The sequence below is a fragment of the Lactuca sativa genome, chromosome 4 (genome assembly GCF_002870075.4).
Source record: "Lactuca sativa cultivar Salinas chromosome 4, Lsat_Salinas_v11, whole genome shotgun sequence".
Taxonomy (NCBI): Eukaryota; Viridiplantae; Streptophyta; class Magnoliopsida; order Asterales; family Asteraceae; genus Lactuca; species Lactuca sativa.
Window position 1 is genome coordinate 41,241,640 of NC_056626.2, and position 72,089 is coordinate 41,313,728.

A 72,089-nucleotide genomic window follows, 5' to 3' on the forward strand; every position below is an offset into this window, starting at 1 on the left:
CAACTACCGTTCACAGTCGGGCTGGGTCTTTACCCTTAATGGAGAAGTAGTAACTTGGAAGAGTTTCAAGCATAAGACCATAGCTGATTCAACGTGTGAATCAGAGTACATAGCGACGAGTGAAGCGTCAAAGGAGGCAATATGGTTGAAGAACTTCATTGGAGACCTTGGAGTTGTGCCAGCTATAAAGGAGCCCATGGAAATTTTATGTGATAATCAAGGAGCGGTTTCCTTGACCAAGGAACCGAGAGATCATAGCAGATCTCGACGTATCGACAGGAAATATCATTTTATTTGACATCGGGTGGAAGAGGGACTCCTCGTAGTAAAGAGGGTATTGTCGGAGGATAACCCAGCAGATCCCCTTACGAAGGGACTGAGTAGGGTTAAGCACTTGCAGCACGCTAGGAGCATCCGGCTGAAGAACGATATTAGTTTAGATTAGATAGCTTCGAAACGTGTAATAGATAAATGTAATTGACATTTGATGATTAAATAAAGGAGTGTTATTTATAAGTAAAGTTATTGTCTTATGTTAATTGTTTACCTATTGTTTCACTTTGCATGTTTTGACTTCCTAAATAATTAGATTATTCGAACGTTTCCACAGTCGCTCATACTTTGGGAGTAGGTATGAAAGAAGATTGTCATGAATTGGTTTGTAGATTGTCTAAAGTGTATTAGACATAGAAAAAGGTTTGCTGCAACGTGCATGAGTGCTTATGAATATGATTTGAGTATTGGATTAGACATGCGCTTGCTGGTATCACTTCATGGAATTTATCTCGAGTGATCGCAAGACGATAATATCATATAGTCTTAAAACCTTGATAAATGATTTATTGTTTGCGAGTTGGTTGTGCATTGATAATGCGTAAACGCATTAGTAACTTGATGTTATAAAACGCATTGGTGTGTATGATTCAATGAGTGAATGGTAAATGCATATAAGTTGAAGTTTATCTGCTCCTTTTATCCTAAGAGGGTAAAAGCGATATTTGGGCCCCTCGATGATTTGGTTTGACTTATATGTCGGGCCCAGTCAGGACTGAATTGATGTGTTCAATTATGTTCTATGTCAGACAAATCAGAGATTGAGAAACAAATCTGTTGGACAATAAGTATGACTATGTTCCATGTAATTGTCCGCACGATATCTAGAACGGAGGACTATATGATCCATTATCTAAAGGACAGGTTACTGATAAGATCATAGTTCGACAGCGTCTTTGAGATCTACGATTGCTAATCGGATTATACTTACACTATAGTTACTAGACTTATCCAAGTGGGAGACTTTTGGATTAGTGTCTAAGTCCGTAACTATATTTGGTATGTACTTGACCCGGTTATGCATGGTCCATTTGGGTTGCCTTCACCAAAACAACTTAATAGGATGATTTATGAAGAGAGAGGTTATTATGGTTTATTAATATATTATATGAATAATATATTAAAAGAGAAATCATATAGTTTAATTAATATTAGACAAGAATTAATTATGTGGCTAAAAGACATTAATTAAATAAAGGGGACTAGAACCGTCAGTTGTGTGATAGTTGAATATTAGGATGAGAAGCCTTATAGATTAGGCTTGGATGAAACTAAGGATATGTCCATCTTAATTTCGGCCAAGGAGGCCTTATTCCAGAAGGTTCCTTAGACTGCTTAAGGCCTAAGTTATCCATTAGGGTTTTGACTGAAACCCTAGCAGCACAAGTATAAATAGACCCCTAAGGCATCAGTTTTCGGCCACTTGAAACCCTAGAAGAGTTCATACCCAAAATTATGCCTCCTCCCCTCTCTCCAATATCATCCTCTTGCTTGTGGTGTTTGTAAGCCATTAGAGGAGTGACATTTGTGACTCTAAGCTCTAAGAGAAGAAGATTCAAGCCATTCTTGAAGAGGTAATCATCTAGATCTGATCTTATATGATAATTTCGAAATATGTATGCTAGATCTAGGGTTCATAAGTCTTGGATGAATTGCATGTACAATAGAGAAACCTAGATCCAAGCTTTAGGGTTTGTATGAGCACATAGGATGTTCTTTTGTATAAAACCCATCAAGTTCGTGGTCTCATATCTATGCCTTGATTTGATATTATTCCTTGAAGAATTATCCTTATAATTTGGATTTCGTGTAACCCAAACATAAGATCAAAATATCAGATTCTGAAAGTTGATCACAAGATCCTTCAAGTAGATCCAGATGATTCATCGATTTCATAAACCTTTTCTCCTAAAACCCCAACATAGTTGTTATATTTATATAATGTTTGACTTGAGCATCCATACAAAAATGTTACAACGTATTAACACCCCTTCATGCAAAAACAACAATTTAGTCGACTTTTTATATCAAAAGCATTTTCATCACATAAGAAGCATCAATCATTAGATATGGTACTAGGTGTAAGACGTGCGTATTACATGGGTTAATTTAAAAAAATTAAATACAAAAGTCTAAATATTTAAGAACTTTGGATTTATAAGAAAATAAGAAAAATAATGAATTATTAAATTGAATTTTCTTTTAAATTTAAATAAATAAACAAAATAAACTAATGAACTTTAATTCAGGAATTTTAAAATAAAAAAGTAAGTCCATTAATGAAATTGATATTCATTTATTACTACATTTATTATAATTATTATATTTAAGTATTATGTGAAATTTATTAAAACAGAAAAACTCATAAAATGAGATGTAAAAAAAAATTAATTCAAAATAACCACAAAATAACATTTGGCAAATTAAATGAGAGTGTGACATGTGACAAAAAAAACTTTCATTTATTAAAGTAGATATACGTACCAGAACAATATCATCACCTAACATAATCATTAAATAAAATGCAATCACAAAATAAAAAATTTAACTTAATCGTAATAAGATGATCTCAAAACCTATAATTTAATGGATCATTGAACACATAACTTAATCGTAATAAAGCACGACAAAAAAGTATTGCATTATTTAATTAGTTTATATATTATATGAATTCTATCATGGATAGCAGTTTAAAAAAAAAAAAAAAAAACTAGATTATGATTCGCATAAAACGCGGAGAACATATAAAGGTATAAAAAGTAGGCATACGAATTTAAAAAAGAAAGATAAAGTAATAGACACAATTATTTGTAACATTGAAATGTCCGAAAAAAACAATGAAACGTGTGAATATGTATCGTTGAATGACATCTTTATAGACAATATTTTTTTGTTTTATTAGTTGGACGACCTTCCCCATCACATATGAGTACATTGAAGTCTTTTTTTACTTGTGATGCCGGAAAGAGCGATATATACTTGACCATGAGTGAAGACGGGTTTATGCAAGTATAATCCAACATTTAATAATGATTGTCCTTGACTTTTGTTAATAGTTATAACAAAACAAACAACTACGGGGAATTGCCTCCGATGAAAATGGAATGAGATTCTTTTATCAGGGTTAACTTCATATGAGGTATATAAATAGTCACGTTGAAAAATCTACCAGATATGAAATGGAATATAGGACCTACTCCTCGGTCGTTAGTCATGGATTTGCAAATAATTTGAGAACGACTGGCTTGACCCCATGATTTTAAAACCTTTTAATTATTCCTTTCATTTGATGGCGTCGGTTTTATGAAAAAAGAATGACATTTATGAAAGAAGAATGTCATTTCATGCATAATGTCAAAATGATGCAAAATGAGCATTTTTAAAGTAAGTTAAAGTAACGTACTTTCATTAAAGACGTGTTTTAATATCCACTGAAAATGGATTATAATGTACACATTTGGTCAAAATCGGACTGTTTTGGCAAGGTAAAAGGGGGTTTGTTTTAGCTTCCGGAAAAAAAATGTGAAAAATAAACATTTTTAGAGTAATTTATACCAACGTACTTCCATTAAGGGGAATTTTGAAATCAGGTAAAATGGTTTATAATGAGCACATTTTGGTCAAAATAAGACTATTTTGGCAAGGTTAAAATGGTAAAAATAGCGTTGTTTTGGAAATTTCAAAATGGTAAAAATGAGGTTGTTTTGACATCAGGTTAACCGACATTTTTACCATTTTAACCTTGCCAAAATAGAGACTGCCACCCATATCTAAAAATGGTTTAAAATAAACACATTTTCTTCAAAACGGTATTGTTTTGGAAATTTCAAAATGGTAAAAATGAGGTTTTGACATCAGGTTAACCGACATAAAAACAATGGATCGATTTTACTTTCTCTAATAACATCCGACATTCATTTGTTCCTATTATATTATTTGTTCATAGTATTTGTTCATACCAAACATACGTAAATATAATGTACTTTTCAAAGGTTTACATAAAGGTTTATATAAACGACAAATAACACTAAAAGCGAAAAAGTTAGAAAGACCATGGCAATTTGTAGTAAACTATCAACATAATCTAAGAAATGCACTAAAAGAAAAACAACATAAATTTTACCACCACGAATGTAGTTCCAAGCTTTTGTAATCAAATTATTCTTAACCAAAAAAGTCCAAATTTATAAAAATAATAGAGAATTAAAACCAATATCAAACTTGAAATCATATATATTATATAATAATAGTTTGAATTAAACTTGTTAATTAAAAAGAAGAAAACATAAATCCCCATGAATACAAGACCAATATGCATTTCACAATACTTTTTGGCATATGCATATGTGTCAAATGGATTCCCCCTAAATACAGAAACGCATAGTGTTATACTCACTCGTTGATTGGATTGACTAATATAAAATAATAGATCACATTTTACTTTCTTCTATAGAAAAAATTGAGGAATCACCAATTCACCACCAATTACACACACATACACTCTCTCTCTCTCTCTCTCTCTCTCTCTCTCTCTATATATATATATATATATATATATATATATATATATATATATATATATATATATATATATATAATTTTCCTGGAAGTATTTTTTTGGGTTTAGGTCATTTTTGGTCACATAACTTTTGATTTTGTGCTCATTTGGTCACTTAACTCTTTTTAAGTTTTAAAAGGTCATCAAACTTTTGGCTTTGTGCTTATTTAGCCACTTAACTTTTGTTTTGGTCACAATTAGTCACCAAACTTTTAAAATTGTGTTCATTTAGTCACTAAACTTTTAAATTTTTTTAAAAGTTTAATGACTAAATGAACAATATTTTAAAAGTTAGGTGACTAAATGAGCACAAATCTAAAAGTTGAGTGACTAAATGTGACCAAATCAAAAGTTAAGTGACTAAATGAGTAGAAAATCAAAAGTTTGATGACCTTTTAAAATTTAAAAATAGTTAAGTGACCAAATGAGAAAAAAACCAAAAGTTAAGTGACCAAAAATGACCTAAACCTATTTTTTTCCTCTATCTATCTTCTCTCTATATGTGTATGTGCATGGAAATTTTGACCAAATAAGTGTATTTGAAATTTTTTTTTACCATATAGGTATATTTTTAAAAATATTTACCAAATAGGTATAGTTTTAGAAATTTATATTTTCTTAAGTTTTAGCTTTTATTTTATTTTTACTGTTTTTTTGTTTATACATTTTATTACTTTTTACTATTGTCCAAGCAAAACAGTTGGGTGTCCAATTGTTCCATTCACAAGTATTAGCCCCACCTAAACAATGGCATGTCTTGAGAAATTTCATTTTGTCTCATTCGACCAGTGAATATGGTCCACCTAAACAATGAAATTGTAAAGAAAGATAAAGTGAATCATAGATTGAATAAATATCAATAAATCACAGTGCTTTGAAAATCAGAATTAAATAGTTGACCTCACAATGCTTATAAAATCAGAATGCAAAACCAAAAGGTTGAAGCAGAGTTAAGAACAGTAGGGTTGAATACAGCAAATCGAACTCTAAGGTGCAATAGAATCAAACTAAACTCGTTCAAAAAATCAAACTGATGGAAGATTATGGTTCAAAAATCAAACCGGTGATGGAAATCGAAAATCTTACCTTTGATGGAATCGTCGGCTGGAGTGGAGTCGCCGGTAGCGTCAATGCCGGAGATGAAAGTCTAACGGGAGATGGGTGTCGTCTTGTAATCATTCCAGCACGGTGCTTTTTTTTCTTTTTTACTAAATAACCAAATAACCCTATTTTGGTAAATAAGTTTAGAAGTATATCGATTGAGTAAATAAGTTTTTCAATTATATATAAGACAAGTCACCAATAGCAAGTGACAACCAAATGACTATTGAACCTGAAGATAGCACCCCACTCAATTTTATGACCTCCAATAGATTCTTTGGCAAGTCAAACCATCTAATGTTGCCAGTTTATTTAGCTGAACACAACTATACAGGCATAGATATTCATAACATGGATAGATACTATTAGGTTTTAAACTTTCAATTGTAGTTAACAGTATAATATATGAGTGAAGAAATTGCAGAATACAGGTTGTCAGCCTTCAATAACAAAAAGGTAAAAATTATTTTATTAGTACCATAATAAAAAATTATTTTAGGTTATTGTTAATGGAGCATTGTGATTTAGATGAAGATACCTTTTAGAAGCTCTACAGTTGTAACTATTTTCCTACTAATTTCATTCCATGTTGGAACTATGGAATCAAACAAGTTTTGAACTGAAGTTCCCTATAAATGCCAAAAACATAGAAAAAATATATTAGAAGAGATGACTTCAACCTGTCACCTACATTGTTCGTACAAGTCAACCATATAACTGCCAACCAACCACACGCTTGCAAAGCACATATCAATACAATGACAAAAAATTTACAAATTTTATGTTCATATGAAATACCTAAATTAGAAAAACTAAATCGGCACACCAGGCTAGGGTAGAAGGAAATAATGTGAAAACTTGGATCAAAACTCATCCATTAAAGAAAAGAAAACATCTTTATACAAAAGTTTCATAAACTCTATTCTTTTGTGTTTGAAATACAAAATATTTGGATGCCAAACTTTTGAGGATATGTTGTTAAACGGATTTTTGGGAACTTTATATTGATATCATTGTATTGGATTATTGTTGTGCTGTAGAAATTTAAAACCAAAGTTAAAAAGTTACTTCTAACTGATCATTATGTTTATCAAGGAACTAATGATATGGAAATGACAAATTTTCATATAAAACCAACTGGAAAGGAAGTTTAATATAACAAGTTATGAATCCATGACATGAAAAAGTCATGAATGCAATAACTTTTGATGAGTATGCCTTATTAACTTAGGAAGGGTAGTTTCGTCACATAACTTATGTGCTCTGTTAACCAACTCATTAGGTGATTGCTAAAATGAAGCAATACCAAATCAAATACAAATCAAGAAACCGACAGTTTTCCAATATTACCCTCCAAAAGCTTTTATCAATTAGAAAGAAAATCGTATTGGCACATCAATGTCGCTTCTGCACTTCATAATAACAACACTAGTAAACAAAAATATTCCCAAATACAAAATAACAGACCTATTGTAAATCATAAGAAAAAAGGAAAGAAATTAATAAACTTACTGCAACAATGGTGATGAAGAGCAACTGTGATTCAGGTAGTGGATTTGCTTGAAAGAAAACAGAAGGAAGGAAATGCGAGCCTAAAGAGACCAAAACCTGAGAAAGAATAATGAAGTTTGTACATATGAAATTTTCAAAAATAATTGAGAATATAAAAATCAAGAATCATACATGGTTGAAACAATGATGTTCAACCAAAGCACCTGTAATTGAAGAATCAATAATCAAAGGATAGTTGAAAGCAGCAAAAAAAATTCACTTGGGCATTTACACAAACAGATTGTGTGCACACAGTTCACATGTTTACTTTAAAGTATACAAACTTAGATTCAACCACTTCTATTAAGAACAAATGATGACTTTCATTTAGTGATGATGAACGTATCTTATGAAAAGAGATGAAAGATACAGATGCCTAAATCAAAGAGTGGTACCTTAGCTGGAGTTTATAGGAGATCGTAGATGGATACACCAGCGAGACCTCGACCTACACCGGGTAGGAAACAAAAAGAAAATTAGCTTTCTTTGGCCTGTTCTTCGTCGAGATGTAGGCAAACACCATAGAGAAAATCATTGGTTGTAAGCAAAGATAAAAATCAATGGATTCAAACTGCATAACTGATTGATCGAGAAAATGAAGCTATTGGGTTTCCATCGATGTACTGAGAAATCCAATAATTAAGAAGACATATTGATTTGCAAACATATGGCCGGTGCACAAATTAAGGCTTTAAATTTGAGGAGGATTCGAATTTTAAATTTGATTTTAGGAATTAAGGAAATTGGTGGAGCTTTTAGCGGGAACAACATTGATAGACAGCTATTATGATCGATTAAAGGATGATGTCAGCAGCAAAAAGATTCACGATGGAAAATAAAGAATTTGTAGACAAAAATGCAAAAATCGTCTCTATGGTATGTTATTTTTTGTGGATATGGTCCAAACCTTTTAAAAATTGGATTTATGGTCCTTATTAAAAGGTTTGTTTGTGGAACAAGTTCCTGGGGTTAACAGCTGTTTGTTTGTGGTTGTTAAACCCCTCACGTGCATTGCACACGAGGGCATAAATGTCATTTTACTTGAGGGACCATTTTTACAATTCCTGAAATAATATATAAAGACTTCCCCAACGTTCAAGTTCTTCCCCAAACGTTGTTCTGCAACTTTCAAGTTGTTCTTCTTTCTCTCATCTCTCTTTGTTAACAGTCGGGGTGTCAGTTAATCACACGATGGTTCTCTGTTTTTGTGGTAAGTTTGTTGTTGTTAAATGCTCATGGACACCGAAGAACCCAGGCAGACGTTTCTATGCTTGCCCTCAAAAGGTAAAAAAATTCGTTTGCACCCATTTTGATTTGTAATCAAATAACATTTGTTATTTTCCTTTTTTTGAAGGATTCTGCTTGTCGCTTCATCGAATGGGTTGATCCCCCCATGTGTGAAAGGTCTAAAGTCATTATTCCTGGACTATTGATAAATATTAACCGAATGCAAGCTTGGTGCACAGCTCTAAAGATCATGTTGCTGGCTAGTTGGGTGTTTTTTGTGATTTTGTTCATAAGGTCTGTTTAGGTTTAGGTAATAGGTCAATGGGGTGGGTTTTTATTTGTTGAAGATCGATAAAAGTGTGGTTTTTTGGTGGATTAATGGTTTTTGGTACTTTGACCTAGGTTCTTTGTAGTTGTTTGTAAGGTCAAAGTAAATTGTTTATGTAGTAAATGACTTCCTGATATAAATATGAATTTTATGGAATTGCTTATGTTGTTGGTAAGGTTCTTTGTAGTTTTTGTAAGGTGAAAGAAAGGTTAATGTGAATAATTGACTGTAATGGTTATAATAAACAACAATAACCAAAAAACATAATAACCAAGGCTGCAATTACATAATAGACTACAAGCATATAGTGCAATTACATTATCCCAAAATATGCAACCATATATATATATATATATATATATATATATATATATATATATATATATATATATATATATATATATATATATGTTCTAATACTTATCATACTAATGAAAACCAAAATAACCATAAGTCATAAGTTGTTTAACATCAAAACACTTCCAAAAGTAGCAAATAACATCTGCCAAAACAAAAACAACCTTGATTTTCAACTTCCACCTAACTTCCACCTCCTTGACCTTTGCATGTCCTTGAGTTGTGACCTTTGTTTTTGCATTTTGCACATGTTACACTGACATATTTCCTTGTTAATTTTTGAACTCCATCAGGACCCACTTTACAGCCTTCTTCCTGACTTACACCATGAGTACCAGTCTGACTTTGACTCCCTCTTTGACTCTGACTCGATTTGTCATCCTCACTTTTCTTCCTCTTCTTTGTAGGCCTACCTGGTTGCTTATGATGTATTGGAGGGATAAGTGTGGTGGGACACAAACTTTTAGGCCACATTATTCTTCCTTTTATGGGCTCTACCTTATAGGAATATGCATTCTTCCATGTATCCAACCAGTATACCTTATTGACCCACCTGTAAATGTCACTAACATCCTCTGAGTTCTTGGTCATTTCATAAAGGGTTGCAATGGCATGTTTACATGGGATGCCTATTAGCTCCCACTTTCTGCAAGTACATGTGTTGTTCCTAACATCTACAACATGTTGGTCTTGCGATGCCCCAGTGACTTGATATTTCTCACCCCCATTCCACCTAGCAATGTAATGTAATGCATGAGACTTGTTTACATCCAATATGGTTGTTGCAGTGGGTGTTAAAGGCCCTTTTGCCTTGTCCATCACCTTCATAACATTACAGATTCTCTTCATCAGGTATTGTCTAATATACTCCAAACAACCTATGATAGGCTTATCTCTTCCCTCTATTATCTTGCTGTTAAATACCTCACAAAGGTTGTTTAACAGTATATCAGAGATTGCTCTGCCTGTTAAAAAAATTAACATATTGTTTTAAGTACAAGTACACATTTAACATATAGTAATTTATGGTAATTTATGTACCTGTAAAATGGCTTCTTGCCCAGTGTTTTGGAGGAATCTTTCTAAGCCATTCACATGCCTCCTTGTCATAGTTGCTAAATTCTTTCATGCAATGTTCAAATTCAGGTACAGTGGTTGTAGTTGCACATCTCTATAAATGATCCTTGTACTCTTTCAATTTCCATTTCACTCTCATGTTCTGATGTATGTGCCTGAGACAATACCTGTGCTCAGCACATGGGAATAGTTGGGCTATTGCTGGTATTAAACCCTAAAACAATAACAATAATTAAGTATTTAGTTTATATAATAATAAGTAATTAATAATACAAGTTAGAAAGAGATACCTTTTGTCGATCTGTGATAAAAGTAAAGTTAGAGTTTGAACCAAGATCCAAGTCTTCTCCTAAACACTGCAAGAACCATACCCAACTACTTTTGTTCTCTGTCTCAACAATGACATAAGCAAGGGGGTAAATACCATTGTTAGAGTCCAACCCAATTGCTGTTAGAACCTGCCCAGGAAATGGTCCTTTCATATGCGCACCATCGAAACCCAAAAGATCCCTGAGGCCAGCCTTAAAACCTTTTTTTAGGGGACCTAAGCAAATGTAGATTCTTTTAAACCTCCTCTTTGGGTTTGATGGGTTTTGTTCACTGTAAACATCAATCTTGACAGTTGTGTCAACATTGGTTGCTTGCAATTCAAGGACATAGTCCCTCAAGATCTCATATTGTTTCGTATAGTCACCCTCCACGATCTTAGTTGCAATAGCCTTGGCCCTGAATACTTTGTCAATAGAAACACCAACCTCGAAGTCCTTTTGAAGTTGTTCCTGCAATGCTCGAAGAGGAATCCCTGGATTCGTGTCGATTTGGTCCATGATTCGCTTGGATATAAAAGTAGCAGTGCAAGCTCTAATCTTCCTACTTTGAAGGCAAGTATGGTTGTCATTTAATGTCCTTACAAACCAGGGAGATTCTGTGTTTGACCTAGAAGCATGAAGGAACCAACTACAGTTTACTTTTTCTGAATTTACCTCTTTGCCCTTGCTTTTATTTTTGGTATTAAGGCCCACCACCCCACTTGCATTGATGACAGGGACTACACCTCTACACAATGCCCGAAGTCTAAGCTTGTCATTCTTTTTATAATATAAATTCCTCCTAGTTTCTAGTGCGTGCATGTCAATTTTTTCTTTCAATTCTTTCTTTGATTTAAACTTTTGCCCAACATAAAAACTGGCCTTATAGACATTGCCAAGACTGCATCTTTTCTCCTTAGCCAGATTTTTAAGAACACATCTTCTTTTCCTTTCATCTTCTGACCCTTCATCTAAAGAATCCCATCTATCATTGTCAATGACTTCTATGTCCTCATGTTCATCATTTGTCCCAACCCCGTTATGAAACCCATCCATTTGAACACAACCATAATCCTTATCAAGATTGAGGTTAAAGCCAGTCATATCCACCTCCACTTCTGATACATTGTTTTCATCATCAACAAGTTCATCATATTGTTCTTCTGATTGTTGCCCAAGATCATCACTGTCAGTAGACTTTTCATGTTCAGACTGATGGTCTTCAACATTCTCATCTTCTGGTGGTTGAAAATGTTCTCCATCAAAAGGATCAAAGTGATCATGAGAAAAGTTCTCATAATGAAAGTCATCATAATCAAAGTTATCATGGTCACCACCTTGATCTTGTACCACATCATCCATGTTAGCATGCTCAACCTCTTGATCTTGAACCACATCATCCATGTTAGCATGCTCACCAGCTTGATCTTGTACCACATCATCTAATTTAGGATTCTCACCAGCTTGATCTTGTACCACATCATCTAATTTAGGATTCTCACCACCTTGATCTTGTACAACATCATCCAATTTAGCATGATCACCACCTTGATCTTCTACTACATCATCCAATTCAACTAAACAAAGCTTTTTGGCACAAGAACTTTGACCAACTATTGAGTTCACCCTTCCATTTCTTCTATACTGTGGTGAAACTTCTGTAGGGACTTTGTCAAAGAGTATCAAGGACATATACCCTGCCAACTGTGTTTGATCATTAGCTTCATCTATCATTGGGGTTTTATCCTTTGCTGGTACTTGAGGTACATTTGCTTCTTTTGGAAGATCCCATCACAGAGCTCCTTAATAATAACTTTTTGCTTTCCTTTTGGAGACATAAAATAGGTCAGCAAATTAGTTTGTCCATGTTCTGTATACACTTCAATGACCTTGTTATCTCCAATATACTAAGCCAAATTCAAGACATCATCATCATTCCCTAAAGCTTTGAGGCCAAAATCCAAGTCTTCATGAGGAATCCTAAAATGGTAATATATTACTGGGGGTACAGAGTAACCTAGCTCTAGCATCATTGCGTCTAGTTCATGAACTGAGAACTCATCAATGTCTACTAAATCAATATATCGCACTTCACCTTTAACATATTTCGTGTTTGGAAGCTTCGTAAAATTTCCACCATGGTGTAGCTTTATGCTGAACATTGTTGGTACACGCTCTACAAGATACAAAAAACATTAAGTAAGAAATTATCAGATGTTTGTATTTTTGGCTCCGTTCTTCAGATCATCAAGAAACCTAACAAAATTTCATAAACAGAGGATAAGTGAAACTAACCATATTCATTTGTGATGTCATACTTCTCGCCTTTTGGCCTAATCGCCCACATTACGAACACCATTTACAGTTGAAAAGCAAAAACAAGTAAACACCTTGGACCAAATCTTGATTAGGGTTTTTGCGTTAAAAACGAATGACGAAGAAGATGGAAGTGGAAGAGATAACTAAATATTTTGTGATTTTGTGTGTAATATGGCGCTAAGACGGTAACAAGCGGGTTTATTTCAGGAATTGTAAAAATGGTCCCTCAAGTAAAATGACATTTATGCCCTCGTGTGCAATGCACGTGAGGGGTTTAACAACCACAAACAAACGGTTGTTAACCCCAGGGACTTGTTCCACAAAAAAACCTCTCAATAAGGACCAGAAATCCAATTTTTAAAAGGTTTGGACCATATCCACAAAAAATGACAAACCACAGGGACCATTTTTGCATTTTTGTCAAGATTGAAATATAATGAATGGTCATGATTTCTTTAATTTAGAATTAAAGGTTCGTTTTTAATAATATTTAGAGATACGAATCAAAATCGATTCTAATTGGTTCCATATTCGGAATCAGAACCATGGCCACTCACAACAGTTTCAATTTCAGAAATGGTAGTTTAGAAATGGGTTTGGTTTGAAAAGCGCGTACTCGGTCCTAATGTTCACCCCTAACCGAGTGAGCTGATAATATGAAAATAAAATAAAGTTAAAATAAAAACCAAATTCACATTAGACCAACAACTATAATTTGGAGAAATGACAAATTACACAAAAGACACTAAGTTTTCATAAAAAAATCGATTTTGATACCGTGTTATTTTTTCTTACAATTAAGACGTTAAGTTTTCACAAAAGTTCAATTTTAACACTACGCTTTACAATTTGTTTCAGTGTTTACCATTTTTTCTGAAATGTCATGGCCAACTAAAATCAGGAGATGGAGATTGAAATGCAAACTAATAGCAACAATATTATGGTACTGCGTGTGTAGCTGCAAATTTAGTTTCATTGTTTTGCTCCAAAAGCTTGCCCACAAAAGGTCTTCAATCTTCTATCAATTCCTAATTATTATGTTATAATAAAGACAAATTACACAAAAAACATTAAATTTTCAAAAAAAAATTGATTTTTACATTGTGTTTTATTTTTCAATTAAGTCACTACATTTTATTATTTTTACAATTTTTGTTAAAATTGTAAAAATAATAAAATGTAGTGACTTAATTGAAAAAAAAACACAATATAAAAATAGTTTTTTTTTTTTTTTTTGAAAACTTAATGTGTTTTGTGCAATTTGTCTTTATTGTAACATAATGATTAGGATTTAATAGAAGGTTGGAAACCTTTTGTGGGCAAGCTTTTGAAGCAAAACAACGAAACTAAATTTGTGTCTACACACGTAGTACCATAATTTTGTTGCTATTAGTTTGCATTTCAATCTTTATCTGTTGATTTTAATTGGCCATGACGTTTCAGTCTCACATGTAGCCCGCAAATACTCTATATTCGGGATGGGCAAAGGAACCGACCCGGCTGGAACCGGCCCGAACCTGAACTAGTCTGGGAACCGAACTTGGTGGAAAATATGAACCGAACCATACCGCCGGTTCTATCGGTTCTTGTCGTGTCTTCAAATGTTGGAACCGGTCCTCAAAAAATAGCAACATACGGTTCCGGTTTTTGCCAGTTCTATCAGTTCCGGTTCTAATGGTTTCGGTTCCCAGTTCCAAAAATCCACAAGAATATCGTCCCGGTCCCGGCCCGACCGGTTCCATCGGGGTCCGGTTCCGACCGGTTCCCCGGTCAATATGCTCATCCCTACTCTATCTAACTTATTATATTTACGTTTTCTATGACATCCCCAAAATCTCGGCCAGAAAAGACCGATTTTCATTTATGCTTTTAAATATTTTCAGAGTAAATCCATTTGATTTGAAAGAGTTGCGGAATTTGTTCCCAAAACAAATCATGATAAAATAATATTTATCAAAGCATCTCATCAAGAGATGCATTTCATTATATAATCAAAACTCGGGATGTCATGTTCCGATACAGACCATAAAGCATAAACGATAAACATTACAAGTCATTCAACAAATATATACATATACAGACTTGTAAACAAAACAACAAGATGATCCATCCATCTTACGCCCTTGTGCTACTTCCTGTAATACAAATAAAACTGAGTGGGTCAGGCTTGGGAGCCTGGTGAGCATATAGGGTTTTCAACCCACAATAAATAAGTTATATTTAATTTCACCAACCAAACACTATCCCGATTACCCATTCCCGTTATCCTCACTTTACGTCCCTAAAACAACTATCTCAAGGGACCTAATCTAGGATTTTTCATCGGGACGGACATCACTGCGAAGGGGTTTCCTCAACAATAGATATCCTAAAGGCAACCATGAGGGGGATAGAGTACACCGGTGAACACATCGTTCACAACACCTACAGGTTATGAACCTGCTAGCGTTCCACTGGACTGTCTAGAAAGAGTCCGTGGTCGTTATCCATACTCCGCTGAATAACTAGATCAACAACAACAACAACAACGAGGCCTCTCATCTGTTTATTACACACCAACTATCTACCCATGTTCTACCCAACATATTAGTAGATAAAAATATACATTTGTATACATAGTTTAAAGAAAACCTGTATAGCATGCTTGAATCAACACATATATCACATAACAGATGAGGCACACACACACATAACACATATCTCATAAAGAAATAAGCAGATCTATAAGATAGAAGAGAGTGAATACTCATTCACACATAACACAACCAAATATATACACATAACACGTATTTTTATATAAAATACTTCGTATTATTGTATTAGAAGAAATAACTACACACTCACTTGATCAGAAGACGATCCGACAGCACTACGGCTTATAGAAGTAGTATTCTTCAGCAGATCTGGAAGATCTCCTCGAAAATCGAACTTCTCGCGGGCAGAGCTTCGACTCGGGAACCGCGCTTCTCGGGATCTTCGGGATCTCGGGACTTGCCTCGGGGCTAGAGTATGATACCGGGGCTTCGGGGTAGCTTCGGCACGAAAAACGATGCAAAAGACTAGAGAGAAGAGAAGAAATTGAACAACAAATGAGGCTGCCTTCGGATCCTTTATATAGAGGCTGGAGCCTCGGAGTACGCGGGGCGTACAGGCGTACGCAGCGCGTACGCGTCCGAAATCGTCACTGCATGCGTCATCCGAAGTGTCGACACTATGCGGAGTACGCGATAGCGTACTCACGTACGCGGGGCGTACCTTGGATCAGACGGGTGACTCGGCTTCGGATAATGCCTCCGATTTTGATTTAAAAATAAATACAAAATGATTAATAAACTTCGGAAATTCATAACTTCTTCATACGAACTCCGTTTTCGACGTTCTTTATATCCACGGAAAGGTGAGACCATGCTCTACGACTTTCGTTTAGACTCCGTCGGCTAATTTTGACTTTATTTTTATTAATTATTTTTAATAGGCCGCGACAGAAACTTTCGTTATAAATTCATAACTTCTTCGTTTGACGTCCGTTCTCGCCTAACTTTTTATCGCTTCGATACCAACAATGAGATCTTCGATTCTCATTTAGATTGCTTCGGCTAACAACCGCTCGATCTCAATTCGAGTATTTCAGGCTGTATACCGCTAAGCCGGAACTTCGATAAATCATAACTTCCTCATACGAAGTCAGATTTGGGCGTTCTATATATATTCGGAAACCTCGTTTCGACTACTACAACATTAACCAAAGATATTAAGTTTATTTCACACTTAAATTTTGACGCTTATTTTTGTTCTTAATTAATCAGACCACGTAATTAAGCAATTAAGCACAAAACACATAATACTCAAATAATACATTCTTATTATTTCAAAACGGGTTACAAAGGTTAACCTAGACTATTATATTGCTAAATATGGCAAGCCCGGAAACACAGGCGTTACATTTTCTAGTGCAAATGTCAAACCTTTATTCAAATTGCTTTAATTATGGAGCTTGCTTATACCATTGATGGGGAGCTATTCATTCATTTTATCTTTGCATGCCCCTCTTTGTTGGGGGTTGATCTTCATGTTAAAGATGAGTTATGTTGGTGCCGGTATAATGTTTAATTTGTCAAATTGGCTATATTTTGATGTTGATGGTGTGTTATTTCAAATTTTCATTGATACCAAAAAATATATGAGTGACTTTGTGTATTGATATAATTATAGGTATGAATGAGTTTTTCAAAGATTTTGTTGAGTATTTGAAATATTGAATCTGATTTGACATTTCTATTAATTATTGAAGACTTTTTAGTCTTGATAGGGTATTGTATTTTTGGTAAATGCTTTATTTTCTATATATATAGTCATTAGCTTAGCTTGTTAGGTAAGCTTTTCCCTCAAAAAGGTTTCTTTGTATGTCCAGTTCGAAATCAATGATATATAAAAACTTTGAAAGATTACTTGCAACTTTATGGTGATTGATTCATGATTGTTCTTCAGATTCCGCACTTTTCATATCGTTTTTCGTCTTAACAAGTGGTATCGGAGCAGGATTTTATAGATCTCGGCGATTATTGCAAGAATTTATTAGATATGATGAAATTTATTCATTAATCTCACTCAGTTCTTTAAGTTTTGTAAATTTTTTGAAGAGAAAAATGAAATAACTCTTGTTTTTCCAAAACTCAGTTCAGATCTGTTATTTTCTACACATTCTATCATCTGATTTGTTCTTGATTCAAGTTTTGGAAGTGAAATAAAAGAAGAAATTTGAGTTTTATCGTCATATTTGTGCTTTAATTCGTTTTCACTCTCTAGAAATCATCTCAGATCTGTTTCTCTCTCTAGAAATCATCTCAGATCCGTTTTCTCTCTCTAGAAATCTTATCAGATTTATTTTCTCTCTTTGAATTTTGTTTCTTGTTGAAGATATGATGGATTCATCAATTTCAAAGTTGTTAACTTCGATTAAAGAACAAGGAATGAAAGTTACAGATTTGAAATTTAATCTTTCAAATACAGATCGTTGGTATCTTGTGTATGGTATGATAACACCTTCGCAAAGTTCCATTGCATTGTATAATCTCTATATAGATGAGAAGATTTCTAAAAATCCATATTTGCGTAATAGAGAATCAAGATACATGAAGTTTTTTGATGAAGAAGAGTCTTTATTGGAACAATTTTGTATTATTAAAGCACATTTCGATGTAGAAAATGAACAACATATTTCAGAGATGAAAAGAGCTGAAAAGAAAAAGGAAGATGTCCTTGGTGTTTTTCACAAAGTTCAAAAAGTTTTTCAAGTTTCTGAAGAAAAGGTGACTCCAGATTTTCTTGTTGAGGAGGAGTCAAGAGTTTCAAGTTTTTTTTTTAGAAATTTTACATTTCGAATCTAGTAGTTCTAAATTTCAGAAATCGTGAAAGTGAAGATCTTTTATTCTATTGGAACTCAAACAGAAGATTCTTTGTGTTCTAATGATAATTTTAAAGGAATGATGCATTATAGAAGGCCTATTATTCACGATGTTCAGATTTACCAAACTCCAAATGATTGTGTACAAAATACTTCTAATGTTCAGATCACAAAATGTGATGAACAAGTTCAAATCCTAAAATCAATGTTGAAGTCTCAAAATCTGGAATGGAAGAAGAAGAAGAAGAAGAAGAGTAAGGTGAAAAAGGTTTGGATGCCAAATGTACAAGTTTCTCATGCTTGTGAAAAAATTCAAAAAGTACAAATCAAGCATGTTAATTTAAAAATGTGTTTAGATGGAGACGTTAGAAGATAGAGAAAAGAGAAAAAGGTATTTGGTTGGTTCAATGAGATATTTGGTAATTTTTGTTTTCCAACTAAGAAGTTGATATCATTTTTAGAAGATGAACATTTTTCTTCAAAGAAATGGGTTTGCAAAAAGTCTTCTTCAATTTTGAATTTCAAATGGACCCCAAAAGTTTCATAAAAGATAAAAAAAAAGTTCAATAAATAAAAAAAGGAAGAAGGGACAACATCTGATATGGAAAGGTCAAAAAGTGAAAAAAGGGACAAAAGCTGACATTCTCTTCAAAAAAGGGGGATGCAAGCTGTCAAATGGACTTTTAAAAGGAGTCAAATTCGGAATTGTGGTCAGAGGTGGAAATGTGGAAATCGGAATAAGTAGTATCGATGAAAGTCTCATGACCGAAATTGAAATCAGAACTTTTAATCAGAACATTTGGATTCGCTATTTCATATAGCTCGCAAGTGTCAATCTCACAATTAGGATTTCAAAACAAAAACGAAATCAGATTTGATTTCGGAGTCAATTTCGTAATTAGAATTGATTAGTCTCGCTTTTCTGGACTCGGGATTGAAGGACTTCTTGCTGAATTGGTTTAATAATAGTGTTGTAATCGGAAATAGCATCTTAATCGAAACTATCTCACTCGGTTCTAATTGCAAGCGAAACAGGATATCGGAAACTGAAGTTACGAATCTGGAAATCGAAAGTTCTTCTTTCGGAATTGATAAAACTACAACCAGAATTAAAGTTTCTACTGTTCATCTCCCGAGAATCGAATTCATCGGAATCAGAAGTGATCTTGCAATCAGAAAAGTAATGTCATTGCGATCGGAATTAACTGCAAATCGGAATTCGAATTCGGAATTGATTCTTCAAAATCGGAATGTTGGATTGAGAAATCACCATCCGAACTTCCAAATGATGTTGCTCGGAATTACAAAGGCAATTGGAACATCTCTGGAAATCGGAAGTTCTTCATTCGGAATTTTGTGATCGGAATTTAATTTCAGAAATCGCAATCGGATTTTTTTTAAATTTATTATTATTATTATTATTTTATTTATCGTAACTGATTTTGACTTTCTCAAGTCAAAGTAGCGTGTCTCGTTCCGATCAAACGAAGAAGATGGGTAAATTTTCAAGTTCAGTCCTCAGAATTCTATAATCTTGGCTGTTTTAACCCATTTTCAGAATTCCTTACAATTTCTTGGGTTTTAACCATTTTTACTCTTTCTACCCAAAATATTTTTATTTGTTATCTTTTTCTTGGTCCAATTCTTTCCAAACCCTTCTAATATTTGTTTCTTATTCTTTTCTTTTTGTCTAAACCTCAAAATCCTGAAAATCCAAAAAGAATGTATTTAATTGTTTGTTCAAATCTAATAGGTTTTGAAGATCCATGTTAGCGAATTTGCTCTTTGTTATAGAGTAGGTTGCTAGAGGTTCTTCTTAACTTTTTGGATTCTCTCCATGATATTTGTTGAAGATTCAAGGGGGAGTGTAGATTGTTTAATGGGGAGTTTGTATTTTTAGATCTTTTGGTCTTGAAGATGATATTTTTCAGATCTGATTTCTCTCTTTGAAGACCCCATGTTCTGACGAGTCTCATAATTTAGGGGGAGAAATGTCAAGAAGATTGGAAATCGTGATCTTCATCAGTCTCAACATCTAGGGGAGAGATTGTTCAGTATTTGAGATATTGAATCTGATTTAACATTTTCGTTAATTATTCAAGACTCTTTAGTCTTGATAGGGTTTTGTATTTTTGGTAAATGTTTTATTTTCCCTATATATATAGTCATTAGCTTAGCTTTTTAGGTAATCTTTTCCCTCGAAAAGGTTTCTTTGTATGTCTAATTTTGAAATCAATGATATACAAAAACTTTGACAGATTACTTGCAACTTTATGGTAATTGATTCATGATTGTTCTTTAGATTCCGCAATCGTCATCTCGTTTTTTCATCTTAATAGATTTATAAGTTATTAGAAATTTGGAATAATCACATTTTTCTGGTAGTAAAAAGTTTTTTTTTATGGGTTTTACATATAAATTCTATTTAATAGTAATAGAAAAAAATTGGAAATTTGATCCATGTGGTTTGTTAAAAATTAGGACTTTGGTTCAAAAAATTTTAGATTTGCACCAATAGTCCATAATAAAAATTTTATTGTAGTTTTAGTCCAATTTTTTTTAAAATATTTCAAATGCAGGATTTTTCTTTTTAATTTTGTTATTTTCATTTTCTTTTACTTATAACAAGTAAAGGAAAAACTAAAATAAAATACTACCTTACCTTACCCCACACTCTCTCTCTCTCTCTCAGTAATTGAAATAAAAAACAAAAAGAAAATATTATCAATATTAAGAAATCGAGATCAATTACTTGGTTCAAATACATAAAAATCTGGTAGTAAACTTATCAACGAGGGCATCAAAAACAATTTTCTTTTGCTTTTAGGATTATCGGATCTCAACTTCCAACACTTTCCTGTGAAAGTTCCAGTCGACAACTCGTTATGATATGAATGACTTTCAGATAGACAATTCAGTTGGAGACATGGAATTAGAACAAATTTTAGGATTATCATACCAATGGAGAAGGATAGAGAGAAAACCAGATAGACGACCCAATTAAAGACGAATGACTTTCAACCTAGATTGGTCCCTTTCCTGTTCCACTGGATTGTGTGTATTTTCGGTTAGCCAAAGGTTAGCACAAACGGGTTGTGGAGACATGGAATTGAAACAGGGGTGATGAGATTAAGTTGCCTTTGTTACTAGAGATCAGGTCAGTGACATTGGGGAGTGACATTGGGGAAAGGGGAAGGGCGATTCTAATATTTAAATGACCACCAAACTCTACATGCTTCTTCTTTTCTTCTCACCGGTCTCCTGTACACCAAAACTAACTCTGTGTTTTTTTTTTTTTTTCTGGTGAATGGTTTGTATATCCGACACCACCACCATACACCCTTCTTCCTCCAACTTCCTCTTTTCACCGGAAACTTGCATCACCTTGTCCCGCTTTCTTGCCATCGATTTCTGAAACCATCGGTGGAAACATGAAATCAAGTTCTAAAACCATTGTCAGAAAAATGTAGGTCGATTTTTGATCGAGTGGAGGTTGAAGAGGGTGAGTCGTTGGGATGTAGTAGAGAGAGGGAGAGAGAGAGAGAGAGGTGGTATTTTATTTTACTATTTTCTTTAATTGTTATAAATTAAGTGTGAGACTCGTGTAATACATAATTTTTTTTTTAAAGAAAATTAATATAGATTGTTAAGCATTGCATGTTTTTTAGTAATAATTTTACATAAAGACAAGAATATATAATGAATATATTAACTGTTTCGATATACAAAGAAAAAAAATAAAAACATGCGTATTTATAAAATGATGATAACAGTAATGTTGTGAACATTAAACATTAATTAAATAAAACTTAATGGTGTAGTCCTCTTATGACATACGCATGATTCGGACCTTAATGATGTAGTCATCTTATGACAGAGCCAAGTCACTAATCATGGTAATCTTGGTGTTTTCCATTAATCTAAGCAAGAATGTATTAACGAATGTTAGTCAATAAAGATAAATTCTAACATAACAAATAAATCATAGTACATCGCACGAGAAAATAAATTCAAATGCATATAATATTTAACGTAACCGAGAGACCAAAGCATATTCAATTTAATTAAAAGATCTAGATTAGCTACCCTTGTCTTAGACCATGAAAATGTATCTATCAACACTTGACATTGAACAGTAGACAAATTCATAAACTAATTACAAGTAGCTCCAAAAAAATCTTGGAAATTATTCATTGTAAAATTCACAAAAAATATGAGTTTCCTTGGTTTTATTTTTAAAGAAGAATGAAAAAAGTTGTTGTTTTCATCTCATATTAGGAAATTATTCTTCGCCATTTCAGTTTTATTCATAAAAAACAAAAACAGTGGAAGCATAATTTTTCTTTCCTCTTCTCTAGCATCAGTGTTCTTAACATACATATTAACATGACGATCTTTTAGCATTAAATTATGAACACAAGCAATAAATGGAACACACAAAAGAAGTCCACAAAGAAACATAATTTTATGACTAATCAACCGAGGGTAATTTGGGGGAGTAATTATTTAGGTAGTGGACTTTATTGTAGGAATAATTTAGAATGTGGGACAAAAATAGTCTCAAGGGCAGTTTGGATAATATTTTTATTTAATTGTTTTTTCCTGTTAGTTACCTTTGTGAAATCAGGTCCTTTTGATTATACTAAAAGTAACATTTTCCCTGTTATTTCAGATCTGTTTTTGTCCCTCTTTTGTTTGAATATCTTGTACACAGGTTAATTTTTATAGCATTTAGTTGGTGGACCACTAAAAACCATACCAAATTAATTCTTATAGCATAAACCTTAATTAACAGTCAATGAGAAAGACAATTGGCTTCAAACACACAAACATACAAAACAGTAGGAGAGCCATATTACTTGAAGAAAATAAATAACCACATGAAAAATATAGTGTCGATTACTTTTATACAATAGTTTATGTCATTTTCGGTGATGTTATTAGTCCATACACTACAAGTGCTTAAGGAAATTACCACATTACCCTGAATAATAAAACACACATACACAAATACAGTCGATTGGTAAAGTTGAACTTCTCTGAGACATTTAATCGGACAACACATATGTATTACAACATGAGCAAGGTTCGGAACATTAGAATAAGAGGAAAATTCGACCAAAGCATGGAAAGGATAAAAGAAATACATAAAATGTTCACATAAAAAAAGAATCAAATAATTTAGAAAAGAACTAATAAAAAGGATTGTTGATCTAATGTAGTAGATTGGCTAACCAATCTGTGATGATGAACTTGATGCTGTAAACTCAATTTCTCAAGAAAATGTGACAGATGAATGAAACTGTAGTTATAAATAATTTACCAAAATGAATACTGAAAGGATATCAAAATCGAGCTGTGAATGAAGCGATGTTTCGAACGTTTCTGCAAATAATCGTGAAATTGAAATGGATTGTCGAAAATTAGGAAGATTTATTTTAATTTAATACATTCCTTGACTGATTACCTCATACTTTAAAAGAGAGTCAACTTTCTTTAAATTGCTTTATAATGCAATAAATTTTATTATATTTTAGATTTACCAAAAAGCCAAAAAAAAAAAAAACCATTAATTGCCAAGTGGAATTAAAGGAAATAGAAAAATGTCATGTGTCATATTAAATTAGGTGATGATATTTAGAAAAAATGAAAAATGTCATGTGTCATATTAAATTAGGATGGATAAAAAAAAATTAAAATGACAAACTAAAATACTCTCAAAAGGTTTTGAACAAAATCTGTAATAAAATTTGTATTGTGGACCACCGGTATAATTCTAAAACTTTTTGAACAAAAATCTTAATTTTTGACAAACCACAAATTTGTAATTTTGTCTTTATGATAATCTACTGGACTCCTACGCCCAATGTTTTAAAAACCGGTTTGAACCGGTTGGATTGGAAACCGAGGAAGGGAGCGGCTCAACTATCACCGGTTTTACATTGATTTCTAAACCGGATTGAACCGGCCGGTTTTTAAGAAAACCCGGGTTAACCGATCAAAATAAACCGGTTGAACCGGTTAAACCGAATAAAAAACATGAAAACGAACCATTTACATAATAAATATTGGTGATTTTTTTTCATATCTATTTAGTTTTCTCAAAATAAAAACATATGATAAATGTTATAAAGTTTTTTGATGTGTTTTTATTCGTCCAAAACCATATTTAGTTTCGGTATTATAATTTATTTTCTTTTTGACATATATGGATTGATGTAAAACACTAAAACTTATGTTTATATGTTATTTTAATGTATTTGGATTTATCTACAACTTATTTTTATATGTATTTTTAATGTTTGAACCTGTAAACATCAAATTCATGATTTATATATGTATGTATGTGTAGAAAAATAGGTTAAACATGAAAAATATAGAAACTGGTTCAGTTGAACCACTGAACCAGGAACCAATCACCATACCTGTTCAACTAAAAAACCGGTTTTTAAAACATTGCCTACCCCAATGTTCTTTCTTTTAGAATCTGTCAAAGCATGGTTAAACTCACATCCCACAAACACATCAAAATTTCAAATTAGTAAGGTAATTTTGTTGAGCGATACAACCATTATGTAGAATTATAGAATATTCACAATCAAAATGTTGGTAAAAGCAACTGAAGCTGACCCAGTGAAGCGATGAACACTAAAAGTAAACAAAGTAGGAAAAACTTATAAACATATCAAAAAGATTTATATTACGAGAGAAATTTATACATTAAAAAGACTCTACTACTAGTAGGTTCATAATTTTTGTACATTGTAGACATACTTAAAACTCTAAGTGGTTCATTTTTGGGCCCTTGAAGAGATATGCGATCTCAGGGGGTTCTTCATGACGACTGTGAACTCCAACCTCTCAGAGAGATCAACATGATAACCATCGGGAGGACTCCAATGGAAATACCAAATCAAATTGGCAACAAAATATTCCAAATGAAGCAGAGCCAAATCAAACCCTGGACATATCCTTCTTCCTGCACCAAATGGCATCATCTTTATCCCTTTGCTTCCAGTTATATCGAAATCACCATTGATGAACCTCTCTGGCTTGAACTCCATGGGATCTTCCCACACCTTTGGATCCAAACCCATCTCAGCCACCATGAAATTTACGTGTGCACCTTCTGGAATCATAAACCCTTGCACCTCTACCTCTTTTGTGGCCCTATGAGCACCCACGAAATGCCCTGGTGGGTGTCTCCTCAGCGCTTCCAAAACCACCGCTTTCAAGTATGGCATCTTCTTTAAGTCCTCTTCGCTTATAAGGGATTCCGGTTCTACTTCTACCCCTGGTGGCGGCGGTGGAGGTGGTGGTCCGGCGACTGAAATGATTTCATCGTAAAGCTTGCTTTGAATTTCAGGATACTTCACAAGATTCGCCATGATCCATTGTAGAGCAGTAGCGGTGGTGTCTGTGCCGGCGTTAAGAAACTCGCTACACATACTCACCATCTCTTTCTGGGTCAGCTTTCCGCCATTTTCCTTGTTAGCTTCTTCCTCGGGAAGCTGTAGATTCATCAGCGTGTCAACATACGCAACAACTTTCTCGTCTCCTACTGATTGTGGTTCAGAATTAGCTGCTTGGATTCGAGATTTAATAAGCGGAATCAACACTTGTTCTTGATCATTACGCAATTTCCAGAGCTCTTTCCATCTGTTTCTAAACAGTATCTTCCCCAACTTTGGATAATAACTGAGTACGTTTAAACGGCCGGAGCCCGCTAACAACAGCAACCGACGCTGTACGCCGGCGATTTCGTTGACTTGGTGTTCGTCAAGCTTCTCTCCAAAGCACATCAACACCAACAGGCAGAACATGGCGTAAAGAAAATGATCAACCACCTTGATTCCGGCAGCGTCATTTTGATCTTGAAGGCGACCGATCAGATTATGAAGGACCCACTTGCGAGACCAAGAGTAGGACGTCACCCGGGAGGGGTGTAGGATCTCGGAGACAAGATTGCGACGGAGGACCCTCCAAGTAGGGCCGTAGGAGGCGGAGGAGATGTTGCGCACGGGAATGGTGCTAGGGCGGTCGGAGAAGATGGTGCCTTTCTGGATGAGGATCTGGTGGGCGACAGAATGGCTGCTGACGATGATCGAAGGAGGAGGACCGATGAAAAGAGTGATGAGTGGCCCATGCTTGGACTTGAGATTTCTGAGGATCGGTTCGAGCTCCGATAAGGGAGTGGTTAGAATTATGAAGATGGAGGAGAGGAGCGAGGGACCTGGTGGTAGCTTTTTGCCGTCTTTCCGGTAGAGCAGTAGGGCTCTGATGAGAGCGGCGACGCAGAGGGAGATGATTAAGACGAACCAGGTCTCCATCTTCGACAAATATGTAAGGCCGGCGAGATGTATGTTCATATATTTCATCGATTTTCGATTTTAGTACACGAAGTAAAACCCATAAGTCAGTGCCTTTTTCTTTTCTTTTCTTTCTTAAATTTATTTAATCTGCACTATGACGACGCTTACTCTTAGTTACCAAGCAATCGGGATCGATTAAAAGAAACCAACAATACGGGATCGACTAAAAGTCCAGATTTTTGTTCAATTAAATTTAAAAATCATTTTTTAAGGTTTATATAAAAAAGATTGTTACAAGTAAAAAAATAAAAAACAAATGGATTTTATATATGTTAATCCGAAACCGGATTATTTGAATTTGTATCTAGTTATACCGTATCCTAAAACCGGATTATTTGAATTTGCATCTTAGGCAAAAATTGGGTAGAATCGATTCGGATTTTGTAACACTTGCAAGAAAGGGCTATATGATTAAGGTATAAAAAAATAATTTTTCGTCACGACGATAAAGAGGATTATGGACCTTATTTAAGCATCATTAACTCCCCAAGACTCCTTCGCTCATCAGCCTCCAACCCCATTTCGTATCTTGCAAACCCTAATCCACCTTTGTGAGCATTTTAAGCCTTAGAGTGTTTTGTTGGTGTTCTTTGAAGGAGGAAGAAGGAAATGGATTCACGTTAAAAGCTCAAGACCTCTTTTGATTCAGAAGCATCTTGCCCTCAAGCTTCATTTAGAGATATAAATCTCTGACCTTGTTTGTTATTCCATTAGATCTTGCTAGTTGTGGAGTTTTGTGTTTTTTAGCCCTACAATATTGGTCCATTTAAGTATGAGCTACTCTAGACCAAGTGAGTTGTCCTTTTGGACGTTTTAGAGTGTGTAGAGTGATAAAAAATGTGATCTTGGCCCTTCCAGTCCTTCCATGCAAAGGTTATGATGTCTTATTGGGTTAAGAAGTTAGGGTTCTAAAGTTTGGGCACTTAATACTCATACAAGATCATAAATTTGGAAACTTTATGGCTTAGAACACTATTTGGGACTAGATTTGGGTTTTGGATGAAAGGACTTATTAGATTAAGCTCTTATTAGAAGGAAAGGCTGGCAGCGGAGTACACTGGATGTAGTTCTAAGTACATTGCACGTAGCCCCTTAAGCCCCCATATCTGGATTGTGTGTACGCCAAGCGTACAAGCTGAGTACACTGGGCGTACTCAACATGAGTCAACTCACCAACGTACTCAGCCTGAGTCAACTCGGTTAACTTTTTGAGCTTTGACCAGATTTTGACCAAGTTTGACTTACGGGTATTTTGGGTATTTTGAACCATAATTCAGACAAAGTCATTGTTGGTGGTTTAGCTGACATGTAGAGTTGGTATACGGAGTTGTGTTGTGTTCAATTATCTTTCTAGACTGAGAGGTGAGTTTTCTTCACTGTACTTGTGGTTCGAAGGCACCAAGGTCGGTTCATTGGATTTTGTATCCTGATATATGGGATTGATGTTATGTTGAGTATATGCTAGACTGGTAGATCTGTATGGTTATCTATGTCCATTAAGTATGCATTAGATTGGTAGATCTATATGATTACCTGTGTTATTGGTTATTGATTGTTATTATGTATATGTTGACATGTTATGGTTTGTTGGGTTGAGGTAGTCTTGCTTTGTGTTGAAGGCCAAGATACCTGGGGCGGTCCGGATAGAATGAAGACCTGCGAAGCGGTCTAGTCAAGTCGAAGGCCCAGAGAGCGGTCCAGATAGACTAAAGGCCATACGAGGCGGTCCAGTCAGGTTGAAGGTGCATGTATACATGTTGTTATTTGAATTGGTTGTGTGTGGTATTTCGGGGAAACTCACTCAACATTGGCTTACAGTTTAAGTTTATGTTTCAAGTACTTCATATGATCGTGGGAAAGTAAAGGCGTGACCGTGCACATCCTTCTGGTTTTATGTTATTGGATTCTAAAGATACTCTAATTTATACTTATTGCTTTTGAGAACAATGTTTTGTAACCAATTATAGTTTTTGGTTGGGTTTTAAAAATGAAAATTTTCCTCTTGATTTTTGGGATGTTACAAGTTGGTATCAGAGCTCTCGTTTGAGAGAATTCGGTGAGCATTCGTCTGAATCCAAAATAAAACTAAGGATCTGTAAAAGTTTTCAAAATTGTTTTCAAAAGTAACCAAGGAAGGATAAGATGTGTACGATCAGCCGGAGCAAGAAAAATATACCCCAAGATACCCATACTATTATATGTTATGATGCTTATGATAATATTGCATGCTAGTGATAAGCTAGAGATCTTCAGGAATTGCATGATAGAATTGCCTGATGTATGATGCCTGATAGCCTAGGAGGACTTTTGATATGCTAGATGAATTTGACATCATTATTGTAGTTTCTTAGTATGTGCATCATAGTTGTACATATCTAAGATTCTATAGCCTGAGACTATTTGGTGTAGCCTTATTTCCTGTTCCTTGTTTGGTTGTGGGCTTAGGGTAGAATCAAGTATCCGACTGTCTATATGATCAACTGTTATGTATGACTAGTATACACGAGCGGTTACAGGGTTGGTGGAAGTTTCATGAGTGAGTATGTGAACAGCCGGTCAGATGAGGAATGCTTAGCCACTCTCGAGAGAGTGAGTATAGGATGTATGCATATCCTAGTTGTGGGTTTGCTTTTTGGGTAGTTTGTGATGATCCATTAAGACAAATATGTGTAGGTGTGGAACATAGTATAGGCCTGTACTAATGGAAGCACAGGACCTGTACGCATAGCAAGGAAGTCCGAAACCTCGAGGGTTTAGTCTACTATGATGGTTGTGATGGTATAAATTGTGACATTTTTGATATATTTTCGTTCATTTTCAGTATCGTGATCACGAGATGATCTGGTTTTGGAGCTGGTGGCTAGGATAGGCCGAGATTGATAGATAATGACATTCGTGAGTTGATTTCTAGTGAGGTAGCTGCTGTTATTTGGAGTTCCATCCCTGAGGTTTTTGGGTCTATCAAGACCACTATGATCGAGTTGTTTGATGAGAGGTATGCCGTTGTAACTGAGGCTGCTGCTGCTGCAGCTACTGCGGCTGTTGTTGCTGCAGGGATTCAGGGAGGGAGATCATTCTAGTATCAGGACTTTAGCAACATGAAGCCTCCAGAGTTTGATGGGGCCAAGGACCTGATTGTGGTGATGAAGTGGTTGTCTAATGTGAAGGGATGTTTCTTCAAATGTCCGTGCCCGGATGACCATAAGGTCAAGTGCACTCTAAACCTCCTTTGATTGGGCATGAAGGATTGGTGGAACCTGTTGATCGGTTCCTACACTCTTGAGCAGAGAACTGTTGTGACATGGGAACAGTTCTCGGACATGTTTCGCACGAGGTATGTTCCCCTGGTGGAGTGGCAGAGGTTGGCTTAGGAGTACTTGGACTTGAGACAGATGATTGAGAGGGTGACGGAGATTACCAAGATGTTCACGAAGATGACTCTTTTTTCCCTGAGTTTGTTGCTATGAAGAAGGCCTGGATGACTTGGTACTTGAGCACGCTCAAGATGGATATCCAATAGTTTATGTCTGCCGAGCAATTCAGTACCATTGCTGAGCTTCAGGATGTCGTGGGGAGGCAAGAGATTGAGATAGATACCCAGAAGAGGGAGCAATTTTAGGCTCTGGTTCAGTCCTAGCCTGTAGCGAAGCGGTTTAAGTCTAGTGATTTATGATCAAGAGGCCAGAAGAGCCGCACTTGTGGCAAGTGCTACAAGGTTCATAAGGGTGTTTGTCAATCTTCTTCTTTTGGATGCCATAAGTATGGCAAGGAGGGACACTATGCAAGGGATTGTCGCCGGCAAGCCTAAATACCGACTACCAGGATTTGTTACCATTGTGATCAGGTGGGCCATGTGAAGGCCCAATGTCCCTTTCTTGCTGCCAAGCCGGTGTAGACTTCATTTCAGACTACTTTAATGATCATAGATGGACGCCAGGGTAGGGCTGAGCCCCTGAGGGCTCAAGAACGTGCTTTCCAGCTCACATCGGAGGAAACCAGGGTGGCTTCGAACGTCGTTACTAGTATGTTTTCATTTATTATTTTTTCAATTATTTTTATGGTATATGTATGTTTATGATTCTTCTAGGTACCTTCTTAGTGAACTCTCTGCCTACTCTTGTGCTTTTTGACTCAAGTGCAAGTCGGTCTTTTGTGTCTCAGCCTTTTAATAGGAGTTATGATATGGCTCTTGGAGAGTTGGAGTGTTCATTGTGAGTTTCTATCGCCAACGAACACGAGGTTTCGACATCGAGCGTTTATCGGGGTTGTGTTTTGTAGATTTTTACGGTTTCTTACCGGATTGACCTGATCCCTATCCCCATAGGGGAAGTCTGCATGATTGTATGGATGAACTGGTTAAGCAGGTTTGGTGCGATGATTCATTGTGATGGTCAGTGGGTGGTAGTTCGAACCCCAAGTGGGGGAGAACTGCATATCTATGGAGAGGGTACCATAGTTGGATTAGCCTTTTTTGTTGCCAGGGCCCGACAGTATTTACAACATGGGTAGATGGGTTACCTTGTGTATGTTGTTAACACTAGGTTTGGGAAGGAGGTTTCGGTTTCAAAAGTGCTGCTAGTCAGGGAGTTCCTAGATGTGTTTCCAGAGGAATTTCCCGGTGTGCCTCTTGAGAGGCAGGTTGAGTTTAAGACCGATTTGGTCCCCGGTACGGCCCCGATTGCTAAGGCGTTGTACCGATTGGCACCAGCAGAGATGCAAGATTTTTCCTCTCAGCTTCAAGAGATGTTGGGCAAGCAGCTTATCAGACCCAACAGTTTGCCATCGGGAGCACCGATCTTGTTTGTGAAGAAGAAGGATGGGTCTCATTGCTTTTGTATTGACAATCAGGAGTTGAGCAAGTTGACGGTGAAGAACCATTACATACTTTCACAAATTGATGATCTCTTCGATCAAATGTAGGGAGCATCTTGGTTCTCCAAGATTGATTTGAGGTTAGGTCATTAAGATTTCGTGGTGTTTCTGTTTGGGCTCACAAGTGCACATGCGGCATTCATGAATTTAATGAATCGGGTATGTAGGCTGATGCTCGATTGATCAATCATTGTTTTTTATTGATGACATCCTAGTCTATTCCAAGACCATGGAGTAGTGTGAGGAGCACCTTTGAGAGCTTCTAGGAGTTTTGAGGTGGGAATAGTTGTATGCTAATTTCTCAAAGTATGAGTTTTGGTTACGGGAGGTCCAGTTTTTAGGACACCTCGTTAACCAGAACAGGATTTTGGTCGAACCGGCCAAGATTGAGGCTATGATGTAGTGGGAGGTTCCGAAGTCTCCCTCGGAGATAAGGATTTTTATGGGTTTAGCCGGGTATTATTGAAAATTTATTCAAAATTTCTCCAAGGTTGATGTGCCCTTCACTCGTTTGAAGAGGAAGGGAGTGGATTTTCACTCGAGACCTGAGTAATAGGTTGCATTTGAGACTCTAAGGAAGAAGTTATATGAGGCTACGGTGTTGACCATTCCTGAGGGTGTTTATGATTTTGTTTGTATATTGTGTTGCATCCATCACTAGTATGGGGGTAGTTCTTATGCAACAAAGGAGGGTTATTGCTTATGCTTCTCAACAGCTGAAGTTGCATGAGGTGTGATATCCTACGCATGATCTTGAATTGGGGGTGGTGGTGTTTGCCCTCAAGATTTGGCGGCATTATCTTTATGGGGTCCAATGTACCATTTACACGGATCAAAAATAAAATACTCTTGAGAGGCCACACTTTTTATTATTGTGTAACGTCCCAAAAATAAGACCATAAAAACTTTTGTTTTTAGATTAATAAACATCAACCCAAATCATTATCATAAAACCAAAGGTATCAATACGTATCAATACTTTCTCAAAATTAGAGTAAATCACAAAGATGCGGAAATGAGTGGTGTGTGCTCTGCAATCATCCCAAGCCCTTCCCTTTGGAACCAGAAGTACCTGAAACATAAATTGAAAACCGTGAGCACAAAGCTTAGTGAGTTCCCCAAGATATCATATACTATACATAATAAACACATAATGGGCCGCGACTGTCATCAGGCCCTGCTCGGTATACAGATCGGGCCCCGCCCGACATACATATAAACATATAACATATAAAAACATACACATGCGATAATCATATAGATACATAGCATACAAAATTGTCATCGAGCCTCTCCCGGTAAGCATAAGAGTACATAACACATGCAAGAGTCACACATACATCTAACATCCTAACATAACAAAACATTGGCCGACATTGGTGCCTTCGACCCGCTAAACACAGTGAGGAAACTTACCTCGAACTGCTGAATCATACTGATAAATCTCTGGCTACTGGTCTGACAAATCTCCGAGCTATCAATATCAAATAACATCCAATTAATAATTGGATTCCAATATATAACCATAAGTCCCAAATTAGGGTAAAAAGACCATTTTACCCCTTACCTAGTTTGTTCCAAGACTAAGGCCCAAACCTAAAATCTAAAAGGTCCAATTACCAAAATAATCATCCAAGGCCCAATCATGGCCCAATTTTCCAAATTGGGCCCAAATCCCTTTCATGGGCTTTTTCCAAGAGAACCCAAAGCAGGCATCAACCCAAAACTTGATGGCCCAACAAGGCCCTAAGCATCTAAGTCTAATATGGCCCAAACCTGTAGCCCAAAACATCCTAAGCCCAACTGGCTCAGTAGTGGGGCGTACTAGTATGTGCAACATACTCGCCTTTGGGCTTGTACGCTAAGCATACATGCTTGTACGCCCAACATACTCCCTCATTCAACCGACTTTCATTTCCAGCTCTTAACTAATTAAGACATCACTCTAAAACTTAGATCTGACTTCCTTGGGCTGATTTATCACGTAAAGTTGCTAACTTGACGTGCATGCATGGCTTAATGAAGCTCTTAAAGCTCAAAAGGACTTAATAGATGACTTAATGCATGCATGAGACCATAAACCCCATAAAGTTTGCACATTTAAGCTTAAGACACTCATAATATGCCCAATTCTAAAAGGATAAGCCCCTAAAACGAATTAACTCATCAAACTAACCCAAAATGGACCAAAAGCATAAAAACCATGACATGAAGAGATCTAAGCATACAAGGATCAAGCTTGGGGCTTTATACCTCAAAGGTCACCAAAAGATGGAGCTAAATATGGATCTCTAAGCTTCCTTCCAATGAATGAGTCTTCCACTTCTTCTTCATTCACTTCAAGGAGCATTCACCACCAAAAATCATGATCAAGACTCCAGAACACTCAAAGAGGATCTTATGGTTCGAGATTAGGGTTTTAGGGCAATAGAGGCTGATAAAGAGGCCAGCCCTAGGAACTTAAGGAGCTTATATAGGGTGCAACACCCCAATTAGGGTTTCATTAAAATGCACATACGCCTCGTGTACATAAGCGTACGCCCCGCGTACGTACCCAAAGGCGCGATCCATCATCGTATTAGTACGCTAAGCGTACACGCATGGTACGCCTCACGTACTAGCTTCTCAGCTTGTATGCTAAGCGTAATACTCAAAAGTAGAAGGGTTGAAGAGAATATACCAAATATCAAGTATTACAATTCTCCCCCACTTGAATCAGACTTCATCCTCGAAGTCCGCCTCCCCAAATAACTCCAGACAGTGCTCCCTCATCTCATTTTCCTGCTCCCAAGTCCACTCCGAACCCTTACGGTACTGCCATTGCATCTTCACCAACTCGACAACCTTGTTCCTCAAGGTTTTCCTCTTCCAATCAAGGATCGCCACCGGTCTCTCAATATAATTCAGGGGGTCGTCCACCTGAATATCCTCCAATGGTACCATTGCGAAATCATCTACTAAGCACTTCCATAACAGAGAGACATGGAACGTGCTATGAATCTGACTGAGCTTATCTGGAAGATCCAAGCGATAAGCAACCCGTCCCACCCGAGCAAAAACCCTGAAAGGACCAATATACCTAGGGCCCAACTTGCCCCACTTCCTGAACCGGATGACACCTTTCCAAGGTGACACCTTTAGGAGAACCATATCTCCCACTTGGAACACTAAATCTGACTGACGACTTTGAGCTGTATGGAGCCTACTCCAAACTTCTTGAATCAGCTCAGTGGTCTTGAGTACCACTTCGGTACTCCCCATAACCTGCTGACCAACCTCGCCCCAACAAATCGGGGTCTTACACTTCCTCCCGTAGAGCATCTCGAAAGGAGGTCAATTAATGTTGGCATGATAACTGTTGTTATATGAAAATTCCACTAACGGAGGATATGTATCCCAAATCCCACCAAAATCCAAAACACGCGCCTACATCATATCCTCTAGGGTCTGAATGGTCCGCTCACTCTGATGATCGGTCTGTAGATGTGATTTTGTGCTGAAATGGAGACGAGTGCCCAAATCATCATGGAACCTCTTCCACAACCTAGAAGTAAACTGAACATCTCTGTCAGAAATCACTGATAACGGCACCCTATGACGTGCCACAACCTCCCTAATATAAATCTCAACCAACTTCTCTGCAAAAATACTCTCCTAAATCGGGATGAAATGCAAGCTCTTGGTCAAAGGATCCACGATGATCCAAATCGAATCCACTCCCCGTGCAGTCCGAGGTAGCTTCATGATGAAATCTATGGTAATATCCTCTCATTTCCATACGGTAATCTCCGACGGCTGCATCTTGTCGTGAGGTCTCTGATGCTCGGCCTTGAATTTCCTACAAGTCAAGCACCGCTCTACATACCAAGCCACATCCCACTATAGGGCCACCAATAATCAAGAATAAGATCCTTATGATGGGTTTTGATCATTTTAACAATGCAACCCTAGAAACCTTGGATCTATGTTTTCTCTAATACACATGCATATTTGATTTTTCCAAGGTTTACTTCCTAACTAGCATGGCATGGGGAACATGTAATATAAAACTAGTAGAAGTACATACCTTTATTGTTGCTTGGATTCCTTGAAGACTTTGTGAGCCTAGCACCCCAAATGTTGTGCCTCAAATGCTTCACACAACACTACAAGACTTGGAATAACTTGAGAGAATACACTTGCACTCAAATTTCGATTATGCCCTCTTAGAACTCTTTAGTAGTCCGATTTTGCTAGCTATAGGGCTCCTTTTATAGTATTGTCACAATTAGGATTTACACATGAATGCCCTTAATTGTCATGACTCTTCATTTCTAATGATCCATGGGTTTGTAACTCCCATGAACTATCCATGGAGCTCCAAATAGTTATAACCCAACTCCATAAACCATGGATCATAATTCCACCATAAAAGATTAGATGATTGTCATAATCAGCCCCATATATTTAATTAGTTTCATTTTGATCACCAAATTAATTCTAAATTAATACTTGATCAACACTAATTAAATAATACTATTATTAATATATTAGCGCTTATAATATATTAATAATCACAAGTGTCCTTTCTCTCATTTAGTTTATCCAAGTATTGCAATACCATGCAACCCAAATGGACCATGTCGGGTCGGGTCAAGTACATACCAAATAAAGTTTTGGACTTAGACACTATATCCAACAGTCTCCCACTTGGATAAGTCTAATAACTATATTTTCAGATATGACTTCAGGATCCGACTAGCAATTGTAGCTCTTTCAAAGTCTCTCGGAACTGAGATGATAATGATACACCATTTAAGATAAGTGATCATATAATCCTCTGCTCTCAAGATATCAGCCGGACAAACACATGGAACATGGTCTTACTTATTGTCCAACATTTGTTTCTCGATCTCTGATTTGCTTCAACATAGAACTAAATTGAACACATCAATTAGGTTCTGACCAGACCCGGTACATAAGTCAAAACCAAATCATCGAGGGGCCCAGATATCGCTTCTATTTCTAGAAGGAACAGATAAACTTCGACTCATATGCTTGTACTGACTACTTGTTGAATTATGCACAAAAGCACGTTTTATAACATCGAGTTACCAATGCGTTTTCATACAATCAATGGATAACCAACTCATAGTCAACAACTCATATCTCTAGGTTTGAAGATTTATATGATATTACCATCTCACGATCACTCAAGATAAATTCCATGAAGTGATGCAAGTGAGCATGGGTTGAATCCAATACTCAGGACTTATGAGCACTCATGAATGTTGTAGCAACCATTGATATGTCTAATGCACCTTAGACAAATCTTACAAGCCAAATTCATGACAGTCTTGATTCATATCTACTTCCGACATATGACCAACTGTGGAGAGTTTGAATAAAATAATATTCTGGAAGTCAAAACATGCAAAATTGAAACCATAGTAAACGATTAACATAGGATAGTAACAATTTACTCATAAATAAATAACAACTTTTATTTAATAATCAAAATGTCAATTACATTTTACAAGTTTCATAGAACTATCTAATTATCAAAACTAATATCATCCTTCATACCAATGCGCCTCGCATGCTGTAGATGCTTAACCCTACTCAGTCCCTTTGTGAGGGGATCTGCTGGGTTCTCATCCGATGATACCCTCTTTGCCATGGGGAGTCCTTTTTCTATTCGATGTCTAATGAAATGGTATTTTCTGTCAATGTGCCTAGATCTCCCGCGATCTCTTGGTTCCTTAGCCAAAGCAATCGCACTTTCGTTGTCACAGAAAATTTCCATTGGCTCCTTTATAGCTGGTACAACTCCAAGGTATCCTATGAAGTTCTTTAGCCATATCCCCTCATTTGCTACTTCACTTGCTGCTATGTACTCTGATTCACAAGTAGAATCAGCTACCTTCTCCTGCTTGGAACTTTTCCAAGTAATTGCTCCTCCATTTAGCATAAAGACCCAGCCTGACTGAGAGCGGAAATTATCCCTATCAGTTTGAAAGCTAGCATCATTATATCCTTCCGCTCTCAAGTCATCACTTCCACCGAGGGTAACGACCCAGTCCTTAGTCCTCCATAGATACTTGAGAATGTTCTTTACCGCAGTCCAGTGAGCCTTGCCAGGGTTCCCTTGATATCTACTGACCATGCTCAAAGAAATAGCCACATCAGGGCGAGTACAAGTCATAGCATACATGATAGAGCCCACAGCGGAAGCATATGGTATATGACTCATCTTTGCTATCTCAGCCTCTGTACTCGGAATCTGATTCTTACTCAGCTTGGCATTACTCTGGATAGGTAATTCCCCTTTCTTGGATTCTTGCATGCAGAACCTCTTCAACACCTTATCCAAGTAGGTACTTTGACTAAGTCTAATTAGTCTCTTACTCCTGTCTCTCATTATCCTTATCCCTAAGATATAGGCAACTTCTCCAAGATCCTTCATAGCGAAACACTTCCCAAGCCAGGACTTAACCTCCTACAAGGTTGGGATGTCATTTCCTATGAGTAGTATGTCATCCGCATACAACACCAGAAAGCTGACTATGCTCCCACTAGCCCTAACATATACACAAGACTCATCTTCGCTCCTCGAAAAGCCAAACTCTTTGATTTTCTCATCGAAGCAAAGCTCCATCTATGAGATGCTTGTTTTAATCCATAAATGGGTTTCTTAAGCTTACACACCCTGTTATGGTACTTTGCATCGACAAAACCCTCTGGTCGAGCCATGTAAACATCCTCATCAAACTTTCCATGAAGGAAAGCGGTTTTGACATCCATTTGCCATATTTCATAATCCTGAAATGAAACTATGGCCAACAAAACTCTAATAGACTTAATCTTTGCTACTGGTGAAAAGGTCTCATCATAGTCAACTCCTGGAGTTTGAGTAAAGCCCTTTGCCACCAGTCTTGCTTTGTAGGTGTGTACCTTCCCATCCATGTCGGTCTTGTTTTTGAAGATCCATTTGCACCCAACTATCTTACGACCTGGTATATTGTTAACCAAGTTCCACACTTGATTGTCATACATGGACTGAATCTTGTTGTCCATAGCCTCCTTCCATTTAGCAGACTCGGGGCCTACCATGGCTTCCCTGTAATTATTAGGTTCATCCAAATCTATTAGTGTACTATCACTAATAAATGTATCACCTTTAGTGGTGATGTGATAACCATACTAAAATTCAGGTGTGTTCCTAACTCTAGTGGAACGCCTCGGAGGTACGGACTCATCTATCGGCTCGACAGGAGTTTCCTCCCCAGGTTGGTTGATAGTGTTTGAGGTTCCTTCACCACTTAACTCTTGAAGCTCTTCAAGGTCAATTTGCCTCCCACTGTCCCCTTGTCTTATAAATTCTCTCTCACAAAAGACTCCTCTTCTTTCTACAAAGACCACATTATCATTGGGTCTGTAGAAGAGGTAACCAAAGGATCTTTGTGGATAGCCGATGAAAATACACCTCTCACTTCAAGGTTCAAGCTTGTCATGAGACTCACGCCTCACAAAAGCTTCGCAACCCCAAATCTTGATGTGGTCTAGATTGGGAATTTTCCTAGTCCACATCTCGTGAGGTGTTTTGGCAACCTTTTTAGTAGGGACTAGATTAAGGATATGGGCGGTAGTCTCTAAGGCATACCCCTAGAACGAGATTGGTAACGAAGCTCGACCTATCATGGAACGAACCATATCCAACAAGGTTCGATTACGCCTCACAGCCATACCATTCAAATGTGGTGTCCTGGGAGGTATCAATTGTGAGATGATCCTACATTCCTTGAGATAGTCGAGGAACTCTATACTAAGATACTCACCGCCACGATCGGATCGAAGCATCTTAATGTTCCTGCCCAATTGATTCTCGACTTACTATTTAAACTCTTTAAACTTTTCAAAGGTTTCTGACTTATGCTTGATCAAGTAGATATATCCATATCTGCAGTAATCATCAGTGAAAGTCACATAGTACCAATTAGCATCCCTTGTGGCTGATTTGAAGGGTCCACAAACATCTATGTGTATGAGGTCCAACAAACCCTCACCCCTCTCACAAGTACCAGTAAAGGGTGAATTTGTCATTTTTCCAAGTAAACAAGACTCGCAACTATCATCCAACTTTAGGTTAAATGATTCCAAAACTCCAGCCTTTTGGAGTTGGCCTATGCGCTTCTTGTTGACATGTCCAAGACGACAATGCCACAAGGATGCTTTATCTAAGCTCATTGAGGAATCAATATGATATACATTATTTCCTAAGTTGTCTACAATCGACACAGTTTCATATACACCATCACAAGGTAATGCTTTAAAATAAAACACATCATTATAAAAATCATCAATAGCACCAATTTTATTATCAAACGAAAAGGTGAAACCTTGTTTGTACAAACTATGAAGGGAAATAATATTTCTCGCCATTTTAGGCAAGTAACAACATTTATTCAAATCTAACATTAACCCATTATTAAGAAATAAATAATAACTCCTATCTTGGTGACATGTGATGCTTTCCTGTTGCCCATGACTAAGTTTATCTTCCCGTGCTCCACTTGCTCACTTCTTCTTAGGCCCTGCAAATCAGTACAAATATGAATACCACAACCTGTAGCAAGCACCCAAGAATTAGCATTAGATGAGTTATTAGACAATATTATATAAATACCTGCATGGGTGGGTTTAACTTTCCCATCCTTCACATCTTGCAGGTACTTGGGGCAGCTTCGCTTCCAGTGCCCCTTTTCATGGCAGTAGAAGCATTGTGCTTCCTTTGGGTTTGAAGAAGGAGGAATGAGACTTTTCTTGGTCCCACTTGAAGAGGAGCCATCAATGGATTTCCCTTGGTATCTTTTTAAGGGGTCTTCCTCTTTTTCCCATTCCCCTGCCCAATTGCCAGAACAGGGGCTGCTGTAGGAGTAGGAGTAGAAGTAACAACCGACTTACCTTTAAGGCCACTTTCAGCGGTCCTTAAAAGTCCTTGAAGTTTGCTAAGTGTGACTTCCTCCTTGTTCATATGATAAGTCATACGAAAATGATCATAACTTGGAGGTAAGGAATGGAGAATGATATCAATCGCCAAGTCCTCAGGGAAGTCCACATCCAGCTTCAGCAACCGGTCCACGAACCTTTGCATTTTCTACAAGTGACCGGTGATGGGTTCACCATCCTTCATCCTGGATGTTATCATGGAGGAGATGATTTCATACCTCTCTTGATGCGCACTCTGATGGTACCTATCCATCAGATCCAGGTGCTTCTCATAGGGGTAGAAATCTTCATAGGATTTCTGGAGTTCGGGAGCCATGGTAGCCAACACGATGCAGGACACTTTGGTAGCATCCCTCTCATGTGCAGTGTACTCTGAAACCTCCTCAGGAGTAGCAGTGGACTCATTGATGACCCTAAGCTCCTTATCAAGGACATATTCCTTGTTCTCATAGCGGGTAATCATCCTGATGTTTCTAATCCATTCATTGAAGTTAGACCCATCAAAAGTGACTTTCCCACACAAGTTCATGAAGGAAAAGGAGACTGTAGGGTTTAAGCCAGTAGTAGTGTTGGAATACGTCTGAAAGAAAGAAGGACAAGTTTAATTAGATAAAGAGTCCTTAGTAAGTCACCCAAATGAAATATTAAGGCTAGGACCCCACCAACTATTTCATAACTTAGAAGAGGGATGCCGTAATCCAAGCTATGAAATATTTGAAGGTAGGTAAATGACGATTTACCAATTTTCACCATTATAAACGGAATAAATTATTAAGTTTTATTTGGATTTGAAACTCCTAGATCTTTTAAGATACATTGAACTTTCAATGGCATGTTTGAATCTCGATTGTGCCCTCTCAAGTTTGTGATTGGGATGCCGAGGATCACAAACAAGGTGTGAATAAAAATGCAAATTGACTTGGTTCCCTTAATTTTAACACCTAATCGATGTGCTGGTTAACCACACACGCTCCACTGATCTATGATAAAACTTAAGTCACCCTTTGCCACTCTTACTAGTCCTTGTTAGTGTGCCAGTTAACCACACACGCTCCACTAACGACTTGGCAAGGTGCAAAGTGTAATTTCATGGCTTAGCACCTATTTCACATTTTCCTAAAGCAACTAAGATTGGGAATTAATAAAGGTTTAGTTACTTTATAATTTCATTATAATTTTAATGAGGATTAAGGTCCTATCCTACCCGTTCGGCTAACGATCCTCCACCAGTCAAGGAAGCGGTGGGTGAGAGTGGACACCCATTAAGCTGCCATTTTATAGGCAACAACCTTATACCCCCTTATAGACCGGCTTCGTGAATGAGGCCTACTTGCGGTAAGACCGACTTATTCTTATACATAAATATAACAATTAAACTTTTAATATTATAGAAGTATAAAGGTTGAATTTTAAACTTTTAAAATTCCAAGGATCTATTTGGAATTAAAGTATTAATGTTTGAGACTTTACAAATTCCAAAACTCAAGGGCAAGTTTTGAAACTATTTCAAGACTCTTCAATTTGTAACTTATTAGTTCTAATGGTTCATAAAGTTGAAGACTTTTCATTTTATGAAACCTCCTAACTTTTAATGACAACTTTTAAAGAAGTGACTTTTGGTTATCCATAACTTGAGGACAAGTTATGGATTCCATCATTAGCCATTAAGATCAAAAATTACATTCCAAGCAAATAACACATAATTCCTATGATCTTCTAAAACTCATAAGAACAAATATTCATATCAAAATTACAAGAATCATATTAACATATATAAATCATGGAATTTTGATATTAGCCATTATAAATGGATTAGCATAAACATTTCACCATCTAAAATAAGTTTTAAAACACCAAAACAGTTTAGGGTAGTGTTTCTAGTCCATTTCCTGTAGTAAAAGTCGAAAAAAATGCATTCTGGGGCTCCTACTCGTCGAGTGCAAGAACCTACTCGACGAGTAGGATAAGTTTGGTCATGGACTCGCCGAGTCCCCCCATGGACTCCGCGATTTCATGTGTCAGAGTGCAATTTTGGAGCTTTTTCAACATGTTTGCATCAAGTATCAAGAAAACAAGCCTAGTATCTGATACCACTGATGGGTTTTGAGCATTGTAACACTCCTATGGTGTACATGTAACCCTAGAAACCTTGGATCTATGTTTTCTCTAATACACATGCAAATTTGATTTTTCCAAGGTTTACTTCCTAACTAGCATGGCATGGGGAACATGTAATATAAAACTAGTAGAAGTACATACCCTTAATGTTGCTTGGATTCCTTGAAGACTTTGTGAGCCTAACACCCCAAATGTTGTGCCTCAAATGCTTCACACAACACTACAAGACTTGGAATAACTTGAGAGAATACACTTGCACTCAAAAATCGGTTATGCCCTCTTAGAACTCTTTAGTAGTCCGATTTTGCTAGCTATAGGGCTCCTTTTATAGTGTTGCCACAATTAGGGTTTACACATGAATGCCCTTAATTGTCATGACTCTTCATTTCTAATGATCTATGGGTTTGTAATTCCCATGAACTATCCATGGAGGTCCAAATGGTTATAACCCAACTCCATAAACCATGGATCATAATTCCACCATAAAAGATTAGATGATTGTCATAATCAGCCCCATATATTTAATTAGTCTCATTTTGATCACCAAATTAATTCTAAATTAATACTTGATCAAAACTAATTAAATAATACTATTATTAATATATTAGAACTTATGATATATCAATAATCACAAGTGTCCTTTCTCTCATTTAGTTTATCGAAGTATTGCAATGCCATGCAACCCAAATGGACCATGCCGGGATGGGTCAAGTACATACCAAATAAAGTTATGGACTTAGACACTATATCCAACACCTTATACATCTTCGTTACCCCGTGATGAACGGATAACCTAGATTTGTGAACCTCCACCATCAAAAACTGATGCACACCTCCCCAATACGTAACACAGTCACCCTCAAACATATGCCTCTGATCGGAGTCGCGAACATCTTGTGGCTCAGAGCATTGATCACCACATTGGCCTTCCCCAGGTAATACAGGATCTCACAATCATAATCCTTCAACACATCCAACCATCGACGCTGCCTCATATTCAGATTTTGCCGAACCATCAAATACCTCAAACTCTTGTGATCTGTGTAAATGGTACAAGTTACAACAGACCCCATAGAGGTAATGCCACCAAATCTTGAGGATGAAAACCACTGCCCCCAACTCCAAATAATGTGTTGGATAATTCGCCTCATGAGGCTTCAGCTGTCTCGAAGCGTAAGAGATCACATGGCCCCTCTGCATCAAAACTGCCCCAAACCTATGATCGACGCCTGAAAATAAACCACAAAATCCTTGACACCCTCCGGCAAGGTCAGAATTGGTGCCTCGCACAACCGCTGTCTCAAGGTCTCAAAAGATGCTTGCTGCTCAGCCCCCCAACGAAATGTTAGCATCTTAATTGTCAATCGTGTCAGGGGAACAACTATCTTGGAGAAATATTGAATAAATCTCTGATAATAACCCGCCAAACCAATAAATCTATGAATCTTAGATGGAGACCTCGGAACCTCCCGATGGATCGTGGATGCACCGACGTATGCTGGACGTACGTGGGAAAACACAGGGTGTACTCTGTCTAGCTAGAAAGCCTAATCGTTATGGTTTCACCCCTATATAAGCTCATTATGTCCCCTGAGCCTTACCTCTTATCAACCTCCATACCTCCTAAACCCTAATCTCGACCCTTAGCCACCATTTTAGTGTGTTCTTGATCTTTAAAAGTAATTTTGTATGCATTGAAGAAGGCGGTGATTGGTGACCAAGATTTGGTTGGACTTGAAGTTGTAGATCCAAAATCTTTATCAAGTTTTCTAGCTCCAGAAGTATGGGGATATTCCGGATTAACAAACCAATAATTTATTAGAGAGACTCAGCAGCTTGAGGTGAGATTCCTCACTGTGTTTAGTGGGACGAAGGCACCAATGCCGAACCATGGTTTATTATGATTAGGATGCTAGTTGTTTGTGTGACTCTGTATGTATGTTTTATGATATGTTTACTAGACGGGGCTTGTTACCGGCGGAGCCTAATGATTATATTTCATGCTATTTATCTTTGTGATTTTACATGTGTTTATATGTTTGTATGTATACCGGGCGGGGCCTGATGATTGACATATCTGTTCCTAGAGGGGCCCAATATATGTTTGATATGTATGGTAAGTAGTATTTTCGGTAACTCACTAAGCCTTGTGCTTACGGTTTTCAGTTTATGTTTCAGGTACTTCTTGTTCGAAGGGGAAGAGCCTAAGATGATTGCAGTGCACACACCATATTGTTCTGCATTTTATATTACTTTGATGCACTCGGATGTTTACTGATACAATCTAATTTACTATGGTTTTTATGATGTAGTTTTGGATAATGGTTTTACTATTTTAAAAATCAAAATTTTTAGTCTTCATTCTTCGGACGTTACAAGTTGGTATTAGAACCTTAGTTTGAGGGATTCGGGCATACTCTCGGGTGTATCTGAACTCAAACTGAGGGTTTAGTGAAAGTTTTCAAAACGAAATGTTTTATAAAAGGATTATCTAATAATAAAAGAAAATGGGTGTGGTGCATGCAATTAATCGAGCTCAAGTAAGTTTTCCCAAAATACCCATACATGTTTTATAATATGCTTTGATGTGTGAATCTATGAACAACATACTAGTTAGGGCTAAGGATCTACTTAGGATTTGCATGATAGAATGCTAGGAGGGATGTCTTTATATGCCTACTGTATGATCTTGTAAAATTGCATGATAGTAATGGCCAGTTAGCGATAACATGGCTTGTTTACGTTATGATTGATTTTGATTACTCAATGATCGAATGCTACTTGCTTTGTGCTTTTTAGGAGATCTCATTAGCTTTAGCTAACTTATAATCGGATATGTTAAGTTACATATTATTGAGACTAAATAATTTTAGAAGGTTAGGCTTTAACTCTATTGTGGAGGTCTTGTTTGATTCCAACCGTTGTAGTGTGAGACCTTTCATTCGAAGAACTATCTGGTGTCGGTGATATGTAATTGTATTCGTGAGCTAGTTAGAGGGAGTTAGTGGGAGTTCCTTTTGTAGCTGATGGCGAAGAGTGGTATGGGGATTACATTAGGAATGGTATGGAGACTCCACAGTACTTCGAGGAGAAGGACCCGATCGTGAGCAGACGATGGTTAGCGGATATCGCTAACGTCTTCCACAATAGTAGTTGTCCCTATGGGGAAAAGTTCAGATTTGCTTCTTGTATTCTGAAAGACAGAGCTCGAGATTGGTGGGAGGAGTTTGGGAACTCTATGGTTGATGCGACGGTTGATTTGATGACATGGGATGATTTGTGACTAGATTTCGAACTTTGCACCTATGATTGAGGTGCATCAGTTGGCGAGGGAGTTCCAGGACCTTCGCCAGACTACTGAGATGGTGGCCGAGATCACCGTGATGTCTCGTGAGAGGGCGTTATTGGTTCCGTAGTATGTGGCGGATGAGGAGATGAAGAAGGCGAGATACCATGAAATGTTGAGGAGTGATATTCGGTAGTTCGTGAGTCGATCCAGTTGCAAGACACTAGAGGATATGATTGTGAGATCTGGAGAGAGGGAGATTGATCTAGAGATGGAGAGGAAGAGGAAGCCAGATCAGGCTCACAGTTCAGGGGGTTCGGGAAAGAGGCCTAGGGTATTTGATTCAAGATCAAGAGGCCAGCAGGGCTAGAGCCGTTATGGCAAGTGCGTTAAGACACACGATGGGGTGTGTAGAGTGGGTGGTTCTGGTTGCTTTAAGTGTGGCCAAACGTGTCATATTAGTAGGGATTGCACTGCTACTACTACAACCACCACCTCGGTATCTGATTTGATTTGATTCCATTACAATCATAGGGGCCATAAGAAGACCATTTGTCTGAGTTTGGCAGCAGCAAGAGTAGTGGTAGCACCCGCTCCAGCGACTTTACGAATTACTAATGGCCGCCAGGGAAAGGTGGATGCACCTGTGGTGAGGAGCAGGGCTTTTTAGCTGACAGCTGAGGAGGCTCACGCAACACCTGTTGTGGTGACACGTATGTATCTTCTCCTTATCTCTTTGTTTATATTGATTTGTCTGCTTATATTTGTATGTGTTTTATTTTAGGATCGTTCCTCGTAAACGGTATATCTGCATTAATATTGTTTGATTCGGAGGCTACCTAATCTTTTGTATCACTTGTTCTTAGCAAGAGGTTTGCTGGAGCTCTGAGGAATTTGGATTGTCACTTAAAGGTTGAGATTGTGGATGATCAATTTGTCTGGGTATCAAGGGTTCATCAGGGTTGTGTTCTTGAGATGTTCAGCGAGTAGTATTTGATTGATTTGGTCCCCATTCCTTTGCGTGGGAACAAGGTCATTGTAGGAATGGATTGATTGAGCCCCAATAGGGTGGTGATTGATTTTAAGCCTCAGTTGGTACGTATTCGAACCCCAAATGGGGGAGAGTTAGTGGTTCAGGGAGAAAGAGCTAAGCGTGGGCCAATTCTATGTTCAGTAGCTAGGTCCAAACATTATCTTCATCAGGGTTGTTCTGAATATGCTGCCTACGTTATGGATACCCATGATAAGGGGTAAGGTGACTGTGGATGATGTTTCGGTTGCACGGGAGTACCCGAATGTGTTCCCAAAGGAGTTTCCTGGGGTGCCTCCAGAGAGGCAGGTGGAGTTTAGGATTAACTTGGTTCCAGGTGCGGCTCCAATAGACAAAGCACCATATTGGTTAGCTCCTCCAGAGATGTAGGAGTTGTCTACACAGCTACCGGAGCTGTTAGACAAGGGGTTCATTTGACCGAACAGTTCGCCCATGAGGAGCACCAATCCTATTTGTGAAGAAGAATGATAAGTCGCATCGGATGTGTATTGAATACTTGGAGCTGAATAAGCCAATGGTGAAGAACCATTATCTACTCCTGAGGATCGATGATTTGTTTGACCAGCTTCAGGGTGCATCTTGGTTTTACAAGATTGATATTCGTTCAGGTTATCATAATACGAGGATCAGAGAGGAGGATGTGCAGAAGATGACCTTTCGGACTAGTTATGGTTATTACGAGTTCGTGGTGATGCCCTTCGGGCTCACCAATGCTCCAGCCGCGTTCATGGACCTCATGAACCGCGTATGTAGGTCGATGTTATGTCGGTAGGTGATTGTGTTTATTAATGACATCCTGGCCTATTCTAAGACCCATGAATTGCATGAGGAGCATTTGAGGGATGTGTTGGAGACCTTGAGGAGGGAGAGACTTTAGGGGAAGTTTTCCAATTATGAGTTATGGTTGCGTGAGGTGCAATTTCTAGGGCACCTTGTCAACCAGAACGGTATTCTGGTCGACCCGACCAAGGTCGAGGCCATGATGGGATGGGAGGTTCAGAAGTCTCCATCTGAGATTTAGAGTTTTCTTGGGTTGGAAGGTTACTATCGAAGGTTCATTTAGGATTTATCCAAGATAGTAGTTCCTCTTACTCGGTTGATGAAAAATACTGTCACTTTTCCTTGGGGCCTGAGGAGCAGGTAGCTTTTGAGACCCCAAGATAGAGACTGTATGAGGTACCAATTTTGACCCTGCCAAAGGGTGTCGAGGATTTCATGGTTTATTGTGATGCGCCGATCATAGGTTTGGGTGTAGTTCTGATATAGAGGGGTTGCGTGATTGCTTACGCTTCGAGGTAGGTAAAGCCTCATGGATCACAAGAGCCTAAGGTATTTGATGGATCAGCCAAATCTAAACATGATGCAATGTCGGTGGTTGGATGTGATGAAGGATTATGATTATGAGATCCTTTACCATCCGAGGAAGGCCAGTGTGGTGGCCTATGTTCTCAGCCGCAAGGCGGTTGCGACTCTGATCAAAGATATTTGTATGAGGATGACAGTGATTACTCTACTCTTGGAGCAGATTCGAGAGGCTCGGGGTGAGGCTATGAAGGAAAAGCATCGAACGAGTGAGTGGATAGTTAGTCAGGTGGCTTCCTTCGATTGTGATAGTCGGGGGCTACTGACTCTCCATCGGAGGGTGTGGATTCCTTATGGAGTGTTGCGCGCTAGGTTCTGATGGAGGAGGTACACAAATCGAGATTCTCCATTCATCCCAGGGTGATGAAGATGTATAGAGATCTTCGTCGTGATTATTGGTGGCCCTATATGAAGCGGGATGTGGCTTAGTATGTGGAGAGGTGCTTGACTTGTCGAAAAGTAAAGGGTGAGCATCTGCGGCCTCATGGCAAGATGCAGCCGTTAGATATTCGTGTTTGGGAATGAGAGGAGATCACCATAAATTTCATTACGAAGTTGCCCCGGACTGCACACATAGTGGATTTGATTTGGTTAATCAAGGATCGATTGAAGAAAAGCGCTCATTTTATAACGATTCAGGAGATTATCTCTGCGTATACATCAGGGAGGTGGCTGCACGCATTGGGGTGTCGGTTTTTGTGGTTTCAGACAAGGACGTTCGGTTTACTTCCAGATTTTGGAAGAGGTTCCATGAGGAGTTGGGTACTCATCTTCATTTCAGCTTGACTTTCGACCCACATACTGACGGACAGAGTGAGCGGACTATTAAGACCTTGGAAGATATGCTTTGAGCATGTGTATTGGATTTCGGTGGGAGTTTAGATACGTATCTCCCTTTGGCAGAGTTTTTGTATAACAATAGTTATCACGCCAGCATTGATCGACCTCCTTTTGAGATGCTCTATGGGAGGAAATGCATAACCCCGATATGTTTGGGTGAGGTCGGTCAACGAGTTATGGGAAGTACCGAAGTAGTACTCAAGACTACCGAGTTGATTCAACAGGTTCGGGGTAGACTTTAGACCGCTTAGAGTCGACAGAAGAGCTATGCTGAAAAGCGCCGCTCAGACCTAGAGTTCCAGGTTGAGGATATGGTTCTTCTGAAGGTGTCATCCGATTTAGGAAGAGGGGCAATTTGGGCCCTAGGTACATCGGTCTTTTCAGGGTTTTGGCCCGGGTGGGTCGGTTTGCTTATTGTTTGGATCTTACCAAGGAGCTTAATTAGATCGATATCACGTTGTAGAAATGTTTAGTAGATGATTCCGCAGTGGTTCCATTGGAGGAAATTCAGCTGGATGATCGCCTGAATTCTATCAAGAAACTGGTGGTGATTCTTGACAGGAAGACGAAAACCTGGAAGAAAAAGGTGGTTAAGTTGGTAAAAGTTTAGTGGTAGCATCGTAAAGGTTCAAAATGGACGTGGGAGCCGGATGGCGAGATGAGGGAGCATTACACCGAGTTATTTGTGGTGGCAGACTTTGAGGACGAAGTCTGATTCATGTGGGGGAGAATTGTAGCATTCGAAATTATTGGTATGTTTCCTTTTAACCCTTTATTCAAAAACTTTCTTTTTGGTCCCTAGCTCAGTACGCAGGACGTACTCTTTGGGTACTCTGAGCGTATTGGCTCATCGATGGATCGCGGATGCACCCACATATGTTGGGCGTACATGGGGGAATGCAGGGCGTACTCTAGCTAGTTAGAAACCCTAATCTTTAGGGTTTTACCCCTATATAAGCTTATTATGTCGCTTTAGCCTTACCTCTTATCAACCTCCATACCTCCTAAACCCTCATCTCGACCCTTAGACACCATTTTAGTGTGTTCTTGAGCTTTGGAAGTAATTTTGTGTTGTTTTGTGTGCATTAAAGAATGTGGTGCTTGGTGACCAAGCTTTGGTTGGACTTGAAGTTGTAGATCCAAAATCTTCATCAAGTTTGCTAACTCCCGAAGTGCGGGGAGTTTCTGGATCAGTAAACGAAGACTTTATCTGAGAGACCTAACATCTTGATGTGAGTTTGCTCACTGTGTTTAGTGGGCCGAAGGTACCAGTGTCGTCCCATGGTTTATTATGATTAGGATGCTAGTTGTCTGTGTGACTCTGCATGTATGTTTTATGATATGTATATCGGGCGGTGCCTGACGTCGGATGGGGTCTGATAATTATATTGTAGGTTATTTATCTTTGTGATTTTGCATTTATCTATATGTTTTTATGTATACCGAAGGGGCCCGATGTCAGGTGGGGCCTTATGATTGACAGATCTGTTCCGAGCGGAGCTCGATGTCGGGCGGGGTCCGATGTCGGGCGTGGCCCGATGCCCGACGGGGCCCATTATATGTTTGATTTGTATGGTATGTGGTATTTTGGGGAACTCACTAAGCTTTGTACTTACGATTTTTAGTTTATGTTTTAGGTACTTTTGGTTCGAAGATGATGAGCTCGGGATGATTGCAGTGCGCACACCACATTGTTCTGCATTTTATGTTACTCTAATATACTGGGATGTTTATTGATATACTCTGATTTTCTATGGTTTTTATGATGTTGTTTTGGATAATGTATTTACTAATTTAAAAATCAAAATTTTAGTCTTAATTTTTAGGACGTTATACATCAATGTTCAATTCTTTCTCAAGTTTTCAACTTTAAAACAATGGTATTATTGGTATATTTTCCATTTGAATTTCAAAAAAATAAGTCATAGTTTTTTAGAAAGAAATGTGGTTTTAAGATGTGAAAAAAATAATTTTGGCATGAAGGTTTTTTTTAGTCCATGATCATCTTCTTACACTGATCAGCTTGTAAGTAGTGCTTCCTATTTTTTTTAAAAGTAATGTTATGTAGTTTTGTATGTATATGCTAGGAAATAATATGAAAAATTATGTGGGAAAATTTATGGAATTTAACTAAGTATGTTATCACTTAAAGTAGATTGCATATATTATGAGTAGGTTGTGATTATATATAAAGTAAAGTTGTGGAATTTATGTAAGTAAATATTTAAAAATGTTATAAAATTTGGTATGAAATGTTACATAATTTATGTATGTATGTTGCTATTTAAAGTAGATTTTGTCTATATAGTAAGTATGTTGCTATTATTGTATGTATGTTGTTATTTTGTATAAAGTATTGCTATGGAATTTGTGTAAGTATGTTTAAAAATGTTAAGGAATTTTGTGTAGGGATATGCTATGGAATTTGGTTATATATGTGATAATTAAGGTGTATTATCTAGATTATAAGTATGTTTCGATTAGGGAGTTGTTATTAGTATTGATATCTATGGTTAAATAAGTTGCTTATATATTTCACGCCATTTATGCTACCAAAATGTAGGCGTATTCTATGTGCTTAATGTAGGAGAGGATCCTTGCTTATTTACTAACTATGATGCATAGACATGAGTTGGAGCTAGTCTATTTGGCTAACAAGGTGTTTCTAACAAAAAAGGAGGTCCTAAGTTCAATCTCATACATATACTAGCTTGTCTATATATTAAAAAAAACTATGATGCATAGACACATGAGGGGATGTCACCGTCTTCGATCCTTTCTTGGTGGATATGGATATAACGTCCTCAAGCAAACAATTGGTGAGCGTTGTGATTACATCCGAGTCCCGAGAAGTAGTCAGGTGGGATAAAAGCTTAAAGGTGTTATGAGTTCATATGCACATTTCTTCACACTATGCATAAGGGTAGATAGATGCAAGAGTACAAGAAACGACATAATATATATATATATATATATATATATATATATATATATATATATATATATATATATATATATATATATATATATATATATATATATATATATATATATATCTCAACAATTTCATAAACAATGGCAACATGAGCAAAAGGATTTGTTACAATCGTTGTCAAACCAAGGTTTCTAACTACAAACAGACACCAACAACACCGAGGCAATTCCACTTTGTTCTGTATCAACAAGTACACGAGGCGAATAAGGACGAGAGCATTACTTTTGGTATTAATTAAAGTGTGAATGATATAATTTTTTATTAGACTTCAAATGTTAAATGTATTGCACTTTCAATGATTTTGTGTTAAACTTTGAATGTTTTTTCAGGAAATTTAAATGTATAGGCATTAAATCTAGATGTTTGAACGTATTGATATTAAATCTGGAAAAACAGCAAAATGCTAAAATAATTTCAAAACATGTTGTCGCCTATAGCGATGATTTGTTGACATGTTTGCTTCCTAATTAAAATATTATATACTATAGTGTCCTACAGAATTATATCAAAAAATAAGTTAAAAATAAAACTTATGTGTTAAATTGGTTGGTTTTGGTCGGCTGATAATACAGACCCAAGATATGAACCAAAAGCGATTGTGGAGAACGTAAAATTTTGACTGCTTGAAAATATACCAGATGTGTAGAAGCACCTCCATACCTTCAGTTGATATATGGAATAAAGTTAATAGAGAATAATGCCATTAATAGAGAATAATTCATACATACATGGAAATTCAATCCACCATTTCCATTGTTTGCCTCTAATTTCCGACCAGGAAGCTGTAGATTCACCAGCGTGTCAACGTACGTCACAATTTCATTCTCTCCTACTAAGCGTCGTGCTTCAGTTCGAGAATTAGAAGTAATCAGGGGAAGCAACAGTTGTACTACATCTTTCTGCGTTTGCAACAACTCTTTCCATTGATATATCAAAAATATCTTCCCCAACCTTGGAAAAATACTGAGTATGTTAACTCTCAAACTCCCGGGTTGGGTTATTAACAGCCTACGACGCAATTTTCTAATAATGTCAATGATATGATGCTCATCAAGCTTCTTTCCAAAGCACATCAGTGCAAACAGGCTGAACATCGCTTGTTCAAAATGATCAATCACCTTGATTCCTGCTGTCTCTTTCTGCTGCTGCTGCAAACGACCAATCAGGGTTTGAAGGGCCCACTTGCGAGCCCTGGAATAGGACTTCACGCGGGAGGGTTGTAGGATTTCAGTGGCAAGATTGTGACGAAGGATCCTCCAGGTAGAGCCGTACGAGGCTGAGGTGATGTTGAGTGTTGCCATGGTGCTAGGGCGGTCGGAGACGCTTGAGTCTTTCTGAATGAGAAGTTGGTGGGCGAGATCTTGGCTGCCGACCAAAATGAGTTGACGAGAACCAATGGAAAGAGTGACAGTGGTCCATATTTTGATTTTAGATTTCTGATTATGGGAACGAGCTCCTGGGTGGAATTGGTTAACAGTAGGAAGTTGGAGGAGAGGAACGAGGGTCCTGGTGGTAGCTTCTTGCCCTCTTTCCGGCTGGAGATAATTAGGGCAGCAAAGCAGACGGAAACGATGATGACCAACAAGGTATACATGGTCCACGAAACAAAGTAGATATTTAATTTTTTTTTTATGGAACGGCAAACATAATCTTTTTCATGATATTTATTGATGAGTACCTACGTACTCAAAAGATTCCAATAAAATTGACAAATTAAAGCATAGGATTTAAAGTTTAGTGTGGCGTGTTATCGACTTATTTCCAACAACATAGCCCGAAATAATGTGACCCATAAAACCTATGGCAACTTCATTAAATAAACGGGTTCCATCCCGCATAAAATTAAATTCATCTTCGGTCATATTTGAATCAAAGATGATAATTAGGCTGATAGTTGGTTGGCTCAGAATAATTAGACCCATATGTAATTACTTTTTATCTTTCAATTCATTTTTTATGTATATGTTAATTTTTCTCTCTCTATTTTCACTTGTCAAAACTAGAAAATGTTCATATTCCACTTCCTTTTCTTTATATATATATATATATATATATATATATATATATATATATATATATATATATATATATATATATATATATATATATATATATATATATATATATATATAAAACATGTTTTATACAAATATTGCGTATATTTTATAACGAATTAAAAACCATGAATTTTAATATATTTTTTATAAATTTTAATATATATATATATAATTTAATAAAATTTTGAAAAATAGAAAAAATAAAAATTAATTTAAATGGCTCCAACCAAATAAGAAATGAGAGAGAGAGAGAGAGTACGGAGAAGAGTTCCCACGGGGAGGTAAATTACACCATAAACCAACCACACCCAACCTTTAAATACTCCGTCTAGCTTTAAAGAAGTTAATACAACCACAAAAAAAAACACATTTATCAAAAATCAATATATAATTAATTATTTATAACTTGTTTTTTTTCGTGAACCAATACAAATAATCAACTAAGCGACTAAAATATCCATAGCGTAAAATGAAATGTCATATTAGGAACCAACAAAAACTAGTCTTTTCTATTGTCAAAAGCTATTATATTATATAATATTATAATATTAATATTTCTGTTAAAAAAACTCTAAATGCAAATGATTTGAAAACATTTGAAGTCATTTAATTATTATAAACATTTGAAGTCATTTAACTTATGATGTTATCTAAAGAAGATTATTCTTTATCGAAAGAACGAGTTCTTCGATTTGAAAGTATGAAAATAATGGTTATTTTTAAAATTTATGGTTTATATTTTTGGACGTGTGAGCCAAAACTGACTGATTCATAGCCCACTATGGGGAATTTATACGTAATATGTATTAAATCATGTGAGTCATTTGTGAATTTAAAAAAAAAATTATAATATCTTAATCTTTGGCTAACAATGAATAAGTTGTTAAAAATGCCATGATTTTCATTTGTTTGAAATAGATATTTATTTTAAATTAAATTAATTTGGTTTTTTAATACAATAAATTAACTTATTATTTAAATTTTAATGTACAACTGTCGACCCAATATATTTAATTTATTAATTTAAACACTTTGTTAATTAAAACTACTTTTATCATTTTATACAACTTTTGGATTATTAATGTACTATAATTGGTTTGTTAATTTAAATATTGTATTAAACATACTTAAATAAAAAATTTAGATTATAAAGTTCTAATAAATATCTTTTATATTACATAGTTCAAAATAATTACAATGTCTTATATCAACTTAATTAGTATAAGAATATTTATTTCATAGTTTGTGACTAATAGGATATATATGGCTCAAGATTACTCGTATATCTTCACTAGAATGATGTTCCTGGGAAAATGACCGAACCATATGCATGACCGAACCATATGTATGACTGTACTATATACATGACCGGACCACATGTATGTCGAACTTAGTTTACTTGCAAGAATCCTCTTACACTAAAAGATAATGATTAGATACGAGATGTTGTCCTTAAGTACCAAAGAATATTGGACCTAACAGTAATATAGGTTGTGTTGTGAATGACATTTGAAAAATCCTTTCACTATCAAAAAACAACCATTAAACGACCGGACCACATGTATGTCGAACTTAGTTTACTTGCAAGAATGCTCTTACACTAAAAGATAATGATTAGATACGAGATGTTGTCCTTAAGTACCAAAGAATATTGGACCTAACAGTAATATAGGTTGTGTTGTGAATGACATTTGAAAAATCCTTTCACTATCAAAGAACAACCATTAAACGACTAAGAAGGAAGAACTGGTGTACCCTCGGTATACTAGATCATTAATGCGATAAGACATCCGACCTGCTTGGTATAAGAGGAAAACGCCCTCGCATACCGGCTATAAATACGATACTCAACCTTTCATAAGGTCCCCGATTACAAACATTCTGAAACGTAGGAGTTACAATACATTTCTCAAATCCTTTGTTGACGTTAGCATTAGAGCGTTGGTCCGGGAGCTTTTCACGGTCATCAGCTTACAGATTTTTTATGCTTACTAGTCTCATTATCTTTGTGGATCCCTTCGTAACTTTAATCTACAAGAGATAGAACATAAGGTACAATAAGTGGCGCCATCCCTAGGACTCCACGACAAATGGCCAATGAAGATAGTCCAGTTTTCGACACGAGTCCGATCACGAGAATGCAAAACTTAGAAGGAACCCTACATATCAAGACCATAGTAAGAAACAAAAGGGTGATGCCAGAGGACCAGGGAGAAAAGGGAGTAACGAGTCAAAAAGAGCTAATAGCTGAAGAATTGGAGATAGAGGTGTTCAAAGTTTTCAAAAGCTTCAGAGCTATGAGAAAGCGAAAGGAGGAAAAGGATAGGCTAAAAACCTTGAAGGAAAAGGAGTAGGATCTAGTTTCTATTCACACTAGCCAAACCGAGGATTCAGAGAAAATTGGAATAAAAACCAAGAAGTCTAAAATCATGGAAGCATGACAGTATAGTCAAGCTTTCAAAAACATAAAGTTTCGCTCGCCTTTCACAAACGATATCAACAAAACGCCTATCCCGAAAGGATTAAAAGGCCCAAAAGTACTGTCATATGATAGGAAGGGGGATCATGTTGATCATGTTTCTAACTTCCAATGGGCCATAAAAATCATACAGATGGATCGAAAACTACGGAGTCTATAATTCGTAGGAACTTTAGACATATCCACCTGATATTGTATAGCAAGCTTACCGCCTCGAAGTATAGGTAATTTCGAAGAACTGTGTCAAAAGTTTTATAACAGTTTTATCCAGCAAAGAAGGTTCCAACAAGAAGACGATGTGATATTTTCTTGTCGACAAAGAGAAGGCGAATCCAATAAAGCTTACTTTAAGTGATTCAATGAAATTAGTAGAAAAATGTTGATAAGATATGACCCCATGATCATATCAGAATTCACCTATGGCCACCTAGAAGGAGAGCTGGTCAGGGAATTGGTGGGAAAAGAATGGATAAACACGGAGGAAATGATATGCAAAGTTAATTGATTCCTGAGACAAGACGTGGAAAACACATAGAAAGCAAGAATGAAGGGCAAAACTAGGCCCAAATGAGGAAGACGAAAGGAGCGAGCTAGGCCATATGAAACATCTCCAATTAACAGCAACCCTCAGCTTAACTAGAGCAGAAGGTTTCCTCACAAGGGAAGAGCAAGACTACATGGCCATATTGGCCATAAACATACGAAGCATATACTCCTATAAGTGGGAACAAAGCGAATAATGGTAGAAGAAAGAAAAGAGATAGTTAACAAAGAAGTAATGAAACTAGTGGAAACAGGGGTTATGAAAGCTACCTAGTTTCCAAAGTGGATCGCTAATACAGTACTGGTGAAGAAAGGAGATGACACCATGTGAATGTGTGTCGACTTCACCCACATTAACAAAGCTTTCCTAAAGGACAATTACCGCTTCCAGAAATCGAATATAAGTAGAATCACTAGGGAGATACAAGTGGAAGTTCTTCCTAGATGCATATAAAGGCTACCACCAGGTAAAGATGGCGGCATAGGACGAAGACAAGAAAACCTTTCATACCAAGAAGGGGACATTTTGTTATAAGAAGATGCTTTTTGGCTAGTGGAATGTTGGAGGAACATACCAAAGGCTGGTAGACAAAGTGTTTGATCGAAAAATAGGAAGGAACATAGAGGTATATGTGGACGATATGGTGATTAAAAGAAAGAAAGACTAAAAATTCTTGGCAGCATGGAAGAAAAATAAATCATTTACGGAAAACTAGTATAAATCTCAACCCAAAAAAGTGTGTGTTCGGGGCACAAAAAAGGAGATTATTTGGCCACATTAAAACCACATCATGAATAGAAGAAAATTCGTAGATAGTAGAAGTGTTACTCGAAGTAAAGATGCCTAATAAAATGAAATATGTGCAAAGCTTGAACGGGAAGCTTGATGCGTTAGGAAGAATCTTGGTGAAATCAGTAGAAAAATCATTGTCGTTCTTCCAAACACAAAAAAGCTCACGGGAAATAATGATATCACTTATACGAATGAAGCGGAAGAAGATTTTCAGAAATTAAATGTAAGCCCCTAATCTGCCCGTGTATCAATCAGATCCGTTTGATGGTGCGGAATCCCAATCAAACGGATGATGTCAGATCAAATAGAAGAGAAGAAGAAGAAGAATAATATGAATCTTGAATGTATTGATAATATGAATTAAATTCCTTACACAAGATTCACACACACAAACACTCCTTTCTCTCTAGACCGTAAACTCTCTTCGTGTTCATCAATCTCTACTCCTCACCCTAACACCTCTATTTATACTACGGGAACATGGGCCGGAAACAAATGGGTCGTAAATGAGTTTACGGCCGTAAGGTGTTTACGGCCGTAAACTAGACCATAAATTCACAAATATTACAGAAAAATACAACTGCCTAGAAAAGTAAAGTATAAACCATATTTTGACCCAACAATCTCCCCTTGGTTTATAGCTTTCTTTTCTTAATGACCAAACAAGCTCCCCCTAAAAAGTAGCTGGCTCTTCTTGTTGATCTTCAATGAGAGCTTGGGTTCAGCTTTAACCTTCGATTTCTTCACAGCATCAGGATGAACATATGAATCTTCAATAATTGACTTCATCTTGATCAGTTGGGCATTTCTTCAGAATTTGGCATTGATCGCACATTGGGTGAGGAGGCTTGACGTACTGATTCTTGAAAGATAACGCTTTCATCTTGAGAATCTTCAGAGAGAACATCTGAGAGAACAAATCTTCTAGATCACTTCAGGAGGTACAACAATAGCAGCAGATTGATTGAGGAGGCTTCAATGCAATCTGTCACATAGTCTTCAATTGCAGCTTCACCTTGCTTCTGGGGTTGAATGATTGAATGTTGAAAGAATAATCTTCATTTCTTGCTCCTTTGAATGCGAATTCTTCGATGCTCACGGACGAGGCTTTGGCTCAGAAATCTTCAACACAAACTCCATGAGTCTTATCTATACCTGAAATCACTTTTCAAGACAAAACAAAACTAAAAGAAAACTTAGCACACAAATTAAAACGGAAACAAAAATATTTTTGGATTTTTGATTTTTCTGAACAAGAAATAAAACAAAAATTACACTATTTTGGATTTTTATTTTTTTTTTTCTGATTTTTCTTTGATTTTTTTTTAAGTTTTTCCGATTTTTTTAATTTTTTTATTATTTTTTTATTATTTTTAATTTTTAATTCTCCCATAATATTTAAATTAGAAGAAACTATGAAAAATTTAACAAAAATATAGTTGATATCTAACTTTAAGAGTGATTTGGGATCAAAGTTTTTAGACAACCTTTATCCACTTGTCGGTACCTTCCATATTCACATCTTTGTCTGGTCGATCGTCGGTATTGTTGTCCACTTAAACACAAAAAATTGTGACTTATTTAGGACATACTATTTGTTACAAGATAAGGTGAACTTAAGTTCCTAAAAAATATATCTGATCCTAATTTCTTAGATATTATATCTTAAGGACCAATCATCTGACGACGACCAGGGATATTGTTGTCCACCTAAATCGAGCAACGAGATCTATAGACAATCTGCATGAGTTCAATTTTAAGTGTATTGCAACGTGTTTCCCGCTTCTTGATATGCCTCAGCCATCAAGAACTTCCAGAGTACTCCTTACATCGGGTGATCAGACAACCATTCAGAGAGAGAGGAGAGATTTAGAATTCTATTGCTAACTACTTCAGAGGGGTTGAGAAGAAGAAGGTTGCATATGCTGTGTACCAGGTCGGATTAGAAGTCACACAAAGGAGACAACATATGGCTAACAGATAAGAAGTATTTCACATATATATAGCCTGTAGAGAAATAGAGTTGCATATGTTGTGTACCAGGTCGGATTGGAAGTCACGCAAAGGAGACAACATATGACTAACAGAAGGAAAGAAAGAAAATGATATTCTACAGACCTAATTTATCGGAATTTACCAGTCGCCCCATCCAACCGGAATTAAGGATAGAATCCGCACATCGAGGAAAAGTTAAACCACGGTTCCAAGTACGGGTTCATTTAATGTGACGAGTAGATTCCCATATATATCTCCCTGCTCAACCTATCCGAGCGTCGTATTGTCAGGCTGAATGGATCTAACTAGGTCAAAATTTGTCAAGTCTATAAATTTCCTAAGTTCAACTGTGCCTAGGCGTGCCCATTTTAAAATTCTTCGTGCCTACCGACGCATCAAACCAGAGCATAGACCCTTCAACTTTGGGTACGTTACGCAGACTCAAATTGCCTGTTATCACTTGCTAATTTCATTTCCCAAAACATCTCCCTCAAGCACATTTCATTTACACCATATTTTTATTTTATTTTATTATACTTTTTTTATTTTTCTTTTTATTATTTTTATTATTTTGGATTTTCTGATTTTGTAATGTTTTTGGATTTTTGAAACTTTTCTAATTTTTGTTCTGTTTTTATTTCTCCCCCTAAATTTGTGCATAGGAGAGAAACGAAAATAAATGCGCAAATTTAAACTATCCTAAAACAAAAATTACTCTTTAAAGTGAATCAACTTAATAAAAAAACTCAGGAGTGTAGAGAAGAAAACGCAAACTGTAAGTCACCGATTGAATTTGCATCCAGAAGGTCTGAGAACAGTACGCGTAATCTCAGAACAGATCCAAAAATTCTTCATGTCATTAAGCACTAACCCCGTGAGTGATCACTTCTTTTCTTCCCTTCCCGCAGAGGACACATTCTCCCAAGCAATGTTTTGAGTGCTGTACAGATGAGAGATGCCTCCTATCATGTGCCTGGAACAGCTACTACCAACAAACCGAAGTCTGATGATATGCCTCCATAGCTGCTCTGACACAGAGCGGGATCAGTTGGTCTTTGGAACCCAATCCATTTTAAAACTGGGTTGACCTTTGTCATCCTTGCACGTTACTCTCTCCCATGACATGTCCTGTTTATGACAAACAGAAGACATAGAAATATTAGAATCGTTAGTTGATTTGGGAGATTGAGCCTTTGGAACCCATTTGTAGTTGGGTTTAACCCATTTCTTTTTCGATTCGATGGGTGGCTCAGTACTTGCTTTTGATCTTGATGTTGGCCTTTGAGATGACTTTGATTTTGACTTCACAGGAGCATCTCTTGGATTTGGCTTCTTGGCTGACATTTCCTTCTTGCCCTTGGGATTTGGATGCCTGGCCTTGTGCGCATTCCAGTCATCATGGTCTGAACATGACCTTGAGGGTTTTCTTTTGGAGTATCTCCCTCCTGGTGCGTTCTGCATTCCTTGAGCATAGTAGGGAACATATGCGCAATTAGGACAATTTCTAGCAATGTGTCCAGGTGTTCCATAGTGAAAACAAGTCTTTTTCTTCACTGTGAAGTTATTTATTCCTGCCCCTGGTGGCGTATTCTTTCCTTGTCTCTTATTGATCCCAGATGCACACTTGCCATAAGAACTATGTTTCTTTGGAATTGGTGGCCTGTATTTCTCAACGACAGGTTGATTAGAAACAACAGATTTAAAGTTCAAGGGGTTGTTTGTTTGTTCAGAAGAACTCTCATTTTTCTCATCCTCTGCTAATTTACTAGCACATCTAACAGAAACATCAATATTTTCAACATTAATAACTCCTCCTGACACAAATCCAGCTCGTTTGCCATATCGAAGATGTGGCTCCCTATCAATTTCTTCTTGTTTCATAGGGATGGATGTGTAGTTATGATTGTAAGGAGGAGGTACACTATCATACCCTAGACCCTTGTTTTGATTCCTTTTAAACTGCATGCTTTGGTCTATCATATTTGCAACCACCTCACTTGAGAAATCATATTTTCTAACATCAAGTTTGGCAGTTTCAAACTTTCCTTTCAAAGATTCAACTTCAGCCACTAGCTCAACATTTTGTTTGACTACATAATCATAGTTTTCACATTTGTTACTATAGTCTTCCTGAAGTTTCCTAAAGTCTTTGGTTTTAGCTTCTAATTCAGCCTTCAGGGGTTTCTGTCCTTTCCTGAGTTGATATCCTTCATATCTCAGGTCCTCAACTTCTCTTTTAAATATATCAATTTGTTCCCGAAGAAATTTAATCGTGGCTTCACAAGCTAGAGTACATGTAACTTCAGTGACCGGAATGTTTTCAGAACTCATTATTTCTCTACACTTCAAAGCATCAAGTTCTTGAATTATATTAGCAAGACTAAGATGATTGAGATCTTTTGTCTTCTTGATGATGGCCACGTTCATATCCCATGATTTCGGAAGTGAATTTAGCAGCTTTTTGTTTATCTCGGACTTAGTCAAGAAGATTCCGGCTATATTCATCTCAGTAGTGAGTGTAGTAAATCGCTGCAACTGAGTTTCGAGCGTTTCTCCAGGGACATAATCGAAAATGTTGAAATTTTGTCTTAACATATCCTGACGACTCTCTTTCATGTTTTCAACTCCCTCGTAGACCTTAAAATCGATTAAAAAAAACACAACTAGAAGCTAAAATAAAACTTAAAAGTCAAAATTAAAAAAAATCAAACTCAAAAGTCAAACATGAAAAAGTCAACCTTGAAAAAGTCAAACTTGAAAAAATCAAACTTGAAAGTCAAACCGAAAAGTTAAATTTGAAATTTAAAAAAAAATTAAACGAAAAAGTCAAAGTTTAAAGTCAAAGGTCAAACTTGGAAGTCAAAGTCAAAATTTAAAGTCAAAAGTTAAAAATAAAAGTAAAAAATTAAAATATAATTTTATTTATTAATTTTAATTTAATTTATTATTTATTATTATTTTTAATTATTTTAATTTTGGATGAAAAAGAAATTTAAAATTAAAAGAAATTCAAATTTGGGCTGAAAATGACAAAGATGCGAAAGATTGGTGCGACTGGGAATGGTTAAGTTTAAAGTATCGGAATGAAATCTACAAGTGATTTGTTGGAAGAGTTGGCAAGGCGCTGACTTATAATATGGAGGTCGCGGGTTCGATTCTCCGCAACCCCAATCCCGTTTCTATTTTTAATGCGAGGCGCTCATCAAGAGACCTTGAGCCGAGCCGTTCTTCAAGCCACGCTCCACCAAGCCGCAAGCTCGGAAACCCTAGCCGCAAACACGAACTTCGCCGCCGGCTGTGAACAGTTTCCGGCCGTAAACTCCGGCCGTGAACTGTTTCCGGCAGTAAGCTCCAGCCGAAAACCCTTCAACGATTACGTGAAAAACAACGATTTTTTGACTTTGAAGCTCCAAAACTCGATCAAAAACCCTTTTTTATGAAAAACACGAAGAACAAACCCCCTTTATTTTTGCGAGATCTATCCAAAACGCAAAAATATTTCGAAAATAAGATTAAATAATGCTCCAAAATAGGGTTTACGGCCCAAGAACTCGGTGTTTACAGCCGTAAGCTTGGACCGGAAACACCAATTATTCAGATTCCAGACGAAACAATAAATCCTTTTGACTGATACAACCAGGCTCTGAAAATTGTAAGTCCTTAATCTGCCCGTGTATCAATCAGATCCGTTTGATGGTGCGGAATCCCAATCAAACGGATGACGTCAGATCAAATAGAAGAGAAGAAGAAGAAGAATAATATGAATCTTGAATGTATTGATAATATGAATTAAATTCCTTACACAAGATTCACACACACAAACACTCCTTTCTCTCTAGACCGTAAACTCTCTTCGTGTTCATCAATCTCATCTCCTCACCCTAACACCTCTATTTATACTAGGGGAACATGGGCCAGAACAAATGGGTCGTAAATGGGTTTACGGCCGTAAACTCAGCCGTAAACTAGACCATAAATTCACAAATATTACAGAAAAATACAATTGCCTAGAAAAGTAAAGTATAAACCATATTTTGACCCAACCTTAAAGCAATATCTCAATGGTTGACCAACATTGGCAAGTTCGATAGCGAGCGAAACATTAACAATTTATTTATCTACAAGTGAAGAGATGATCAACATGGTACTTATACCTGAAAAGGAAAAGAAGAAAGTGCTATTATATTTTGTTAGTAGGGTATTACAAGGAGCTGAGCATAATTACAAGATCATTAAAATTTTAATCATGTCCTTTCTTTACGCAGCTAGATGATTACGTAGGTGCTTTCAAGCACACCCGATCTTGGTCCTGGATAATTAACCAGCTAAAAAAATTTTGATGCAGCTTGAGCGATCAGGATGAATGACCAAATGGGCAATTGAATTGGAGGCATATGACATTAGCTACAAGCCATGATTTAGCATCAAAGGATAGGCCTTCATAGAATTTCTTATAGAAATGACCGAATAGCAAGTTAGTTTAGCAGCGTTTACTGAAGGTACATATGTCGAATAGTCTCCACCAAACCAAGACCATGTGTAAAAAGAAAAATCAGACAGTTGGATATTATACACTGATGGGGTGTCAAGAAAAGATGGTTCGGGGGCTAGGATTATCCTGATTATCCCTCATTGGGATCAATCAACTTATGCCTTAATGTTTGAATCCTCGTGCTCAAATAACGAAGTAGAATATGAAGCCTTGCTACGATTGGCACGAAGCATGATTATCTCAAAATTACAAGCATTTGGTGATTTGATGATGGTGTTCAACCAAATTATTGGGGAGTATGAAACAAAGGAAACACACATTAAGAAGTACTTAACTCAAGTTGTTTCCAAAAGTTTGAGATCACCTACATCCCTTGGTCAAAAAACAAAGAGGTAAATGCCTTAAGCAAGTTAGCTTTGATAGTTTTTAACCACCTATCTAAAAACATGGTGGTGGAAGTACTACTGAAGAGAAGCATTGAAGGACAAGCCATGGAAGTATTCGAAGTCTTTGAGGATGGGATATCATGTATGACTCCATACATTCGTTTCCTGCGGCTAGGTGTTTTACTTGAGGATGATAAAGTAGCATGCAATGTAAGAACCAATCCTGCCTAATATACCATGTACGAGGACTGAATATACTGAAAATGGTACTCAAACCCTTGGTTGAAATGTCTCACCCAGGAAGAAGTCGACAACATCACAAGGGAAATACATTCGGGAGTATGCAGTGTACATGTAGGATCGAAAGATATTATCAAGGAATACTCCAAACATTATATTTTTGGCCATCAATAACTAGTCACACAAATGCATTTATCCATAAGTTTTGTGACTACCAAATACACTCGAACATATTGGCTCTTCCACCTACAGAGTTGAAAAGTATCATCAGTCCATGGTCTTTCTTCTAGCGGGGAATCAATATTATAGGGTCTTTCCATTAAAGCACTAGTTTGACTATATTTATTGATAATGGGGGTAGACTATTTTACAAAGTTGTTTGAAGTAAAAACAATAGTGATAATCTTAGGGAAGACTATGACAAAATTTGTCTGAAAACAAATAGTCTGTCGTTTTAGGCTCCCACACACCATTATTAATGACAACGACAAGTAGTTCACTGATAACCCCTTTAAGAAATGGTGCCAAGAGAAAGGGATAAAAGCAAAGTTTCACCTCTGTATCCCACCCCCAAGAGAATGGACAAGTAAAGGTCAACAATTGGACATTGGTGAGGGGAATTAAAAAGAGGTTGGGGAAAGCTTAGGGCAATTGGACTGACGATTTGTAGAGTATCTTATGGGCATACCGAAAAACAGTACGCGCATCGATTAAGTAAACTCTGTTCATCCTAGTGGATGGGTCAAAAGCGGTGTTGGGTCTAATGGATTGCGTCAATTGTATTTGTTTTTGTAAAGTCCATTTTGTGTAATGGGTTGGGTCTGTCTAACCTGGTTATTAATGTGATAGTGTTTAGCTATAAATAGTTCATGCATGCACCGTATATAGTGTCGATACTTTTGTAACCCTACTATGCCTTTACAGTAGCAATTCTTTATCGAGTTCTTTTTAAGGCAGAGATTATTAATCATTCGGCACAACTTTGATCACCGTGTTCTTTGTTTATGATTCAACTACCTGTTTGAAATATCTCGATCTACTCATCTTTATTCTAATAATTGGTATAATAACAGGAGATTGTGTAAATCTATGCAAATCTTCTATCGAGTTTCATTAGGGTTTCCGCTTTTTTGGATATGTTCTAAGTTGTCTTCATCGTGTTGATTGATTGTAGACATTGGATTTTGATCCATATTTTAACCTAAACTCGATTTCAGTTTACACACCTAGTGCTTATAGGTTATTATTGAATCGAAAAACATGCAACATGACGATTCTCACCTTAACTCCATCAATCTATCAAGCAGCATCGGATCTACAATAAGGATCCGTATACTTTTTCCAAATGATTTTGAATTGTGGGCACTGCACTTCGAGGATTACGTGCTAGGGCTTGAAGATAGTGGATCCTTGATATGGGATGCCATAACCAAGGAGACGTTTGCTCATACTGGTACAAAGAGGTTTATCAAAACTCAAGTCGAGTACAACGATCGTCTTCTTGAAGTTAAAGATGTGCCTAAAGATGAAAAAGACAAGGTAATCAGTAATGTTAAGGCTGTGAGGATCATCCGTTTTGCTTTTCCTGCCAACACGTTTTGCTTAGTGACCTCTTGTGAACCAACAAAAGAAATATGGGAAAGTATTAGATAACTATACTCAAGTGACGCTGATCTTGAGCATTCTATACATACTTTGTTACTTTAGGAGTTTGGAGCTTTTTTTCAAAAGCCTGAGGAGAAACTGGACCAAACATCCAACCGTTACAACCATCTTCTAAGTAGGATGGTGAAGCACACGATAAAACCTTAACTGATATAGCAGAAGGTCACATTCATGAATGGGTTGAAATCCAAAAGGAAAGTTGTGGTGTTGATGGTTAAAGTGCATGAGCAGTTCAAAAACTACTCCTTGGCAAAGCTTATTGGTATTCTAAGGTCACACGAGGATGAACTGGCAAGTGAGGGAAAAGTTGTTTCAAGTATGGGTTTATTAGCTCTTGTAGGAAAGGGTAAGAAGGTTGCTGATGATGGCTCGAAGTCTGATCTCTTCGATTGTGAACTCTCTAAAGAAGAGTATGCTATGATGGTGTCTAATCCAAAAAGGTTCGCCAAGAAGAACTTTAGACATAACAAAAACCAAAACTGGCAAGGAAGTTACAACTCAGAGAAGGTGAAGGATGAGAGTTCTAACAACTCTCAAAAGGAATAAGTAAAAAGCTCGTAGGAGACTCCGACTATGACTGCAATTAATGTTATGGAAAAAATCATTTGGCTAAGGAGTGCATGCTAAGAAGAATGAATGAGAAGAAAGAGGAAGGGGATGATGAGGCTTATTTTCTCAGGAAGTTGGAGGAAATTAAAAAGAAGAAAAATGCAGATGACGCTAAACCTGCTTTGATCGTGTAGGAACAGGATGATGAGTTTCGAAGAGTCGAAGTGTGTTCGACTGATTCAGAGGACGAAAAGGGTCGTAGACCAACTCACAGGAGAAGCTTCGTTGCGAAGGATGATGTTTTGCAGTTTAGTGGAAGATGCTTGATGGCCAACAATTAAGTTTCAGAGTAAAGGGGTTACACTACTGATGGCGGCCGGGATTTTGACAACATCTTTGCTGCGAAACCTGTTTTGGAGCAAATAAGTGAATGTGAGAAGATGATCAGTAAGGAAAATTCTATTCTCGAATCTATAAAAATTTCTATCTCCTGGTATGAAACTGAATTAAAAGACCTAAGATTTACATTTTCAAGTTTCAGTGATAGTCTAAAACGAACCTGTTTAACTAATTCTTACTTAACCGATGAACTCGGAAGGGTTTCAAACAAAAGTGAAGAAAGGCGCATGTGGATTGAGAAGTTAGAGTCGGATTTAGCTAGGTCTAGGGATGATTTAATTTATTCTCAACGTGACAATTTGGGGCTTTTAAAACAACGAAACATTTTTTGTTTGATTGCCAAACGACTGTAATTTAATATTACACAGCTGCATATTGACTTTGAAATAGAAAAGAAAATCCACAAGATGATTTTGCCCTTTCTGAATTGAAAGAGGATGAAATCGGTGTAGACTACTAAGAGTGCGAATCAATCGTGTCATCAGAAGAAGTCTCGGATACCTACGAAATCGGTCTGGAAAAAACTGAATCTTACATACAGTCCAAAGACCATAAAGAGATGTTAAGACAAATTTTGGATGAAAAAGATAAAGATAAAATCAAATCTGAAACTATACATAGATTTAACTCTCTATGCACTAAGTTGAGTTAAGAAAATAAACTTAATGTTGAAAATATGTCTGAATTCGACGATGATAGTGACATGAGTGAGATCTCTGTGGAGGATGAGGTTGATTGTTCAGAATTTGTTAAGAGCGAACTTGAACATGCGAATGTCTTAATTTCTAAAAATTCAGTTGAGTTTGCTTGTATTTCTGAAAATAATCCAAAGACTTTAAAAGAAAAAGATTTAATTTTCCAAAAGGTTAGAACAGTTCCTAACTAAGTTTTAGCAACTACCGAACTGAACAAAAATCAGACTATAGAACTAACATCCTTGGTAGAAGAAGACAATGCTGATGGGTGCGGCGAATATTTTTGGTCAACCCCCATTGACAATGTCGATGAAACCAAAGGTCTCTCTGAAATGACCTCTTGGAGAACAAAGGGAAGATACGTAGCAGGACCACTGAACAAGGTCAACTCAAGCTACGAGAAAGGGAGTTCGAGTGGAACCAAAAATGTTCCAAATGATACATCATCCGAACAGGCTGAAACTTTTGTTAGAAAGTCGAAACCTAGGGCTAGTGTTCATAAGTCTTTTGAGCAATTTGCTGCTCAAAGTTGTCAAAGAAATATGAGATATAATAAAAATCTAAAGTAAAAAAAAGCATTTATGGAGATCCAAAAAACCCAACTTTGTTTATCAAGAAAAATCATCCAATCCAAATACGAAAGTCTCTTCAAATGCGAACCCTAGAAAATTTTTAAAAACTCGGTCTCAGTCTCCATAGGTTTCAAAACAAATAGTTTTTCAAAAACCCTCTTTTTCAAATCTAGCGAAACCTATGGAGAAGTCAAAGTCTCACTTTTCTCCTAACAAGAATGTTTCACATGCTGCCAAGACATCGAGAGATGTTAAGGGCACAGGAAAGATAGTTTCGGAGCCTAAAATTCCATTCAAGAGGTCTGAAACTAACGCGAAGAGAGTTGAGAAGAAATTTGTCAAGCGACAAATCAAAAATAAACAAAGAAAAATATCCACAAAGGCTAAAAACTCAAAAGATAATACGATCACTGTTTTCCAAATTACAAAGAAAGATAACACCACCTTAATTAAAAGATCTTATTTAGTTGATGTTGCAATTACTTTTCCTGTGAAAGCCTCACGTGGACCCAAACAACTTTGGGTTTCTAAATCTCTTTGATTTTTGTAGGTGATTCGTGACGAGCAGTTTGACTCTGAATGGTACATTGACAGTGGTTGCTCACCTCACATGGCATGAAGGAAGGAAGAGCTAAGAGAGTTTAGAGCACTAAAGGATGGAGGAAGAGTGAAGTACGATAATAATTCACTCGGAGAAATCAAGGGATACAGAATGATCAAGAATGGGTACTTTTCCATTCGCAGGGTAGCATACATGGAGGGCCTGCAACACAACCTAATAAGTGTTTCTCAATTGGTTGTAGGTACCGGATTGAAAGTCTCATTCGATGATGAGGGATCAGAGATCGTTGAAAATAAGAACAAAACTGTACTCCTAAAGTCTAAGTGAAAAGGCAAGATGTAGCCACTAAATCTGAACCCCATCAAAGGGAAACCTGCTATCTGCCTACTTATGCAAGTTTCTTCAGATGATAGCAGGCTGTAGCACCGTAGGCTCTCACACTTCAATTTCAAAAACATCAATAAACTCGTTCTTGGTGATGATGTACGAGGGCTTCCACTCTTGAAATTCGATAAAGAACATCTTTGTGCAGCCTGCGAATTAGGGAAGCAGAGCAGGAAGAGTCATCCAATAATTGTGAATACCAAAGTCATAAAACCGCTTGAACTTTTGCATGTAGACCTTTGTGGTCCTCCTGCAATTGAAAGCATTCGTGGTAACAAATATATTCTTGTAATTATTGATGATTTTTCAAGATTTACCTGGGTGCATTTTCTTAAGCAGAAATCAAAAGCCACTTCCAAGCTCAAGGATTTTATAAAACAGATAGAGATTCAACTGCGAAAGCTGGTTCGTAACATTCGCAGTGACAAAGGTTTGTAATTCAAAAACCAAGTGTTTGAAGAATTTTTGACTGCAAAAGGAGTAACTGCCAACTTTTCAGCTCCTTGCACTCCTCAACAGAACGGGGTCGTTGAAAGATGAAACTGATCTTTGTGCGAAGTTGGAAGAACCATGCTATCATTTGCGAATCTACCACTTTACTTCTGGGTGGATGCTATTGGAACAGCCTGCTTCACATAAAATTGATCAATCCTCAATAAGAGATTTTTTGTTACTCCCTATGAGATATTGAATAATTGAAAACCTAATGTCAAGTTCTTTCACGTATTTGGTTCTAGGTGTTTCATTTTCAATTCTAAAGAGCAAAGGAACAAATTCGATGTGAAGGCCTATGAAGGTATTTTCTTAGGGTATTCTCTGACTTCTAAGGCATATAGGGTTCTCAACAAAATGTCTAAAAAGATAGAAGAAACTTACTATGTCACGTTCGATGATAAGTATTTAAAAAAATATCAGAAGGATGACAGTCAATCAAAGGAGATCTTTCCCAAGCCGAAACCAGAAACGATTCCACGCTCCAATCACTACGATGAATTCATGAATAGATTTGATGAGACAGAGAAAGCGATATCTTCATAATCCAAAGTAGCAGATAACAAGAAAGATGAAATGAAGAAAATTATCGATGAAGTTGCAAAGAATCTTGAAAATGATTGTTACGATATTTTGAGATACACTGTTTATGATTTTTATATGATGTTCGATGACTGTGTTTTTATTATTAAATTCAAACGAAAATTTTAGACTGTATTTTTCGGATGTTACAAGTTGGTATCAGAGCCTTGGTTTGAGGGATTCGGGCACACTTTCGGGTGTGTCTGAACTCAAACTAAGGATGTGGTATAAAGTTTTCAAAAGAAAAGAGTTTTCGAAAACCGAAAAGAATTTTTTTGAAAGGAAAGAACTTTGAAAATAGAAAAAGGGTGTGGTACACGCAATCTGCCGAGCTCAAGTAAGTACTACCAAATTACCCATGCAAGTATATGTTATGATTATCAGTTCAGTTTCAATAAGACAACATGATAGAATAGGACTAAGGATCTAGGAGGATGCCTTATGTTCCTGCTATATGTGTTTCAGCTTTATAAGAATTGCATGCTAGTATTGAGTAAACAATAGTAGGATAGCCTGTTTAGGTTATGGCTGATAGTATGAGCTTAACATTATATGCTAGTACAGTTTCTTGTTATGAGGATAGATTTGCCTGAGTGGTTTCCTATGTCTGAATGCTGCTTGCTTTGTGCTTGATGGGACTCTGAGTGATAGGAGTTAGCCATTAGGTGAATACGTCACGTCAAATGTGATCAGGGTTGAATAATCTCAGAGTGTTGGATTTGGCCCTATTGCGCAACTCTCATCTAAGTCTAACTAT

At 36.8% G+C, this 72,089-nt stretch overlaps 2 protein-coding genes and 1 long non-coding RNA gene across 8 annotated transcripts; all 3 read right to left on the reverse strand.

Annotated features, from left to right (window-relative positions):
• Positions 1-4,917: 4,917 nt before the first annotated feature.
• LOC111917807 (uncharacterized) lies at positions 4,918-8,365 on the reverse strand. Of its 6 annotated transcripts, XR_006190251.2 has the most exons (5): positions 8,124-8,365; positions 7,939-7,991; positions 7,676-7,707; positions 7,505-7,600; positions 5,715-6,621 (listed from the first exon to the last, which is right to left on the reverse strand). It is a non-coding gene; the product is annotated as an uncharacterized LOC111917807 (long non-coding RNA). The 6 variants fall into 6 exon arrangements; XR_002859025.3 differs by lacking the exon at positions 7,676-7,707 and adding an exon at positions 4,918-5,694 and having other exon boundaries at positions 5,978-6,621; positions 7,939-8,365; XR_006190248.2 differs by lacking the exon at positions 7,676-7,707.
• A 1,273-nt stretch (positions 8,366-9,638) lies between these two features.
• LOC128133412 (uncharacterized) lies at positions 9,639-12,574 on the reverse strand. Its single transcript, XM_052770834.1, has 4 exons — positions 10,823-12,574; positions 10,700-10,746; positions 10,497-10,570; positions 9,639-10,420 (listed from the first exon to the last, which is right to left on the reverse strand). The coding sequence occupies exons 1-4, from the start codon at positions 12,572-12,574 to the stop codon at positions 9,639-9,641; spliced, it is 2,655 nt and encodes an 884-aa protein (XP_052626794.1).
• Positions 12,575-25,246: 12,672 nt separating this feature from the next.
• On the reverse strand, positions 25,247-27,125 carry LOC111917806 (cytochrome P450 89A2). The gene has a single exon (XM_023913450.3). The coding sequence runs from the start codon at positions 26,939-26,941 to the stop codon at positions 25,355-25,357; it is 1,587 nt and encodes a 528-aa protein (XP_023769218.1). The 5' UTR covers positions 26,942-27,125; the 3' UTR covers positions 25,247-25,354.
• Between the last annotated feature and the right edge of the window lie 44,964 nt (positions 27,126-72,089).

Excerpts from the sequence above, each read along its gene's own strand:
- LOC128133412 (XM_052770834.1), bottom strand. The coding sequence starts at position 12,574 with ATGATAGATGAAGCTAATGATCAAACACAGTTGGCAGGGTATATGTCC. Across the intron at positions 10,571-10,699 it reads TTCCCATGTGCTGAGCACAG|CAACTATGACAAGGAGGCAT; the intron begins GTATTGTCTCAG and ends GAAAGAATTTAG. Across the intron at positions 10,421-10,496 it reads GGCAAGAAGCCATTTTACAG|GCAGAGCAATCTCTGATATA; the intron begins GTACATAAATTA and ends TTTTTTTAACAG.
- LOC111917806 (XM_023913450.3), bottom strand. The coding sequence starts at position 26,941 with ATGAAATATATGAACATACATCTCGCCGGCCTTACATATTTGTCGAAG.